Source organism: Parus major, chromosome 5 (assembly GCF_001522545.3).
Source record: "Parus major isolate Abel chromosome 5, Parus_major1.1, whole genome shotgun sequence".
Classification (NCBI taxonomy): domain Eukaryota; kingdom Metazoa; phylum Chordata; class Aves; order Passeriformes; family Paridae; genus Parus; species Parus major.
In genome coordinates, this window is record NC_031774.1 from 21,691,746 (window position 1) to 21,762,612 (window position 70,867).

General features: G+C 45.1%; 1 protein-coding gene across 2 annotated transcripts; it reads left to right on the forward strand.

Annotated features, from left to right (window-relative positions):
* The first annotated feature begins 11,653 nt into the window (after window positions 1-11,653).
* Window positions 11,654-49,454, forward strand: CD82 (CD82 molecule). 2 transcript variants are annotated; one of them, XM_015631203.1, is made up of 9 exons: window positions 11,654-11,754; window positions 30,581-30,662; window positions 35,077-35,149; window positions 38,477-38,601; window positions 39,733-39,807; window positions 44,447-44,554; window positions 46,188-46,379; window positions 46,672-46,755; window positions 47,266-49,454. In XM_015631203.1, exons 2-9 carry the CDS (start codon window positions 30,600-30,602, stop codon window positions 47,341-47,343), a joined length of 798 nt encoding a protein of 265 aa, XP_015486689.1. In that variant the 5' UTR covers window positions 11,654-11,754; window positions 30,581-30,599; the 3' UTR covers window positions 47,344-49,454. The 2 variants fall into 2 exon arrangements, with proteins under 2 accessions (XP_015486689.1, XP_015486690.1); XM_015631204.2 differs by lacking the exon at window positions 11,654-11,754 and adding an exon at window positions 23,298-23,424.
* The last annotated feature ends 21,413 nt before the right edge of the window (window positions 49,455-70,867 follow it).

A 70,867-nucleotide genomic window follows, 5' to 3' on the forward strand; every position in this document is an offset into this window, starting at 1 on the left:
TCTCCTCTCTCTTCTGGTTTTGTCTTAGTGTACATTAGGGCAAATAGGAGTGGAGTTGCACTTATTTCTACTGCTACTGCCAAAGAGAGATGGTGTCTTTTACAGGTACAGGGGAAACAACCCTGTACTTACAGAATACCATTTTAAGAGCTGTAACTCTTAAATGTTTTTACATGATGCTGCATCTACAACAGCAACACATGTGATACCCACATTTCTGGTAGCAGCCTCCTCAGCCATCATTTTGCCACACACATAAGTCAGCAAGACCTCCTGCATGTTCCTCTTGGAGCTCTGGCTTTGTGCCTCTCCCCCAACCAATTTATACCACACTCATATTATTTTGCAGCTCGCCACTGTGCCAGAGCCAAACCATAAATCCTTATGGGGAGTTGTGCTATAAATGTCCACCTGGACCTCTACACTGCCAGGATGAATCAGGCCATCCCCTGGGGCCACCAAGAAGTGGCCCCTTCCCTTCTCCTAGTCACACAGTCACCCTTAGGGTGGAAAGGGCCAGGTACCTACTGCTGCTACTTAGGAAGGACCCAATCTGTCTGGAGCGTGGTGGTGTTGTTCAGCCACATGATAGAATGTGCTGCCTGTCCTTCCAGTTGTGTACAAGTCTGGGTAGTGGCCCCAGTTAGCAATAGGTGACATAAGGGTTTGAGATCTGGACACATCTTGGTAGCTCCCTTTTTATGTCATATCTTAAAAGTCAGTCTACAAACAATGCTACAGAAAAGGTGAGTGAGGAGAGCCCCAGTTAACCTGGACAATTCACTCCTGAGCAGGATGCAGAGAGCCTCAGTGAACTTCGAGTGAGACAACTGAAGCTCTGCTCTCTGGGGAGGAATCTAGCACAGACAGAGCAAAGTCAAACAGCTTTCACATTGCAGCAAGAGGTGGAAAGATGAGAACAGGCAAGAAAAGTTGTGAAGACAATTGTTCCTGCTCATGACATGGAAGCAACAGAGAGCTGGTGCTGCTCATCAGCAGGTTGGGTGCAATTATCCCTCCAGAGAGTAGGCAAGTAGTAAGGTGTAATCATTCATTCACAGTTAACTGATCTTTGGTCTCCTGCCTCCTCTCTCTTTTTAATCCTGGCTCTGATCCCCCATGATTATTCAGATATCAAACTCCTCTTTAGCTGCCATGATGTACACTAGAAATCCAGCCATGGGCCAACAGTCTGAGCTTAGGAACAGATCAGTGGGTGCTGTGGGATCATTCATTGAGCTCTCAGACAATGAAAGGACAGTTTTTTTCCAAACCTTCTCACTGACTGCCAAATTTAATGAAGATACATATTGGGACAGTCAGCACTTTAGGTGGTGAGACCATCAGTTGTCTTCTGCAATGAAAAGGACATTTTTTTTCACCCCTCTAGTTACTGAAACTTAATGAGAGAGACTGCAAGAGATTAATTACCCCAGCTGAAAAGTCTGGGCCTGCTACATCTCGTAGGGTGGCTAGCTGGGCAGCACTATTGCAACACGAAGATGACTCAGCCACATAGCATCTTTGTTGGCATCCCATTAACTGCTGTGGAGACGATTATTCCTTTATTGCTAAACCAAGTCTGTCAGTGGCTTGGGGCATTTCTATGAAAAATGTAACAGAGGAATAATAATTCAAAACATGTCAGACCAGAAAGCCATGGCTCATCATATCAGGCTCCTTCCGCCAGAAAATCAAGCAGCTCAGATTGTTCAGAGTGGGTGAACCAACGCCACAGATGCCCATGACTTCACCGAAGGCAGCACATCCTTCCAGGAAAGCAGGATCCTCTTCTTATACCAGTGCCCTTACAAATATAGAAACAGAGCAGAGCAGAGTAATTCTCAGAGTAGAAGCTACATCAGCAGAACTGACTCAGAAGAGAAATTTGCTTTTCAAAGTTTTCCGAGAGGCGTCAGCTGCTCCTGGGTGAAGTGATGCTAGCAGGCAGCGTCCAAGTTACTTTCCCACTGTGGGAACCAAACCCTTTTAAAACTGTTTTGACTGTAACCAAGGAATTAGAGAGATGGATGAAGCCAGCCGAAAGTGTGACAATCTCCTAAAGGCACACAGATGGTGAGCAGACTCTGCAAACTGATTCACTTTGAGCGATCACTTTCCTGAAGCACATTCTGGACAGTTTTCAACCTCTCTGAGGACCTGAGGAAACCCGTAATTTCTCCAAGGCAAAATGAGGGGCAGGAAGGGAGAAGGAAAAAAAGCATGATTTTCCTTGAAACCCACATTCACATATAGTTAGTTATTTATTTGCCCTTTGACACTGAGAGAAGCTCATCTCCAAGAATGATCACCCGTGGCTCAGCCCAGATGGAGGTGGGCTACAAATTTCATTGCTAGTGCTAACCATGAAAAGATTTTCCCATTTTACTAGAAACCACAATGTCCCATCGTTCCCATACTGTTCAAGTGATGTATAGCTTGGTAATTGTCCTGAAAGATAAGGGAAAGCCTCCTCTGTGGTTGCATTTGATATTGGCCTGATGTATGGGATTGCTCAGTGGAGGGTGTCTAGAGACAGTGTGGAATATGCTTCTCTGCCTCTTCGCGCTGGGGAAACTCTGCTGGTGGCAAGCAGGATCCTGAGGGTTGAAAATTGCTTTCCCACATCTAACAACCCTTTCATAGCAGCCTTAGTCAGTTTTTGGCATGAGGACTAGAATTAAAGAGTTGTTTATAGCTGCTCCAGAGACTCCTCTGCGGTGCTACCACCCCTGTGGCACCCCTGCACCAGGGACTAAGTGGAGCTGCAGAGACAGCTCAGAAGGGTAGGAGTGAAGTGGGGCACGGCAGGGAAAGTCCTGCAAGTGGAAGAGGGCAACATCTTCTGGAGAAGGAAATCTCTACCCACAGCAAGTGACAGAAGCAACTTCTCTTGTGTCAGAGGAAGGGTGGACAAACCCCTGACTGATTATTAGAAATACTGATTGTTGAAAATCCAGCTAACCAGATGAAACCTGATACAGAAATCTTCCAGCTTGGTGCTACAGGGAAGAGATGGGCCAGTTAAAATTTTCAGATAAAACTCTGTGATGTATATTTTTTCACTTTCCAGAGACAGATGGGGGATCCTGTTAATAACTTGTGATAAGATTGTCCAAGCAATCGGGACAAGCAGCCGCTAGATGGCATGTCCATCCTCATCCAAACTCGGTGTTTCACAGCCCTGAAAGCCCAGGACACCCCGCTCATCCCACACAAGCACAGCAAATGCTTGATATATTATCTCAGATCTGCTCTAAGAAAACGCTGGCACAATTTGCAGTTATTTTGCATCAGGGATCTGCAATCTGATGAACATTCCTCTGTGATTTTAAAAGGATTTAAAAATAAGCTGCACACAGATTTTGCCAACTTGCTCCCACTGGTTTCAGTGAAGATGTACTAGGCCTGCAAGGAGCATTTATGTGCAAAACAGCTTGTAAAAAGAAATATACAGTGCTTTGTTCTCCCTCAGGAGGGCTAGTGAATTATTTGGATAGAACCCACATGAAGTAAGATGTTATTGGTAGATACTATTTTCCAGATCCTCAGCTGCTGTTATGTGGTATACTTCCCTCATTTATACTAGCTGAGAGTCTAGTCTCTAGGTCTCCAGATCAGAATTAAGCAAGACACCAAGCAGTCTTTGGAGAAAGGAGCTTTTATTTGAGGGGACTGCCAAACACATTAGATTTGGACAACTTTCTCTCAGAGATTTAATCTCAGAGGAACTGGCAGAACAGAAAAGGCCCAGAAACAGGAGTGAATCAAGCACATTAGCACATTCATGCCGTGAGCCACAGTGTTTTCCATGTAGCTGCAAATATCTGAAGTTTTTAAAGCAGAAACTCCCAGTGTAGCTTTAGTCACTGAAAAACTGGCTTGCACTATACATAAATTGAAAAGGAATCCAAATTTACAAATTTCCCTACCAAGTAATTCTTATATAACATAAAAAGAATACCATATTAAAAAAAAATATTTAATCACCTCCCCCCCTTAATTTTTTCCACTACAATATGAAGAAAGTTTAGAAGTATCCCTTGCCTTTTCTGTTTTTGCACAAGGGCAAAGAGTGTGCTCTTATTCGGTGTTATTTGAAATCATACTTTTAAAAAATACTATTTTATTAATCCAGTGAAGTAACACTTTATGTTTCTCTTGCATGCCTGTGAGGTTCTCTAACACTTATTAAAGGGTGAGTCAAACTAGCCTCTAGATCTCTGTAACAAATATTAGATGAAATTAGACAATAAATGTATTTTTTTCTCAAAGACAAACAGCAACCAAAAATAAATATTTGAATTTCTTAAACACATTTAAAACTGCTGGGAAGCAAGTACAGCTGGGAGAGGAGTCTCACATTTTGTGAGTTCTCTATGTTGCTGATCACGGGGGAGTCGTGGTGCACCACTGAAACTCTGGGGTGCTTTATATGGTGCAAATAACAAATATGCCTCCCCAGGAGAGCACTATTGGAGATCCAGCCTCAGATTTGAGACTAAAGGGAGACACCAAGTGGAAGAAAGACTCATGGCTAATTGCAAGCTGCCAGCGGCCCTCAGGGATTTAATTCCTCTGTGTGGTTTGCTGCAGCTTAATGTGCCTAAGTAGGTGATGCAGGGGTGCATTTGGGCACCTCACTGGCCATGTGGTCATTGCAGTGTGTATCTGTGTGAGAAAAGGGACACAGGCAAAGGCAGAAAAGAAATTCTTTCCAATGCATGATTTCAAATGGCTTAACATAGCGAGGAGGAACTTGGATGCCTTCATAAATGAAATTGAAGGGAATTAAGTCTCTAAATACTTTTGTGGATCTGAGCTTATGTAAGGGGTATTAGTGTCATAGGATTGGTTGTTCCACTCGCTTGCTCCTTCAGGTAAATTGTGCCAGTGTTGCACACAATTCCCTGGGAAAATACCCAGCCTGGCAGCACCATCTCCCACATGCTCTCATTTACTTTGGCAGACCTTGAACTGGGCTCTCCTTCCTCGGGTGTTAGGTTAATTGGACTCAAAGGGACGAATTCTCGCCGGTCTCTGGAGCTGTGGGGTGTGGAAATAATACTGCCTAGGCAAGAGCATCTCTCCTGGCACACACCCCTCTCAGGTCAATGGGGATCAGCAATGTTCATTCCTCTCAATCCAATGTGAAAGAAAGTTAAAAGAAATTTCATGATATAGATAAGTATTTTAAAACATTTACTCAATCTTCTATCAGATGAAGCTGGTCCAGGTCAAGGTGGGTGCCAGAAATGAATCATGTATGACATCTGCCCAGGTGTGCCCATGTTTTTCTAGTGCCAATCCTCTTCATATTATGAAAGACAAGGGCATTCCCTTTTGCATTCAAGCTATGAACTTAGGAAGAAAGCAATCTTATCAGTTCTCTGACTCCTTTTTCCTACCATGCAGAAAAGAGCATATATTTAACCAGGCAGCCCAGCCTCAGAAATACTGTTATGGAAAGATATTCAGCAAAACAGCTCAAATGTTGTGGGAGGGGACTAATCTCATAGTGCTTTGGCATTTTGTAACCTTACAGTGCAAACCTGCATAAAATCCAGAATATCACTTCAGTCTGTAAATATTAGATCAAAAGAAGTTTATAGGTGAAACTTACTGTGCTCCAGCAATCTGCCTTTAGAAACAAGATTGTACTTGGTTCCTAGAAAAACAGTGGACATTCTTGTTGCTCTCTGAACAGGAGGTTGGGGTTCAAAGTAACCCCAGAGAGCAACAAAGCCCTGCGCAGATGCTTGCTTACTCCTCACCATCAGGATCAGGGGGAGAATTGAAAAGGTAAAAACTGGAAAACTCAGGGTTTAAGATAAAGACAGTTTATTTTTAAAAAAGGAAACAAAACCAGGCACACAAACAAATCAAAACAAGGAATTAGTTCAGCTCTTCCCATGGACAGGCAGGTGTTCAGCCACCTCTAGGAGAGCAGGGCCTCATCACAAGATGTGGTTACTAGGGAAGACAAATGCCATCATTCCAAATGTCCCCTCCTCTTCCTTTTCCCCCACAGTTTATTTACTGAGCATGATGCCACATGATCTGGAATATCCCTTTGGTCACTTTGGGCCACCTGTCCTGGCTGTGTCTCCTCCCAGCCTCCTGTGTACCCCCAGCTCCCTCAGCAGTGTGGCAGCATGGAAAGCAGAGGAGGCCTTGGCTCTGGGTGAGCTCTGCTCAGCAATAACAAAAACATCTCTGTGTTATCAACACTGTGCTCAGCACAAATCCAAAACACAGCCCCATACCAGCCTCTGTGAAGGAAATTAACACTATCCCAGACAAAATCAGCATGCCTGCAAAAGACACAAACAAAACACCTTGTATCTCCAAGGAAAGAGAACACACCTGAAAAAGCAGGATACTGCTGTGTAAGGGGAAGAAAAAAATTTTGGTGTCTACTATAGAAGCCTCAGGAATACAGCCAAATTCTTCAGGTGTTCATCCATGTCTACAGGTGTTTAAAAGGACTGACCCTGAATGCTACCTCTTTGAAATTAATTTCTTATTAATTAATAAGAAATATTAATAGCTACCAAAAATGATTGCAAAAGACACAAGGAGGATTGTAAAATTTGGTTCAAGTACTATATCCACCTAGCTTCCCAAAGTCCCACTTTGTGGATGTTGTTAGCGCAGGCAGGTCTATGAGCTCAGCAATAACTAACTAGCAATAACAATAACCAGCAATAGCTCCTTAGTGAGTGGGATGCATTTCTGAAACCCTTCTAGTCATTTTCTGTCTTATCTGCCTCAAACAAGCAAGCCTGTGGCAACAGTCATGGACTCTTCTCAATCCAGACATCTGTGACCTGCTCACAGACCTTTTGAGTTTTGTTTCTATGAGGAATTTTTTTTTAAAAGGAAAAAATTATGGAAAGCACAGGATGGTAAATCCTGATGATTTTTTCCAGCCAATTTCTCATCTCAAGGGTCAGAGAGATAAACAACGTGTATGGAGGCACGTGCTTCCATACTTCCTACTGCTTAACAGATCACAAAAATGTAGAGTTCAATAGCTCCAAATCTAGTGCCTAGGAGGACACATCCCCGTGTGCTGGATTTTCCAGCACTTTTTGAGGGGACATCAACATTTTCTCACAAAATACCAGGTTTGAGAGTGCAGTCACCTTTGTAATAGCCAGCTGTGAGGGCCCCATACCCATACCAGGATCCAAAATAACACAACTGTCGACAAATCTGCTTCCCAGCTGTATGGTGCCTCTGGCAGAACAGTTTACATTTAGCTTTTCCAACCCCCGGAAAACTTCAATTGCCTGCATTTCTCATTTCAGCCAGGGGAGGGCAACTGCTCATCAGGAAAATAAGATCAGTTCTCTAGAGCTGCCGTGTGCTTCAATGTTCTGAAACACAGAATATTAAAAATATTTTAGTCCTGAAAACTTACCTTTCGATAAACATGTCTTCCCTTAATATAAATTAAAATAGTCCTCTCTTGCCCCAAAAGCTTCGGCAACCACTGCACTTTTATTGTTGTTCACTCTAACCATTATTCTTTCTATATAGTTAATCTGATAGTAAATCACAGCTTGGGGCAAATAAAAGAGAATTCCAGTTACGGTGCCATGAACACACTTCAAATTAGACTTGAAAAAAAATCTGTAATTTTGAATTGTGCTTTGAATTCTGTCTATTTTATATTGTGCTATCAAACAGACATTAACCATGAACTTTTCATTGTTTGGTCATTTTGTTTCTAACTTCGAGTTTCAACAAAAACACCTCCCCCCCAGAAATTCTTTGCTCTATTTTTGTTTCTTCTCCTTGTCAAAGCAACTTTGAAAGAACTTTTTAAATTTTTTTTTTTTTAAGTTAGAAGTTCAGCAGTTTGTACTGATAATCACAGTCCTTGTCAATACATCAACCTGGACCACTCAATGTTTTGGCCCTATCAGAAAAGATATCCTTCCTCTCTTAGAGTCACAGTAATGTGAGGTCAATTCAAAGACTTTTTAAGGGAAATAGATATGCAAACATTAGAAATCCACGTGCCTTCCTGTTTCTCTGTTCTCCCTAATGCCAAAGACTAATTTCCTCCTCCTGGTGCATGCAACGCAGGGCAGCAATCTGTGCCAGCTGCAACTCAAACCCTTTATTTTCAGAGATCCTCTAAAGAAAAGAAGTTTGGTGCCTTCCACTCTGCAGCCTGCAGCCAAACAACCCGGAGACCTTTCATCCCAGCTTCAGAGAGACATGAAGAGCTGTCCATACATAAAATGGTGGAAAATTTCTTGCTTGCATCCAGCTGTTCCAGGATGGCCCCTGCCCAGCCTGACATGGGTTTACCAACAGGGAATGAGGGCCCCCCTGCCCCACCATAGCTCCCTCCATCATTATCAGCCACCCATAATTAGCAGCCAGCCATGCAATATTTGTTTTTCATTGCAAAGCAGTGGGGACTGTACAGCTTCTCACAACCCTGGGCAAGGCTGTAAGCAGCCATAAAAGCACAGCCAGCCAGATCTCTGCAGGGCATAAGTATTCCCCTGTGCCTAAGGAAACAGACCGTGTGTACAAATGAATCAGAACCTGTATGAAGCTGCTCCACAGGGCCTGGGACTCCTGTGCAGACTTCCCTTGTTTACCCACAGAATAGGCCATGACTTGATTTGGAACAGAGATTAATTCCTCCTAAAAAGAAAATATTCATTTGACAGGGAATGGTTGAAATGGTTGTGTTTGAAATGAAGATGGCCCAAGGCAAAAACAGATTGCTTGGCTCAATGACCCATTGGCTGGTCTCTCTCTGCCTTTGAAATGGTATTCAGTTTTCGGCCTTACATGCCACATAATGGTGGGTTTCTCCAGGCTGGGTGTTTTCTTACAAGCACTTTTGTCTAATCACTAGCTGAGAATCCAGCCTGATGTGTACATTGTAAAAGATGCTGTTTATACTTGGGCTTTTAGTCTGCCATCTGTGCACAGCTCAGCTGCAACATCTCAGTAGATCTGTTTCTCCTCTGCTGCCAAGTCCCTGTTGCAAGCCTTCTGAAGAGCATGATTCACGTCAGACTTTCTAATAAAATTCAGGCACTTTGGAAGCTCTCTTTTAAAACCTATTCCCTTCTCTCAGCAAATGCACTGAGACTTAATGCTTTTTCTAGACTCAGTGGTTCATATCGGAGTGGCACTCGAGCACGACCAGTTATGCATGCAATCACTGATGCATATGTACTCCCACACTGCCCTTGCTAACATGTATCCCATTCTCAAAGCCTCTGACACAAATGAATTCGGGCACCAGAGCTGCTGGCACAATCCATTTGCACTGCACCTTGTAATCACTTTTTATTTAAAACCCATTTTCTTTAAGAAACAGCCTTTGCACTAATCCTCAGGGGAAATATTTTGAGCCTAGGCTTCCTTCCTCAAAGTAGGACAATTTTTGTAAGAATCAGAAACAAGCTACATGCTCAGTACCTGTAGGCTTGGATAATCTGTCGACACAGAGATGAGGAAGACTAAATATAAGAACAGGCAGATGCTATTTCACCTGCCCCACAACCCTTGTGTCTTTGTAGGTAAGCATTCTGGCTTACAGAGCACAGGCATAAGCTTGTGCAGATGTTTGAATTAAAGAGAAACAGAAGGGGTAAAGAAAAAGTACTTTTAATTTTGAGAATGTAAGTATTTTTTATGAAGGTTAATTCTGCTTGAAAAGAGATGCCGGAGTGCTGCTGATTTCCAGAAAGACACAGTCCCCAAGACTGGTTGTAAATGAGTTTTCAAATATTGCCCCAAATAATTCTCATGCATAATTTGTCCTTGTCTTAGACACTAACAACTGGCTTTACATATTTTTGGTATGAGAAGGGAGTCTGAGCAAAATTAGACCGTTTGTAGGCCATGGATAGCCTGGTACTGCTGTGAGCAGCTGCAGAAATAGGGGTGGTGAGACCACACCCACAAAAACCCCTTTGCAGAGCGAGTCATTTCACTTCCACTTTAATGTCCCTCTTCTGCCTCAGCACCTGCATTTCCATCCCCTCTCCCCAGCAGAGCCTTCATGCTGGCTGATGAGCCTGCAGTTACCTGCTGGTGGCACGCAGGAGGATGTGGAGCCCAGGGTGCCGCACACAACGTGTGTGGCACTCAGCAAGTGACACCTGTTCTCCAGGTGCAGCCTCCTCCCATGGCCCCTCCTGCCTCACGCTATCCATGCGTGAAGGAGGACTTGTTATGCGGCTTGGCTTTGCCCATCACATGACCACATGCTTATCCTGACAAAAAATATGTCTACAGGATAAAATACAGGCTAGTGGGAAGGCTGCTGAACACCGCTGCTGGGAAAGGGATGAAGGATGTGTTTAATCTGGGTACCAGAGGAAATGCTTGGGAGCTGCAGGGAAAGGTTTGGACTGGATAGGGCTCTAAATACCAGAATGATAGTCAAGTAAATACAATGAATAAAGCACAGCTCAGAAAGGGACCTTCTAAATTGTTTTCTTTGAAGCCTGGTGGCAGGGTAAGCAATCAGCCCCCAGACACAGAAAGATGACCAAGAGGCATCTTGTTATGAGAGAGTAAGGTGGCCATTATACACCTGTCTCAGTACAAAAGCCAAACCGGTTTTTGCTGCCCCCAGGAGTGAGGACTGGGACCTTGAGATGCATGAGTTGGCTGGTCCTCCTCCTGCCAGGACAGCAGAATACATGAAAGCGAGGAATGCTGCTCCTCAGAAGGGTGAGGGACCTCCTGATCTTCCTTAATTTTAGCATTGGCTTGATAGATTTGGATTCAGAATCTCTGAAATGAGGATTTACAGAGGATCACTTTTATTTTTATTTATCACTTCTATTTCTTTCTACCAGTAGAGAAGAGGCAGGATCCCATTGGGCTAATTATGCCACGTGCCAAGAACAAAGAGCTGGTGGTTTGAGCTTGCTGCCTGCTGCGCAGAGCGGATACACTGCACAAAACAGAGAAGCCCGTGGGAACAATGCAGTGGCACTGGTCAGCAGAGCAAACAGCAGCCACAGCATGCGAACACCTCACCATCTTCACAGTGCTGGAGGCACTGGGGCAAACAAGAGCTTAACGGGGTTTGGAGGGGAAACAATGTGCAGCACGGGTGATGTTTACAGGATTCATTGGGGCAGCGAAATTGCCCACTGGAAAAATCTTTCGGTGGGTCATCAGGCTTGCTTTCACTGGGCAGGGAGCCACAGAGCGCGTCTCGCAGCACCAGCCAAGCTGTGCGAGCGGCCTTAAAGGGCTTTAAGGGGCAATGGTGTGTGTGCGCTTGTTGCAGCTACTTGACGGGCCAGGCAGGGGGCTCGCGGGAGGAGACGGGCTCACGGCAAGTGCAGCGAGCGGGGCAAAGGTCCCCGGCGCCCTGCCTGGCCACCTGCCCGAGCGGAGCGGGGTGCTTTGGTCCCAGGTGGAGAGGGGGAGGCAGCGGCCAAAGCCTCACGGGTGGGCAGCGGAAAACGCGTGACTCGGTGCGAGAAGCGGCTCCGAGCGGGCCGTGCCGGGCGCTGCGCAGAGCCCCGGGCGGGCACGGCGGGTCCGGGGGAGGCACCGGCTCCGAGCAGCGCCCGGCGGCGGCCGGGCAGGGCCGGGGGCGGGGGCCGGGCAGGGCCGGGGGCGGGGGCCGGGGGCGGTGGCCCGCCCCGGGGCCGGCTCAGCGCAGCAGCCGGTTCCGCCCCGGGGAACATCGGCGAAGAGGGAGCGCTCCGCCGAGCTCAGCCGTGCCCAGCCCGCCGAGCAGAGCAGGTAGGCGCTGAGCCCCGAGGGGCCGGAGAGGGGGAGGCCGGGCCGGGACACCCCGCTCCCCTCGGCCCGGGGGTCTCGGCGTGCCGGGCCGGGGGCCGTGCCTGGCCGGGACTTCGCGGGGGTTTTCTGCGGGGCTTTCTGGTGGCCGCGGCGGGAGTCCCCAGTGCGGCTCGGCAGCCCCCGGCGGCTGCATGCGGGGCCGGGAAGCCTCTCGGGGCGCCGGTCCCCGCTGCTGAACGCTCTCAGCCCCTCCACACTCGAGTCGGGGGCTGAGCTGTGATCCCCTGGCGTGTGAGCTGACAGGGAGCGTGGCCAGCTGCAGCAGGAGCGGGTCCTGCCGGCCCGGCGGGCTGCTGCTGTGCGGGGATATCGGCCGAGTGCCTCTGCTGCCTGCTGATCAGACTGGGCATACAGCTGCCTTCAGTCGGCTCTGTCTTGATTGATTTCCAAGATGTGGATTAGATGCTTCTGTAGCGATCTTACCGTATTACAACTAGAGAAATCTGGTGCTGGCCCAGCCTGTTGTGTCCCTTTTTCGCCCTTCCTTTCTGAGATCGCTGTGAGGAGTTCAGAGTAGTGCTTGCAGTTCAACAGCTGGGTAGATGTTGGGAATGAGAATTGCATTTGCAGTGTGACTGGTAACAAATCTGTTGATAAGGGGGATAAGGGGATTGCAGCTTGTTGCACTCCAGGCATGCTGATTCTGCTCCAGAGCATTAAAAATCTGTTGTGTATGCTTTCATGTAAAATGGGGTGTTTGGTACAAAAAAATAACAAACTAAAAATCCAAACCAGACCATCCTGAAATCTGAACATTGGTTTTAGTAAAGCTAGTTTAGGATGAAGCGTTCCTATGTCTTGGACAAACTCTGGCATATTGTGTATAAGATGAGAGCTTGACACTTATTAGCTGTGCAAGGGAGAGACAGTGTCCTATTGCAGTGCTCTCAGAGGTAGTGGCTGGGGAGAAGAGCTGCCCTTGGAGGTGTTTGAGCTGCTGTTGAGGATAGAGGCTCGCAGGGATGTAACACATCCCACACTTGTGAGGCCTCTGGGTTGTTAGCTTCTGACAACACTCGAGTGCTTCTGTGCAAGCGAGGGTGAACAGCTGGAGAGTGCTGTTTTGAAATCTGCCATCGCTGATACTTCCTCTCCATGTTTTGGGGTTTTTTTTGTTGTTTTTTTTTGTTGTTTTTTTTTTTTTTTTGCTTTCTCAGACATCTTGGGCTTAAGAAAAATCCCCTTTGAAGCCTGAGATGTGAACCTGCTGCTGTCGAGCTTGCTCACTGCATGAGAACTGTCAAGCAGAAGCCTGTGGCTAGAATAATTGTGGTGGTCCACAAGGTCAAAGTATAGAAACACTGCTCTGAAAATCTAGATGGAGGTGTCTTGTGAGGGGAGCACTCTCAGTAATGTGCTGCTGTATGCTGATGTCAAGCATATGACAGACTGTAAAAATGACAAATTACTCAGCTCTTACTAAATACTTCATGAGCACTAAATGGGAAGAAAGTGTTAATGAGGCAGAAGAGCACTGGGTGGTACAGTTAGTGAGTGTCATGTTCTGCAGTGTCACTGCTTGGGCGTCGGAAGACCTGTCAGTGTTCCACAGCAGAACCTCCTGCAACAGTGAGGTGTTTTTTAACATTTCCATTTAGTTTTGGTCATTTGGCTGGAGCAGGAACTCCTAGAGTTGCAGTTGTGCTTCTTTACAAAAAAGAAAAAAATCCATGGGTGCTTGTTCGTGCTGGGCAGCCCACACAGATGAGAACCTTTGCCAACTGCTCTGCAAGCCTGTGTGTGGATTTGGAGTGGCTCAGAGAAGTGAGTAGCCTCTCCTCACTCCTAACATTGTATCATTTAACACCCCTTTCAGAGAAATATCTTGCTGCCAAAATATCTTCCATTGGTGTAGCCTCTTTGGACCTAAACCCCTCTTTGGCTGGGGTTTCTCCACCTTTGTCACGGGCTCTGGGGAGCACTAAGATGACATTCTCATCGCTGTGCTGCAGGGCTGGGTGAAGTCTTGCAGTGTTTGTTCAGCTTCTTACCTGCCTGTGACAGAAATAGAGCAAGCCGCAGGCTGAGAGCCTGGAGAAAGCCCTCCCTGTGGGCAATCTCTGTCCTGCTGCATGGAAGCTCCTCCCTTAAGAGGATTTAGCAGCTTTAATGATGTGGCTCATCTGGACTCTCTTCGTTGCTGTTATTGTCTCTATTTAATTCTCGGGTGACAGGTAGGTGTAGTGTGACCTACAACTGTAAACTGGTGCAGGAAATGCTCTGACGAGACCTTCCCACAGCTCCATGGAGGTTTTCTTGTCCCTGCTACTCAGACCACTCTGCTTCAAGCTCTTTGAAGTGCAAGGTGGGGTTTCACATGAAATTTCTCATCTGAACGTAACCAAGGAAAGGTTTTATCACTCTTCTGTTACTTTGTGTTCTGCTCTCACAGCTGTAAGGCAGGAGGGGTCTACGCAGGCCTGCAGGTGTTCATCCAGCAGATGTTTAAGTCAGAGAGATGACGGTGGGAGTTTTGCAAACCTCTAGCCACAGGTAGCCACAGGCCCCAGAGCACTTTTCAAACCGTGGCTGTGGTTCTTGGTGCCTGCTGGCATTATTCCAGCAGGAAGCACACAGCACAGGCGAAAGGGCATTGCCACAAAGACCTTTGGGCACTGATGGGGTAGGCTCTGTTACGGGAGTGCCAGGGAGATGCTGGGACTTGAATCATGCCCCATGCTTTCTGAAGCAGTAATTATTGCTCCACTTTAAAGGTGCCTGTGGCACGGCAGACACTTTTTTCCTGGTTCCTCTTGGCTGGTGAGTGGGAGGTGCTAGAGGAGGTGGGTCTGCCGGGGCTCAGGCTCTGTTTGTGCATCTTGGAAGGCTGGAGGAGGTAGCGATATTTCCAGTGGGGATATGTACAAGGGGTGACTGGAGGCACAGGCTTCTTGTGCTAACTCCTCAGTTTCCATTGTGGAAAAACTTACGTGCAGCAAAACGAACTTGCTACTGCCAGGAATTGTGGTAGTAATTCAGAGGTATATTTATGGTAGAATGATATATTATAGTATAATGGTATATTATGGTAGTACTGCTCAGGAATTCACCCTAGAGTGCCTTAACTTCACCTCTCAAAAATAGGAGCATGACATCTGTATCCCATTCTTCTCCTTCCCTCCCTTCATTTGTCTCTGAACATGGATCATGACATCCAGAGGTCTGGAGTCCTTTTGTGCAACAAAGCGGTAGCTGGGCACAGTAGCCTGCCCTCCACCATGTGGTTGTCAGCTTTAATGGCCAAAGAAATGAACTGTGTCCTTGCACTAATGCATCTGTTGGAGGAACGTGGGATTGGAGCTTTCTACAGGCTACTGATTAATGACATACGTGTGAAGGGATAGCTGAGTGAGCCACCTTTCCTTTAGCAACTGCCTAATGAGATGCAATCATTACCTAACCACCTCTGTCTCTTTTTGGCTCTTCTGTATTCTTAGAGGGAATGAAATGGAGGAAAGGCTAAAAATTACAGCCTCTCTTGGCATGGTAAAAGGAATAATACAGGAGGCACAGTCAGTGCCAGCAGTTCCTTGACGGCTGGTTGGCTGTGGCAGAGCCTGTTTGCTGAAAGCTCTCTGGGCTATCAGGGATTGGAAACACTGAAGCAGTTAATGGCTGACTTCAGTCTAGATGGGGTGATAAGTGAAGCAAAGGAACTGCATAGTGGAGATTGCTTAAATCACTTCTTGTGTGCTCTGTCAGATTCTGAGCTAGCTAATTTTCTGGAAGAAGGATGAGGCGTTACTGTGAGCAGCTCTGCAGAAGGGACTGCCTGGCTGATCATGGAAGAAAAAGGGAATAAAACAGTAGTCTGTGGGGATGGGAACAGGGATTGGAGACTGCCAGTTCTGAACCCAAGCATGTGTCTTTTTGAACACCACAGAACTGGGAAAGCTGGGTGGTTTGTGGCTCATCCAAAGTAAATACAGGGGAGAAAGAGAAGGAGACTAAGCTGGGGACAGGCTTTGTCCTGTGGGAAGAGGTGCGTGCACAGGCTGTCTGGCTGACTGCTCTAGTTCTTTGTCTCCTTGATGGAGCTTCAGAACTGGGACACCACCTACTGGGACACCACCATTTGAAAGCAAGTCAAACCAAAGTCCAGTGCATGTACTTCATTTCTGAAAGTTGGTGGTGTGGTAAGTGTCCTGTCTGTCTATAAGGAGCTCAGGAGCTTAGAAGGACCAGAAGAGCCTTGCACATAAGCGAAGTACTGGTGGAATTTGTTAAGGATGCTGCTGGGCTGCTGATTTTAGTTGCTTTGCAGCAAACACAGCCTTGAGACAGGTGCATGATGAAAGCACTTTACTACAAAATTGTTACTGAGCTGTAAGCAGATTGCTGATCTCTTCCAGTATGATGATAATCCCATGGCCATGTGTACTGGAGAATCGCTGATCTGGGACGAACTGTATACATTAGGATATCCAGCAGCCTGAAGATTTGAAGTTACATAACGGGGAGTTCCCTTTGTAGGCAAAACAAGTCTGCTTCAGTCTCTCATACACAAGCAAAAGAGCAGATGAGCTGTCGTCAGAGCTGCAGCCACGCATCTCGAGCTGATCTTCCCACAGCTGGAGCTGGGAACTGCCCTTGGTCCCTCCTGCTCCCCATCCATTGCCAAGTAGGTAGCTTGGGAAAGGAATTGCTCTTGGAGGGGTTTGCACAGCAGGGACTGAACACGCTGTAAAGTAGCTTTACCTGTTGGTAAATGAATGAAGGAATGAAGGAAGCTGTTTCCCAGAGTTGTTCTGGAAGAGGGATTTCAGTCACTGGATCTGACCACACTCTTCTCCAGCGCCTTGCTTTGGACACTGTCTGCGCCGTGAGGTTTCTGTGCCCTCACCAGGATGGGTTCAAGGGACTACACAGGAATTTGATACCCTCAGCTCCTGCCTCTACAGGAGAGGCTTCATGCAGCACCTTGTCTGTCTAGTTTTAAAAGCAGCCTGCTCCAGGATGCTGGTTTTACTTGGGCTGGTGCACCAGACTGGCACAGGTTCGAGTGAGCTGCCTCTGGGGTTTTGTGCATTGGGCTGCTGTGGGGCCATGACCTGAGCTGTATTGGTGCAGGGCTTCTGGAACAGCATGCAGGGCAGGGGTGGGTAGGGCATCCTGGCACTTCACTAGGACTTCAAGGGCTTCTACTGGCATCCCATAATATAAGAATTTGCAAATCCTAAACAAAGCTGATATGTCTCCTGTGATAGATAGTTAGCAGTTATGCTGGGAATCAATTGCAAATTCTAAATTAACTAGATAATCTCTACTACTGCACAAAATGCCTCAGTGCTCTAGTTAGACCTTTCCAGGGAAGTTTATACCTTTTGTGGCATTTCAGTTTCTAACTGTTCTAGTAAATGAAGAAAAAATATTTGTGTTGGGAGTGTCTTATACCCTTCCTACCTGATTTTTTTTTTTTCTGACTTCTCCTTGGTCCTGCAAATGGCTTACTTAATATTACTTAGAATGTGTGTGGAAAGAAATTGATAATAAGTTCTATATTCAGTGGTGGCAGTATCAAGGGGTCTTTTGGATTTTGCTTCCCAGAACTAGCATGCCTGATTTCAAAAGTCACCATGCAGTCTGCTCTGCTTCTCTCCTGTCAGCTTGTAATCTATTAATTTGTAGAGTACTCTTTGCATGAAAGGGTGCTGTTCTGGTGACAGGACACCGTCTCTAGGGCTGCAATGGTTCTGGGGCTTCTTTCATATGGTGCTGTGGCACAAAGCATCCTCTTGCCTGCTGTGGAACTGGTCATGTGTCTGTTGTGGATTGAAGTTGCTGGTGATGAGTCAGTCCTGAGTGGCTTTGCTGGAATGTCCTCAACTTCCCAGCATGCTTTCTTGGCCTCCTGTCCCCTCATTCCCTTTCTTCTCTGTCGTGTTCCTTTCTTCTTCTAGCCTGTGTCTAGGCTCCCTGCAAAACACAGAAGCAGAGCAGGACTTGGATTAAGGAGACAGACTGCTGACCTGCAGGTTAGCAAGGCTGTTTTCCCCTGCTGCTACCTTGTATTTTGCACTGACCAAACATCTATGCTGCATGCTAGAAGAAACTGGGGCTTAAAAGGCAGGCAGGAGTTCTAATTATACTCACCTCTGAAGTCTTTCAGGGGAGGGAGGAACCCAAACCAGATAAAATTCCAGCTACCTAAATGTACTTTCCCAGCAGCATAAAAAGCTGCTGGACTCTTCTTTGCATTCAGATCCCTTTCTAATGCTGGCTTGCAGCTATGCACATGGAATAACTAAAGAGTGCTCTGAGTTGTGCAGTAGATCTGCCTATTCCCCAAGGAAGCTCTTTTAATTAGAGAAGACTTCTGCTCGGCAGCTGCTGTGTGGAACAGTGCTACACCACAGCTGTGTGGAGAGGCCCTGGTGAGCCCTGTGAAACAAGGTAAAGGCACAGCCCTTCCCTGCTTCCCAAGGGCTCTGCTGCACTTCTCAGGGGAGACTGCACAGGAGTGGGGGGAGAGGCTGAGGGTGCAGGAGAAGCTCCTGCAGGCTGGTGGTGTGGGGGAATGATCAGCCTTGCAGGTGAACCCCAGCCCCTCCGTGGGACTTGCTGCAGGGGTGGCTGCTCCCATGCACAGCTCCTTCACCCCTGATCCTCCAAGGGTGAGAACACTTCAGCTGCGAGTGCAGCTAAAATGGGGGTGGTCCTGGCAGCTCCTGAGGGGTTGGAGGTGATGCCCACAGCTGCTGGTGCTTCTCCTGCCTGATGTGAGAGGACCTGAAATGTCAGAGTTTTCCTATCACCCTTTTTCCCCCGGGGGAGGTGTTGTGACTCATGGCTTCCTGGAATGAAACTGAGGTGACAAAAATGCAGTTGCCAAAACTTCATGGGAATTTTTAAATGTCAAAAACTTCATCAAACTGCCTGTTGCTTTGGCAGAAGAGACTATTTCAAGGAAGGGCTATTTTGAGGAATGGCAAGCTGCTTTAATTCCCAAGTCCAAGACCTCAAAGGCTTGTTTGATTTGATGCTGCAGTCCTGTTGGTGGCCTCAGAGCCTGAGTGTTTGTGCATTCATTACCAGTCCATCGTGTTGAAGCTTTGGAGGCTGTTGTGGCCGTGATTTAGACTTGATCCTGTAGTAAAACACTAGGTTCCTGCATTGTGCAGCTTCAGGCAGAAAGGAAACCTCTTCCTATCCCAGCTGTCAGCCACAGGCAAGACCCACTGGTGTGTGTACAAGTAGATGGCCAGTGCTATCCCATGGGAGCCTGAGCAGTTGCTCCTTGTTTGCTCAGAAGACAGACAGTCTTTGCCCCAGGATGTTTGCTGTCAGGAAGAACAGCCTGTGGAGTCGTGTGTGAGCTGAGCCAGGTCAGCAGATGTGTTACTGTGGTGCTGTCTGATGGTTATTCCTGTGTCCAGGATGTCAGTGGAGAGCCCTGGTGCCCTGTGATGCGTGGATCTCCTGCTGGCAGCCTCCTGTCAGAGGAGGAGCAGGCAATGGGACTTTGTTGGGCTGGGTTTCAAGCTGCTGCACTAGCGAGGGGTGGATGGGTGTGCTGGGGGCAGAGGGAGCTGTGTGAGACAACCATAACCTGCCCAGGTAGAATGCATGAGACCTCTTGCTGCAGTTTTAGGTGATTGGTGAGTTTGGCTTGATTAAAACTTGTGGAGCTGATGTGAAATAAAACCAGGTGAGCTGTGAGGGGAAAGACAACAATGCGGTGGGACAGAGACAAGTAAGAAAAAATTGTGTCTGTAATCCTATTAGAAAGTAGTCTTAGCCTCAATCATGATTTACTGATTAAAGATGGAACAGCGTGGTTTGTTTTTTTTTCCTCTGAAATGGGAGCGTTTATGTCTGCACTGAGGCTCCTCAGATTATTTGTAAATTAGTTACTTTGGGTTCTTTCTTATTTTAAAGTAAATACTTCTGAACTACTTTTTTCCATCTTATTCTTCTAGAATTCCTCCATCAAATTGTCTTCTGAAATATTTATGCTCTAAATATAGAAAAGGAGACCTTTTCAGGAAAGAAAAGGCCACCCAGCCTCTCTTGGTTCAGGTTCAGCTGAACCCGTTTTCCAGACCACTGTGCATAGGTCTGCAGACTCCAAGGAGGCCCCTCTTTTTCCCAAAACAGACCTAGCTTTTCAAACTCTTGCTGTCTTTTTTAACTGCCAAATTCCTAGGGAACCTATCCCATATGTCTGTTCTTCTTGGCTTGAAGCAGTTCTGTCCAGAACCTACACACGTTTTGCTTTGAAGGATTGACTGATTTTTTATTTTTTTTTGCAATGCTGTTATAGGAGTGATCTTAACTGCAGGTGGCAGGTCTATCACTAATCAATGCTCTTGTGTTGCTCCAATTAACTCTGCTGGGATTACCTGCATGGTAACGTAGCAATCATCAGGGCAGCAAAACACCTCTGTGTATTGCAGCCTGCCTTGGAGTTCAGGGCCATCTTCATGGAAGGGCAACCAAAGGTTTTTGGGTATCTCTTCCAGCTGACTAAGTATTTTCTAGAGGACCCCTTTGTTTTCCAGCCTTGTCCTGTGAGATTTCTTATTGTGGCATTTCACTTCCGAAAATGCTTCTACGGGGAACAAAGCAGCTTCACTGCAGCTTCTGTAACAGCTCATGCTGTGTTATTCTTGCTCCTCACGGCGTTGCTCTTTACTGCTGTACAATGTTGCTTTCTTTTCCACTTTCCTTCTCTTGTCAGAAGAGCTTGGCATGAGGAGAGTGTTCTGTAAAGGTGAAAGGAAAAAGTGCTAGACAATGCTGCTGTACATCTGAGAGACTGTACAGCAGCCCCTGTTGGGACTGGCTGTTCCAAAGAAAGGTTTGAAATAGCTTCTGAGTGGCATCCTCAGAGTGATCAGGGCAGCAAGGTTACTTGCTGCCAGTTACAAGTGTGAAACTATTTGTATTATTTACCATGATGTTGGAAAGGGAAAATGTGGTTGAGGTGAATGTTTTTGCATAGCAGAAAATTACTCAAAATATCTGTGGTTTAAAGTCCTGCACTTTGTCTTTTGTTGCCCTCCTGCCCTCTGTATGTCGTCATTTTGGAAACGGGCCGCTTGAGACAGAATCCCTTCCTCAGGAGCTTTTTATAGTTCTGTCTTTCTCTTTCCACTCGTACCCTTTGGTAGTGTCAAGTGGCATCTGTGGCATGAAACTCAGGATGTTGTGAAATGTTCATTCTCAGACTGTCTGTGACGATGCTCCCCTCGTCAGCAGGGCAGACTATGCTCCGGTAGGGCACAAGGTCTCGTGTGACCCTGGCATGGTCTGGTGGAAGTACAGCTTCTTCTGGGGCAGAGGCTGGCTCCAGGAGTAACCTTCTGTGGCTGTGTCACTGCTGCCACTGTGTGTGATTCTGTGCAGAGTGTGGAGACCCCAGGCTCAGCTGGCCCTCTCTGCTTGTAACAAATGGTTTGGCTGAGTTGCCTCGCTTGTCTTCCCTGGTATGAAAATATGGGAGAGATCATGAGGTACTTTGTGTGACAATCTAGCAGGAATCCTGTACTTCTGATTCCTGTACTGTCAGCCTGCAGTGGGGGCCTTCAGATTGGAGGCCCATGGTGATGGCAGGACTGACCTTGCTGAACAGGAGAGATTGTTAACACCTGCTGGTCTGTGCTCTTCTGCTCTAGCATCCCATGTAGCAGGGGCACAGGAGTGGTTCAGGTATTTGCAGATGGTCTATTTGGAAAAACCAAAGTTTCCTAAAATTACAAATAATAAAGGGACAACTGTTTCTGATGACAAGCCAAAAGATGTATGCCCTTGCGGCCTGAGGCACTTTTCACTTTCTAGTCATGATGGGTTTGCAGTACTCTTCCAGCTCTCCTTGATCTGTGGGCCAAAGGGTTAAAGCCTCAGCTTCTTTAGATCAGTGCCTTGCTAACAGTGAAGGATGTGATACAAAGCATGTGATATGATTAAAGTAGACTATTAGCCTTTCTCTTCTGTTGTTCAGGGAAGATTACTTCACTCTAAAGCTTCAGAGTCATTTGGAACAACAAAGCCAGAGGCATCTTCTGTTTGCTTTGTGGTGGATTTTGGGTTTGTTTGTTGTTTTTTTTTTCTTTTCTGCCACTTGAGACCATGTGCATGTACTACTCTAGGGGGAGAGGTCTTAGGGGTAATCCTGGTGGCAGAAGACACTTCCATTCTCCAGTGGGCTGTCAGCTGCAAGGGACTTCATTGCTCTGGTGAGTCAGATAGTTTGGCAGGGTGTCTGAGCTCCTCTGGAGGTTTAACCTGAGAAGGACAAGGGAGTGCTCATTGCCCTATGCCCTTCTGAATAGGCAATCTCTAGTGCTTTGATTTCTAGAAGTGTCTGGCTTAAGCTATGAAATGAACTCCAGGAGAACCTGCAATTACTGGGAGCGATGCTGGGTGAGCTCAGCTTCCTTCCTATGCCAGGTGCTGGTGCCCAGGCTCTGCTCAGCCCCATCCACCTGTCTGTGAAGGTGTGTGGTCTGAAGACTCAATAAGCAAAGGGGAGGTGGAGAGAAGTTGTTTAAGTGCTGTGCAAATTGCTAAGCTGTGGAAAACTTCCTGCCCTTGAAGTAAAACTACTTTCTTTGCTAATTCCTGAAAAGAACCAGGAGAGTAGGAAACCTCATTTGCTGGGTCAAGCAGATGCTGTAACTTCTCAGACACGTTTGTCATGGGTGTGCTGTATCTAATCACCCACTAGTTATTTGCCCTAACATCTGAGAAAATGGAAGTAACTGAAAACTTTCCAGTTTGTTTGGAAAGGGAACTTTACAGTAAAAAGTCCTTGACCTCTTGCATTTTATGGTTGGAGGAGGCAGGAAAGGTAAAAATCACTTCTACTACCTGGCTCCTACCTAAGTCTCACAATCTCTGTTGCTGTTTCATAAAATAGAAAAAGGGGCTTTCTTCCTGCCTGGATTGTGGTAACTTTTGGGAGCTCTGGCAGGCAGAAAAAGCTGCTGAGTCTGAGGAAAGTATCTCCAAGCCGAGGGGTATTGTGCAACTCCTTGGAGGAGATTTGTTGACCTCCAAGGCATTGCTTGCATGAGAGGGAAGGTAGGGGAGCCTGTCCCTTGCATGTACTTGCACCTGGGGTTTCCAGGCTGATGACTGGCACAGAGAAGCACTTTGAAGCATCCCCTGTGCTGCAGAACTGTGCTGGGGAGAAGGGTACCTGAGCACAAGCAGAATGATCCTTGTCAGTGCTGGTCTCCCTGCTGCAGTTTGGAGTGCAGGTCTTGCTCGCAGGTTTTGCTCCTCTGTGGGGAGATGTGGGGCAGACCAGAGCAGGGGGACTGCTTTTGACACGCTGGTGCCACTGACAGGTGTGGGAGCTGGTGGGCACATCCATTTCAGAGGTTAGGTTTGCAGCCTGGCAGCTCCAAGTGCAGTAAACAAAGCTGAGCTGGTTGTTGAAGCGATTAAAGAGCCAATGTAGTCAAGTGACAGAGTTGCCCAACCAGTTTTGTGAAAACTCTGCATTTTTACTGCATTGTGTGCTGGCTTTAGTCAGTGTGGAGACCTCTTTCTGGACCTGACCTGCAGAGCTTGTTGCACAACTAACGCTCTAATATGTGGTAATTAAAAAGAGAAAGTCCACTAAACTGTACTTTTGGCTATTTCTTCTGTCTGCTATTTTTGGTAAGTTGATTAATTTCTTCTACCTTTTTTTTTGTTTGTTTTTTTCAGGGGGAGAGGAGAATCAAATGACGTCTGAGACAGTGGGGTTTGGGGTTGGTTTTTTCCTCCCGTTTTTTGGCAGAGTTCTATCTCTGGTCTTTATGTATGGAAAGTTTTGCTTAAATCGGAGAAATGCTGTCCTACAAACACTGTCATGCTGTGCAAGCATGAGTGTGTAGGCTGAAAATAGCAAAGAACTTTCTCAATTTGCCAGTTGTAGGGACTGAAGAACTACTTAAATGTTGGCTTTCAAACTGAAGTGTGAAGGCCACATATTCTCAAAATGTGTTACATTGCTTGTAAACATAGAGATTAAAACACACTTCTAAAACCTCTGCTGCTCTTTGATACTGAACTGTGGGCTTGGTTTCTTTTTAACGATAAGACAGTGGTTTATAAATATCTGATCACTTCCTGTTGAGCATCAGAAGTACATTTCTAAAGTACGCATTTCCTTTTTACAAAATACCCAACATGTGCTTGCTGTGATAAAACATACAGAAAAATCTGTGCCATTGTAGGAAGTCCTGGGGGTGCTTTCTAATCCAGGATCTTGCTGGAGAATGCAGTTGCTAGTCAGAAAATTCACACAACAGTATAGTAACTACAGAAGTCAGACAGAAAAGCTGAATGTCTTACCAGGTACACCAGGAACAAATCTACCTTTGCAATGTGAGCTGCTAAGTTCCCTCAGAAACTATTCCTGAGAAATCTGTTCTTTCCAGTGGTATTTCTGCAGTACTTGAAGGCAGCTGTTGCCTTGCTCTGGTCTGCTCCCTTTGCCCCAGGAGTAGCAAATGCAGAGGGACTGCCTGCACATTTGAGTCTCTATCCTGCAGATGTCTTGCAGGTGCTGTTAGGGTCTCATAGTACATGTATGTGCAGGTAATTCCAAGTTTGCAGGTAATTAAGTGTGATGCTGCAGTTTGCAGGCTGATGTAGCTGTGCTTGTCTTCTCTTGAGGAGAAGACAATTACTTCTACTTAAGAAGAAACTGTCTCTCATAGAAGATGGAATAAGATAGGTTCTGGTTTGTTCTGTTTTCAAAATTTGCAATATGCAGAAATACTTTTCTGCCTTCTACTGACACTTTCCTTCAAAAAGAAACTGTACCTGTATCACTGAGATACACACATATAAATATATATATAAAATACATACTTATATATACACTTTAATTTTTAACATCCAGCTTCTCCCTCAGTCCTTCCATTGTAACTTGTGAAGAGATGCTATTTGGACAACCTCCACGACAAACATAATCTTGTTTATGTTTTCAAGGTCTTTACACAGCTGGTATTATCTCAGTGAAGCTTAAAGGAAAGTTCAATGAATTCAGGCTTGGGTCATTCATCAGCTCTGTGGTTATTTGCTTGCCAGAGACAAGATGTACCTCCCAGGTGTACCGAAAGTCCAAGGCCTTTATATATTAACGTCAACAAGATGAACTCTTTAGGATATTCTTTGTATGTTAATGGAGCTGTAACTTACAGTCCCTGCCCTGAGGACAGTGGTGTACCTGGTTAACAGGAGACTTAGTAACTCTGTCATTGTTCATTAACTGGTACTGTTGTGTGAAGCTGTCCTGTCTCATCAGTCACGATCAGGAGACTTTCTGACTGCCAAATGTCTGTTCTGCATGTGCATGGATAGAGAAGCAGCTGAGCTTTAGGCTGCAAGGGCTCAGAATCCTGCAAAGAATAACCTGTTTCCTCCTCTGCCCCACAGCTTTCTGAGCTGTCCCTTCCCCAGTCTCTCCTGCATGGGGATGGCTGCCTTGGAGCTGGAAAGTGGCCATTTAGTGAGCAACTTTCGTGTGCTGGCTTCGGTAGGTTTCTATGCAGCTGTATTTCCAATCTGCTTCTGGATTGGGATAATAGTGCAAAAAGTAACTACACTAGCCTTCAAAATGGCCTCAGCCTCATGCAAATTACTGTGCAGATAAACATCTTTATGGAACCAGCATCATGCTGATCCCTTCCTGGGGACACCTGCTAGTTACTTTGGGCAGAGGGAACCAGTTACACAACCAGAGTACAGAAGTGGGAGCACCTCCATCTCCACCATTTCTTGGTCAATCTGTCTGCAAATGAACCCATTTGACTTTGGTCCATGTTGTGGTGTGAGAAAGAAAAGACAGGAGACCAGATCAAGGATATGGTCTTTAGATATTTTAAGTGTCCAGCCTTGTGATATCTTGAGGGGAATGACCTGTTGCAATGCGTAAGACTTAGGTAAGTGAGGAAGGTGATGCTTGCTTTTTGTGTCAAGAAAACACCTGCAGTGCTTGAGATCAGCTGAGGCTGCATTGGAGGTTGCTTCAGTGGACCAGCTGGACTTTCACCCAAAGATCCCACCTTCCACATCAGATGCAAGAGGTGAAGGAGGATCAGGAGCCTTAGGGTATGCTGCAGAACCTTAGTTCATGGTGCTGGCTGCTGCATCTCTGCATCTGTCAAACTGTAAGTTTCTCCTTGAGTAGGCAGGAGGGATAGTAGAACTGAGCCAGAGTTGGCAGCCTTAACAGGGCATTTGGGGTGTTTGTGGGGACAAGGGAAATAGCAACTTGTGAAAGCCAAGTCTGATGCTGGTTTGACCTCATCCTAGTCTGATAGAAGCTGGTAGTAGTGCATCATATAGAGTCTGCCTTTGTTTTAGGTCCCTTGGTGTTAGAGCCTGAGGGATGGTTGTGGGGAGCAGCTGGTCAAAGCACACAGGAATAACCTGCAGCTTCTTTGTGACTAGTCATTTCCTGTCCTTAAGCAAGAGGATCTGGAGGAGAGGGGACAGCATCCTCAGGCTATGTCAATGCAGTCAAATGTGAGCCCTCTTTACCTGAGTTGGAGTATTGGGACTGACTTTCAGAGCTCAGTGCTCTTGGGAATGTGTGCTGTCCTTTAAAGATTTGCATGAACTTTGCACTTCTTTATAAATCTACCGAGATGGTGATTTCCACAGCTGTTCTGCTCTGGTTTGTTTTGTGGTTCTTCCTTTTCTTTCATTGCACTCATAAATGAGCCCCTTATTTGTGCTGTGCAATAACTTGGCAGCTGAGGTGTTTCAGCTGCCAGAACTCATCAGGGAGAAACCTGCAGAGAAGGACTGAGCCCTTCCCAGCAGAGCTGTGTGGCCCAGGCTTGTACAGCGCTAGCCTGGGCCAAATATCATAAACTTCACTGAGCACCAAGCATGCAGTGCTTGCTGGGTGGAGGCAGTACAGGATCTAATTGGGTAGAGCAGAATTGCAATTAAAAATTAACTTAGCCTCTCTGCCCCTTGACTGATGTGGTTATAATGTCTCTGCATGAATTTTCCCCTTCCTGCCTCTGTTCCCAGTGGTGGGGTTCGAAGACAGAGGTATTCAGCTTTTCATGTCACCTGTCCTTCTCTGGGGTCACCTTTTACAGGAGGGGGACTGGGAGTTTTACAGGTTCCTGTGACAAAAACAAGTGAATCTCTGAGCTGTGATGGGACTCCTATGCAGTTGCTAACAAAGCAGGCCTCTGTCTGCATCTCCTCAGGCACACGCCCTGGATTTTATGTTCCTGCTCCACATACAGGTCTTGCTGTCATTGTTGTTGGTGGGAGAACGACAGGCCTGAGAGCTGGATGTCATGGAGGGGGCAGGAAGCCATCCCCTAATGCCAGTCTAGCCTGTGAAGACCCATTCCATCCCTTCCTGGTAGGAAACCCCTGAGTTCTGAATCAGTTGATCTCTTCCTGGAATTATTTCTCCCTTCAGGTCCTGGGACTGAACCTGGGCTAAGAAACACCCTGGATGAGCTACACAGCAGCTGACCAGGCTGTGTTGGCAACCCGGTTTTTTATGGCAGTAATGCCTCAAAGCAACACGCTGCATAAATAATCCTACATATCTTTACAAGATGGAGAATGAGATATTGGAAGAAATGCCATTCTGCACACTGATGGTGTCTTATGAAATCCTCTGCTGAGCTGGCATCAATCTGGAGAATGACAGGGAAAATTTGGATGTGCACGTACAGGATTGTTGAAAAGAGTGGGAGCTGCTGCTTGGGGATGAAAATTCAAATGGTCAAAGCAATAGGAGTGTAGAGGGAGAGGAAAAAACAAATAATTGTGGACAACTAGTGGAATTTGAAATCTGCAGACTTCATGTATTTAACTTCTGCATGCATTGTTGCAAGACATTAAGGCTCAAAACTTGACCAACTTCAGAAGGCAAACTTCAGGTTTTACTACAGCACTAGCTATGATACTTAAGTTGGCTTTTTGCTGCTGAATGGCCTGTGGATATGCCTGGTTGTAATAACTCCAAGTTTATCTGCTTTCAAACCTGCCCTATCTCAAATTTTGTAGAGCTTCTATTGTTTGACAGTGTTGCTAATCTTATGACTGCAATTTCAGAAGATGGAGTTTTGAGGAATTTCATTGATGTAGTGGACAAAAGTAAGTTAATTTGCAAAGAATTGAAAATTGGAAAATCTGTAACATTTCAGTGGAGCTCTAAAGTATCTTGAAAGCTCAAAGCAAAACCTTAAGACCCTTTTTCTCCTCTGACATGAAAACTGTACTTTGAATTACTTTATGGGTAGAAGCGATGAAAGAGATACATTGCCATGTGGCAAGGAGAGAATGGTGCATAATGCTGTAATGCACAGTTGGGGTTTGTTGTTTGTTTTGAGTTTGTTTTGTTTTTAATAAACTTTGAAGATGGTATGTCTTTAACAAATAGCTAGGCGTAGAAGAGCCCTGAAAGCAATATTTTACTCTTGTTACCTCAGGCATATCTTTCACAGTAAACTTGCCTTGCTGCTTAATTAGCTGAAATAACTTCTATAAAGATCCTAACAGCTTTGCAAATATGTTTTCCTGACAAATCAAAACAGTGTGGGCAGAGTTTAAATAGGCAGCATACAGCTTTTAGTGCAAGGAAGCAAGTCAGTGAGTACTGGGACTTGCCCCTCCGGTTTGAAAATTAGGAGGGTTGCACCTGGGATCAGATGTCTTAGGGTAAGAAGTCCAGTGCATTGAGCAGGAAGTTGTTACCTAACTTAGTTCTGGGCTAGGTTAAAGAAAAGAAAAATATTTGTAACTCCCACAACAGAAATTCATCGTCACCTAGGGATCTGTCTGCCTTTGCATTTTGGTTAGGTTGCCAGGCTCCAGTTTGTGATCCTGTTAAGAGGAGATGTGTTCATGGTGAAGCCAGGAAGCAAGCCAGCTGGATGGGAACGTTTACATCTTAGTTATCCTCTCCAAGTGCAGCCTTAGGTGTTGGTACCTTCCAGGACTAGTGGCCTCAGAGAACGTTTCTCCTGCAGGGAAAGGAGGAATTCTGCTGACAGAGAGCCTTCATTCACTCTTCCTTGGTAGTGATGCAGCTGTTGTATAGTGCATCTTTTCTGGAACAGAACCAATTCATGGTGATGGGTGCACCTGGGGGCACTGAAAATGGGAATGCTGTGTGTTTGATATTTGGTGTACATATGGACCAGAAACTATTACAGGACTTTTCATTGCTCATTTGAAGGACCTACTTTTGGGTGCAGCTGGCTTTATGGCCTCTGACCTGAGGAGTAAAATGAAGAAAAACTAACTGAGATATTGCTTACCTGGCTGTGCAGTAAAGAGCTCCTTAGGTGCAATGACTGCTATACAGACGAGATTTGAGACCAGCCTGTAGCACAGCTGGCTGATATTTTATATCTCTGCTGCTTCCCATCTTAATAACATCTTGCTAGCTGCTGTGCAGTGATGGTCTTAGCACAGTCTCTAGCCATGGCATTCCTTGAAGTTAGAGCAGCAACTTGAGACACAGAGTTCAGACTTGTGCTCTCTCCTGGTAGTTTGAGGGTGACAATTGCTTGTTGGGAAGGCTAGCCAGTTATAACAAGGCCCACATACCAGTTTAGCTCCAGAGTTAACCTAAATATTTAATAGGATTAAGCAAAAGCCTTTGATTGAAACAAAAGAACGGAGTGGGCTCCGGTGATCCTTGGTACACCCAGGCTGACAGCAGAGAACCTTGCTGACCTTGCTCTCTCTTGAGGCTATTTCTTCCCAGGCCAGGCTGGTGACCCCAGCCTGGTGTATTGCTCTTCCTCTGGCTGGTGATTCTTAAAGGTGCATGGTGTGTTTGGAGCAAGGAGCTTGGTAGAACAAATTTTAAAGAAATTAAAAGTTCTCTGTTGTTTATCTGGGAAACAACCGAGTCTGGGGCAGGAAGGAGAAGCAGGAAAGCTGACAGAACCACAGAATGGGTCAGGTTGGAAGAGACCACAGTGGTCATCTGGTCCAACCTCCCTGTTCAAGCAGGGTCATCCAAGAGCATATGACACAGGACTGCATCTAGATGGTTCTTGAGTATTTCCAGTGAGGGAGGCTCCACACCCTCTCTGGGAAAATCTGTTCTGGTGTGTGGTCACATGCACAGGGAAGAAGTTCTTCCTCATGTTCAGGTGGAACTTCCTGTGCATCAGTTTCTGCCTGTTGACTCTTGTCTTGTTGCTTGGCACTGCAGGCAAGCTCTGATGCCTGTGGTGCAAAGACTGCATCCTGGCTTCATCCTCTGACACCTCCCTTCAGATACTGGTAGACATTGATGAGGTCCCCTCTCAGTCATCTCTTCTCTAGGATGAACAGGCCTTACTCTCACAGCCTGTCCTTATAGGAGAGATGCTCCAGCCCCTTAATAACTTCTGTTGCCTTTAATTAGCTGTGGTGCTCCAGAAGCTCCATACGTCTCTTTTACTGCTGTCTGGGAATTGAGTAGCTTGCATTACTGTTCACCACCAGGAGTAGTAGCTAGGCTTGGTATTTTGGTTGATGCTACTACTGCAAAGTCCATATAAATAGTGATGGAATTAGCAGTGCATTTGTGATTAAATGTCTTCTGTAACTGCTGAGATGTGTGTCACTCTCCAGGAGATCTTGGCAGCAGTGACTGTACTGTGGTGTGGATGTCCTGTTTTACTGTCCTGAAAAAGCAATTCCTCTGGTATTCTGTGCTGTCTGTGCATGTGCTCTGAGGCCCACCAGATGATCCAGAGCTCTGCACAGGGTAAGGCTGTTGCTCTGAAGCTGCCCAGAGGACCTGTCTGTAACATAACTCATTGTCTGTCTGCTTTCCCCTTAGGTCCTGTAAGTGAAAGAAAATGGGGTCTGGCTGCCTAAAAGTCACCAAGTACTTCCTCTTCCTTTTCAATCTCCTGTTCCTTGTAAGTATTTTGGGCATCTGTGGAGTAAGAAGGAAGGTCTGGACCAAAGTTTTTTTTTTCTGGGTGTTGGCCCAGTGTGTTCATTCAATAAAATGGACAGAGTTTCGGAAGGAGGGAGGGGAGCCCTGAAGTGGAGGGATGTCAGAGCTGCTGTGTGTATCTCAGGTATGCCAAGCAGCTCCACTCCCAGTAGCCACCTGCTGCCTCCAGTGCACACAGCTCCATTCCTGCACTGGGAATGGAAAGCAGGAATTACAGGTTCTTTCTAGAAGGAGAGTAGTTGTAACTACTTTCTCTGACACATCTGGAGCAGCAGCTGAACTGTCCCCGAGCAGCAAAGCTACAAAACCTGCCAAGTAATGCCAGTGCCCTCCTAAATAGGCCAGCCAGGCTTCAAAGAACAACTCTAATTTTGTTTGAGTCCCAACGGCTGGTTTTGATTTGTGACAAGATGAATTAGTCCAAGTCCCCTGTTTGAAATGGAGTTGGGAGGTGGGGGAGACTGGGACAGGCTTGTCTGGGGAACCACTGGGTGCAGTTATTTTCAAGTGTAAGCAAGTAGCAAAAGATGAACTCCTTTTGGAACAGATTGGATGTGGGTGGGCCAGACACATTCTTTCTGATGCCTAGATATTGTGTGCCCTGTGGGTAGTGATGGTGTTGTTGGTGATGCCTTGCAATGGAATGGTGTAGTGGGGAAGTGCAAGCTTTCAGCTTTCCACATGTCAGCAAGAAAGTAGCCTGTCTAATATCGTTATCCTTTGTGCAGTGTGTAAAGAAAAGGAAGGGTCAGGCTGGGAGAGAAGGGAGGGAAGTGAATCATGATAAGGTGAGCCGAATCCCTCTCTGGGCTCTGGAGAGGTTTGAGAACTCCTGTCTGGGTGGCGAATGATTTGAAGTAGCTATTCTTTCTCTTGTGCACACCCTGCTCCAAGCCAGTTCCTCTGGTGTAGCACCCAGCCCCCCTCCCTCTTGTGGAAGGCTGATCTGGGATGTATTGTGAGAAGGTCTGTGCTGACTAAAGGGAGAAGCTGCTTTAAATGAGCTCTTTAACCCTGCAGTGCAGCACAGGCATTGTCTTCCCCTCAGACTTCTCTGTCAAAGTGAGGTCTCCAAAGCCACTGTGTTCTGGCTGAGCTTGATACTTCTCTGGGGTGAAGATTTTGAGTGTGCTTCTGTCTTGACTGAGGGCAGGCTTTTTGCACATGCCAGGTTTTGAGGAAGGTGGTGTATATTACTCCCTCTTTCTCATAGGAAGTAGTTGACCTGAGACGTTTTTCCGTTCTTGTTTTTCAAGGTCTGAATTGGGGAGGGTACTTGGCAATTCTTGAGCTTATACAGTGTGGTAGAGCTGTATTAACCTAGCAGAGGAACTGCTTGTCTTGAGTTGCTATGAGCTGTCAGCACAGACAGGTTTTGAATGCCTTGCACTGGTTTCCTGAAGCTGCTGAGCTTTGTGAGGAGAGTGCTTGAGCAAAGGTGAGCACCAATACTGCTGACAGGGCCCGGTGTCTGCTCTGGACCTTGAGTGAGGCTATGTGACTGCACCCCGTGCAGGCCAGCCCTTGCTGGCTAAAGCATCAGCTGGCCTTGCTGATGATTGAAGCCTTTAGAGACATGCTGGTGACTCTCTTTAGAAGTTAGTCATTGAAATAGCACCTCTCTACAGTTCGAGGTCTGTGAGAAGGTCACTTGCTGTAGCTGAAGTAGTTCAGGGACTTAGTGGTATTTTGTAGTCTTGGAGCTTTACTTCAGGGAAGGGTTTGACCTGCTTTGGTTAAAGGGAAGAAGGTTACTTGGACTGCCTGCCTGCTTGCTAGAAAAGATACCAGATAAGCTTGGAGTATAATCTTAGTTTCCTAATCTGAATTTAACATGTCTGCCTTCTTGGTTAGCAGACACGTGCTGCAGCACATGCTTCTCCTTAAAGGGAAAAGAGCTTTGCAAGGCAAGTTTAACAGTCTCTGGAAACTATTTGTTTGGAACATATAACTGTCTGTCCTGCTTCTAACCCTTCAGTAAATGCAGCAGAAGGCTGCTACCTCAAGCAAAGGCTAGAGTTTTAGAGCCTTTCTGTTGGCCCCTGTGCCAGCAGGTTCAGTGTTACATCACACAGTCTGAGCATGAAGGAAAGCAGTGCTGGGAAGGAAAGCTGGGAACCCCCAGGTGTTCTTTCCAGCAAGATGAGTCAGTTTAGTTTTTCCAAGCCCCTCTTGACTAGCTCTCCGTGGGAAACTGCTGGCCCTGTATTGAGGGATCTGCAGCCTTCTGGCTTGTGTGTAGAAGGACATTTTGCTGAAACTGGGGGTGAAACCTCCACCCCCTGGGGAGGAGGGGAGACATCTGTTCCCCACTTCAGGAGTTTACAGCAGTGGAGCAGAGGAATTAAACTCCATGGAAATCAGATGTGATTTCTTCTCTGGAGGGTCTGAAGCCAAGCCAGTGCAGAAGCAGCCTTGCTATGCGATGCAAACTCCTGAAGATGCTGAGTAGAACTACTATCCTGCTAGGAAGTAAATACACTCCTGTTAATGGGACAGTGTTTTCTCCCTGCCTGTAGTTACTGTCTCCCTGCCTTCCCCTTGCAGTGTTTTCCACAGCAGCTCTTGGCAAATGCACAAGCTGTGGACTGGAGCAAAGATCAGAGTGAAAACAGGCCTTGGATAGTCTGAGCACCTCATAACAAATAACTTCCCAGGAACTCTGCTCAGCAGCCCTTCTGTGTTTTGTCAGCAACAGCAAAACTTAGGTGACATTTCAGGGTCAGTGAGCCAAAAGGGATGTCACGTACAGCCCGGTTTGCATCTTTGCTTCCACAAATGTTTATTAAAACTATAGTTTAAACTTGAGACTTAAATTGTTAATTCAACAATTCTTGATACTACCAAGTTTGAGAGGAATTTTTTAGGTGTCCCAGCTGTTGGATGTTCAAGGGGCCTTTCTGGCTTGATCAGCAGACTGAGCATTGCGGGTGCAGCATGTTGGGACATAAGGCAAGGGGAAATTCTTTTTTTCTGCAATACAACAGCTACATGTTTTCTGAAGCTGAGTCAGTATGCTTCGTAGGTGGGAACTTTCTTGATGACTTTCTGATGCTGTCACCAGAGCTAACTACATGATGCACCTTCTGCCAAGACAGGGATGCTTGCAAGCAGCTTATTTCAGACTGTGCCTTTATCTTTGTTCAGAAAAGCTTCTTTGTATGAGAAGCTGAAGCCTAGCATAAACTTTCAAAGTGTGGAGCCAATGCCTGTCTGTACAACCCTCTCTGCCAGCTTGCCAGGGTGACGGTTTGGCATTTTCCATGTCTCTCAAGTATTAAAACATTATCTAATGAAGCACAGAATTGCAATGTCTCTTTAGCCCTGTTATTTTATTTCACTTCATCCTGTCTTGAAATCCTGCTGATGTGAGAACAGCTGCTTGCAGTTCACTTGCAGTTCTTGTCCACTCCTTGTTTCTTCAAAGCCTGTTTTGGACCTTTGCACAAGTGTTTTCCAGTCCTAGTTGGCCGAACAGCACAAGTTTTAGCTTCTTATCAAGCCTGAAGACTTGCTGATATGTGAAGACTAAAACAGAGCATGCTTCCCCCCACCTTTTAAAAGTGAGATGGGAAAATGTATGTGTTTCTTGGCTACTGAATTCAGTGGCTGGATTCAGCTGAGTCCTCACAGGGATGTATTGCTCTACTAATCCTTGCCCTACATAAGACTGTGTGGTGGGTGAGCAAGGCAGAGGCCACAGCTAATGTTTCATAACTCTTGTTGGGGCTCAGGTATTCTGCCATAAAGTAGGGGCCAAGCCAAAATGCCTAGGCTTGGCTTTGGAAGGGGTGAAGCACTTTGCTCAAGGGAACCTGCTGCTGGATTTTTGTCTTTGTGGTTTGAAGCCATAACATTGTAACAGAGCCTGACAAGCCAAAGATTTCCTGCCTGGAGAGGTTCCAGCTGCCAGATATCTAATCCTTTGTCAGCTATCTTCCAGCCTTGCCCTTATAGTCATGGGTTTCTCTATTTAATGAAAAATATTTAAAATCGTGTGTTTGTCTTTCCTAGGTTCTTTACAGAAGCACTGCATTTACCTTTTGCTTCTGACAACAATGTTCTAGCAGCAGGGTGTCTCTTCCTCAGACTGTTTTGAATGGTCCTCCTATACAACATTATGTGCTATTAAAATACTGTGTGAAAAACTGCCAAGCAGATCCTGGGGCTCCTGTGCAGTTGGCTGAGGCATTCTTCCTGGAGTTGTGCTAATCCTGTTTACTGTGGGAGGAGTACCGTAGGGGAGATGGGTGGGAACAGCAAAGGAATGATTGTTTTTAAACTGGAAGTATGGATAATAGTGGCTGCCTCTTCTTATTTATCTAAGCTTATAACTTACACAAGTTGTGTATGCTTTGTTCTTGCTCTTTCAGATTCTGGGTGCTGTGATCCTGGGGTTTGGAATATGGATTCTGGCCGACAAAACAAGTTTCATTGCAGTTCTACGTAAGACTGTGTTTCTTCATCTTCCTTCTTTTTCTAAATTGACTCTGTTCTGGGGCTGTGTTTGACCGTGGTGTAATCTAGGAATAGCAATACTTTTGTGTATAGTCTGTGGCCTGAGCAGTAACATGGTGTTTAGCAAGATGGGATTGTTATCAGGGACACGGTGAAAGGGAACAACCCTAGAGGCACAGCATTCCTCTTAGTCTTGTGGATTGAAACACCAGGGCCAGACTGAGTGAGACTATTGCCTCTTCAACCAACAATCCAAATGTGCCATCTTAAACACAGGGGCTAGTATTTCATCCTATTTTCATTGCATGCTCTGTGTCTGCACAATGATTTCCTAATTACCGTCATGTGCAAAGGCCCCCAGTGCCTTAATGCAGTTTTGCTGTGTGAGTTCTCCACTGCTTTCTTCCTGTAATGATCTATTTCAATTTAAATGGTTTAAATGCCAAGGAAAGTAAGTACCTGGTTTTATTGATGCTTCATTTACTTTGGAAGGAGATGGTATGTTTGTTCCTAAGCAGTAGAGGATGCAGATTTGGGGGCTGTAGGTGTGTGAAATGCTTTGACTTCTAAAACATACTCTTGTATACACTTGATGAGACTTACCCTGGGTGTCAGAGGTGTTCTGTATTGTGCAAGGGACTTAGCTTCCTTTCCCTAAAGCCAGTCACAAACTTTGGCTTGAATCTTAACAGAAGGTCAGCTTTCTGCAAAAAACAAAAAAAATGAGCTGTCTTAGTAGAGTCTGGGCTTCAGAGGACTCTAAGTGGACTTTGACCAAATGAGTATCTCAGTTCCATCTTTCACAAGCTCTGCTTCCTTTGGGCTTTTTCTTATAGAACCATTTCAAACTTTTCTGGTTGGTGGCTCTGGTTGTCACTACCTCCAGAATTGCTGGGTTGAGCACCAGCCTCAGACAGTGCAGGAGGGCTGTGTGCATATGGGGAATGAACACTAATGACATTCATAGCCCTGTTCCCAGCTACGCTGATTCTGCAAAGGGCTTTATCTCACAAGTCCTGCTGAGCACTCTGGCCTGGTTTGAAAGGTGCTGGATGGAGAAGACAGCCCTGCTAATACCACACATGCAGATGCTGCTCCTTACTCTGCTTTTGTGCTTGCTACTGCAGTACTAGAAGGTCAAGAAGCACAGCAAGGGATGTTGGTTAATAAGGTGGGGGCATGAGCAGAAACAATACAATAAAAGGAGCCTGTCATGGCCTGGCTGTTTGCAATACCCCTCACAGTCTGAGGTGTGCTCAGACTATCAGAGTAGCAGTGGGTCAGCAGCTGATTCCCTCAGGTTGATGGGTGTTAAAGCCACTTTTGGCGGGAGAACTTGGCTCTGCTTCTTCTCATTTACTTGGAATCTCTGCTAACAGAGCATTTAAGAACTTAATTTCCTTCCTGGAGATTTCCAGTATCAGCTCTCTCCCTGCCCCCTCACTTCCTTTCCCATGCCTTGCCCCTCTTTCCCTCTGCTTTAGTAACCTAGGCATCAGGGAGGGCACCCCAGCTGCTGCCAAAGGAGCCTGTTGTACTTGCTTGGCTGCCTGCCCAGCGCAGGGAAAAACACGGAGTGACGGCAAACAAGCAGGAGTTGAATGCCCTCAGAGCCTTCTCTTGCAAGACAACACCATTGCAGATGAGAACTGCAAGTGTGGCTCCTGTCCCCTGACACTGTCAGTTCTCCAAGGGGCTTTTGAGTTGGAAGTACCTTTTTCTTTCTTCTGATGGGAATTTGATGACACAACTGCTTTCTGGCACTGTGGAGGTGTTGCAGCCTGGGCACTCGAGCACTGACTTGCATGATAGCTGAGCTGATCTTGAGGGAGGGAGTAGGGTAGATTTGTGGAGATCATTCCTGTAAGGCTGCTGCTTCAGTAAATGCTTTGCAGTATCAGCACGTAACCTGCACAGCAAGAGTCACAGGACTGGTGAGGGAGCAGGATCCTGGGGTTTGTGGCATGTGTCCAGCCAGGGAGAGTCTGGCCTGGAAATTAATCAAGGCTGAAGTGACCTGTGTGGCAAATGGACCTGCTTCACTTCTTGATAATTGAACTTTCCCTCTGTTCAGAATGTTTTAGGGAAAAAAGTTTGGAAGCTGGTGGCTTGTGCCAGGTATCAGAAGCAGGGGGAAGTATATATTAGTGGAGAGAGTATCAGTCTGGGCTTGATTATTCTCTTTAACATATTTCCGAAGGAGCTCAGAGGAAGTTTGTCTCCTGAGACTTGCTTAGTTCAGGAAACTAAATGCTGAGCTCTAAAAATGTTATTTTCATTAATCACTGGACATCCAAAATTCCCCTACAGTCTGTTGCTAGCAGATACAGGAATGTCTCTTAATTATAAATGAAGTTTGTAGTTATTGTTTCTAGATAAAGTATCTCTTCAGCTTTTGTGCTGTAATGATTGCCCTCTCCAATCCTATTCTGCAAGAAATAGTCTGCTGACCAACTCAAATGTAAGAATTTTAATTCTGTTGCTTGCAGTACTGAATGCTATGGGGAGAGGGCTGACATCACCAGCATGTCTGAAATCTGACCTAAACTTGGTTGAAAAACTGTTGAGCATTCAAAAGTGCAGACATTAAAAACAATAAAAGGGAGATCTAGGAAGATTTGTAAAAGTAGCTTTTTGGGTATTATATCTTTTTTTTATGGAATAGCATCTGTTTTCAGGGGCTGGGCAGGTGCTGCAACAGCCTGTGGTAAGTACCTGGCCACAAGCCATTCAATGCAGACTTGCTGAGTAACCTGCCACATCATCTGTGCTCAACACTAGCTGTAGCTTGTTGCATGTTTCACTCCACAGAATTAGTTTGTCCCAGTGTTGACTGTAAGCGGATAAGTGAAAACAGAATGGTTACATCAAGGAATATTGCATTAAAGTGAAAAGGCTATCCAAAAAGGGGGTTCAGACTTGGCAGAAAGCTTCCCTGAAGATAGCAAAGGAAATTGAAGCAAATAGACAGTAGTTATCGAGTAGATCATCTTTTATATTACTGTTACTTGAAGTACATTCATGAGGGAGTAAAATTCCAGTAAGGAGATAACTTTCTCCAAACAAGGTTTGTTTGTTTGGAGTCACCTTGAGTCCTTCAGACTCTGGAGACCTGCAGGATGGCTTTTAAGTCTGCCTTCATCAAAAGACAACCAGAAGCATCTATCTGTGGCCATCTTCGGCACACATCTGTGCAGTCCCTTTGGAGCAGACAAAGACAATTGTCAGTAGATATGGGGACAGCTCTATAAATGATGATGGCAGACGTATTTTTTTGTCAGTAGCTAATGTTGTTCCTTCTGCTGGCTCCTACAGAGATGTCATCTCCTTCCCTGAAGACTGGTGCATACATCCTCATTGGTGTTGGGGCGCTCACCATGCTAATGGGGTTCCTGGGCTGTCTTGGAGCCGTCAATGAAATCCGATGTCTCTTGGGTCTGGTGAGAGTATTCATGCCTGTTTTGGTGCCAACCTTTAATACCTCTCCTGCAAAATATCTGTTGGATTGTGGATGGGGCTTTGGTCTCCTGGGGATATTATTTCTGCTAGGTCAACTTAGATCTAGTTCTTAATTTGTACACATTAAATTCTGCAGCAGTCAGCAGACTGCAGCAGAGCTCCTCAGACATTACTGATAATGAGCTCAGAACTGTGAATGAGAGAGGATGTCATGGACACTTTCTGCACATAGTGGGTCGAGGACTGCCAACTGAGAGGTGTACCCTGTCCCCCTCACCCTGACTTCCCAGTTGGTACTGTGCTCTCAGTGGTGGAAGAGCAAGTTCCAAGGGCAGAGAAAGAAAAGAGTGTGACAGCGTCCTGTTGTGTCACATCTGTGGAAAGTGCAAGAGTTGAGAGAGACCCAGCTAGGAATGTCCTATATGTCAGGACCTCTCTTCAGACAATTCATCTATAGGAAGCTTTCTGTCCATGATGGGTGAGATGATACCAGCTTCATATACCTCAGCCTGCTACTTGACTCTATCTTATTCAGAACACATACGTATTGGAAACCAAACATGGCACACATTGTGTGTCCTGGTATTAGGAGCATCTCCTCATCTAGCAGTAGTAGCTGCAACCATTTAAAAGTAACCTCAGCAGTTTTCTGGTGAATCTTAAATTTAGATCCTCAAACAAATTAAATAGAATTTTTTAAAAAGGTAATTGATCAAAAAAAATAAATTAAAAAGTAGGTTTGTAAAATGGACTTCTTTTTCTGTTGAGGCTAGGGGTAGGCAGAGTCCAACCGATTGACTGAGGCCAGAATGGTCTGGGAATGGATGTTGGGGAGAGAGTCCCATTTGGGACAACACATGCAGAGAGTGGTAGTAAACATTTTTCTCCCTGAAGTCTTTCAGATGGCCTAATGGAAGAATTGCTGAGGTGCACTGGCCTGATGTTGGTCCCAGCCTTTTCCTGGGAAAGCATTGTTGATAGCAGAGTTTGTCTGCAGGCAAAAAGATGTTAGCTCAACATTGTGATTTCTCTTGTATATGAAATTTTATTAACTTCTATGTACTGACCTTTCTAAAGACTGACAGTGATCACCCATTGTTTTTTGTTTCCAGTACTTCACCTGCCTGATGATAATCCTCCTAGCTCAGATTGCTGCTGCACTGGTCATCTACTTCCAGAAAGAGACGGTACGTCTTTATTGCTGCGTGTCTTTTCCTTGGTCTTGGCTTGGGAGAAGAATGATACTTAGAAATTCTTTCTTCCAAACTGAGCTATGCTGTTAGCAGGCATAATTCAATTCTCCTTTTCTCTACCCAAGCTCAATAGCTTTGCTGTTTGATTTTTCTGTATCTGCCTCAATAGTGCTGCTGTCTCTAGGATTATGAAGCTTTATTTGGTATGCAGGCTTTATTTTTGAGTAATGGGAACAGTGAAAAGTCCTAAAATGCTTTAGACCACACCTGCTCTTGATCCTGCTGTAGATAGCTATTTGGGCATGTAGTAGTGGTGGTTACTATCATGTTGCCATCACTGGTGCCTTGGGGAGTTACCAGCCTGAGAGCTTTTCTGGCTGGTCTTCCTCCTTGTGCCATCTTGTTCTGTCCTTTCAGTCTTTCTGCATCTGTGTGTAGAACTCTTCTTGGATGAGCTGTCCTCTTTCCCCGGGGGCAAGCCCGAGTATCTGATGGTTCCTGTTCTACAGCTGGAGTTTAAAGCCAAGTGGTTGAATATTTTGAAGTGGATCCCTTTGTCAGGAAGGCAGTTTCACAGTGCTCCGCAATGCTTTGTAGTGTACAAGGAAATAATTTTTGAGCTACTTAAGTGCACTGCAACAGTCGATCATGGCTATAGGTTCCCTGGCCAAGGCAGTGCCTAATCAGGCACTAATTGACAGCTAAACTGGGAGCCACATCTATGCAGTGGGAACAAGTTATAGCTGTAGGGTCACTACTGGCTTCTGGTACAAGTTGTGGGTAATCCTGTCCTTTGCTGTATGACTGTATGTACCACTGTACGGCTCTGCTCGCCTCTCCTAAGCCAACTCTTTAGCTAAATGGTTACAGAAAGCAGAAACATTGAGGAAGCTATGGATGGAGGCTGGTAGAGAAGTTTGGGGGCAGGGGGAAGGTGCCTGCCACCAGCATAACTGATGTGAGCTTTGTGCTGTGGTGACTGTGAGCAGCTGTTGGCTGGGTTCCTTACCAAATGTGGTGGGACTGTAGCTTGCAGAACCTGAAGGAGAAACTAAAACAGTGACTAAAACTGGTATGTAAAGATGATTCTCAACAAAGAGCTCTGACTAATGCAGATAGGGAGGTGTGGGGATGGGCATTCCCCTGCTATGGGGAAATGTGACTTCAGATCAGGAAATTCTGTACCTCTGTTAGCATTTCTCCTCCAGCTGCCAATTTACTCTAGCTTTTAAGGTGTAGCTCTTCATTTAAACCTCATCAGAACAGGGAGAGTTTAAAAGTGCTGGGGGTTGTTTTGCACAGCTGCTGGAGCCAGTGTGACTGAAATCATCACTTTTAGAGATCTGGGAGAATGGTCAGGGAAGCTGGGCTTGGAGCAGATGCTCCTGTTCAGTCCCCAATGAACAAAATTAATGGAAAAACTCTTCTAGAACCATTCTGTTTCAGGGATCCTCCAAAGTACCTGCCCTAGAGCACAAAGAAAAACTGTTTGAGGAAGGTCTTGGCTGAAACCTCCAGCACAGTGGTTTGGGGCTGCGCTTCAGTGCTGCTGTGCAAGTCGCTCTGCTTCGCTGGCTGTACGTCATCCCAGGGCAGCCTGGAGCACAGTGAGGCACACTGAAACTGCTCAACAGCCAGTCCCTAGATATCTATTGTGTTCTTTGTGTTTATTTCTTTCTGACTTCAGGAACTTGGTTAGATATAAAACAAGGAATAACAAGAGTGAAGGAAAGGATTTTGCATCCAGAATGTAGCAAGGTGATACTCACTCCTTCACTTGTAACTGAAGTATTTATTTCTTGAAGTTATTGTTGGCATATCTGTTCCTTTTTGGTGTCAAAATCCCTCCCCCACACTGACAAATGGAAGTATACTGAAATAGAGTTAGTATAACTGGAATGGGCTGAGCCTCTGACAGGAAGGCTGCTGCTTTGCCTCTCCCATGGGCATTGTTAGAGGAATGCCCCTTCTGATTGGAATTGCCCGGTACTTTCTGGGAGGATGTTGATGCAACATTCGTTTCCCTACATTTGTTGGTGTCTGAAACTGGGGGGTGGGTTTTTTTATGGACAACAAAATAATAACCATAAATGCTACAAATGATATTCTGCTTTGTGAACTGAATGTTCATTAACCTACATCTGGTGGATCACAAGCCCCTAAAATTGTGAGAGCCTGGGCAAGTTCGCTCTTGGCCTAGTTCACACAGTTCTGTGCAGCTTGGCTCTAAAGTGCATTGAATAAAGGAGAATGGTGGTGTTTTGGGAATAGCCCTACTTGCTAGCTATTGTTTGCAGGAAACAGGCCTGTGTGATTGCGTGCAGTGACTTGTCTGGGCTATGGACTATGCATTAGTTGCAGAATCTGAAGTGACAAGGCAGAGGAGAGCTCCTTCCTAATTTTTTGAGCCCGCTTTTGTGTGCAGGCTAGATGTTAATAAATGCTGAGGGAAGGATCTAGCTTGCGTCTGACGTGGACAGGATAGATGACAGACAGTGTCTGACAGGGGAAGAAGCCTGCACAATCCACTGTGTGATCAAAGACCTGCTCTTGCCTCTGGCATTCAGCTTTCCCCATCTCCCTTTTCAGTGGCCCATGTGATGGGGAGACTGACAGCCTTGCTGGCACTGAGATGTGGCTTTGGTGCCTGGGATCTAAGTGCCCCTGCTCTGAGGTGGTGGGATTGTGCCTTCTGACACTGGGCTTGCTAGAGCTGGGAAGGAGCAAGAAGCCCTGAAAGCAAGGGTCTCAATTTCCTGAAGCATTCATGTCTCACACAGTACTAAGTCCTGATAGCTTTAAATGGGTGAAGATGGTTAGGATGTTGAAAGTGTTCCATGTGCCTTTCTAGCTTGTTGCTCTTTCAGTTTTCCTCTGCCAGCTGCTTAAGGGTGAGCAGCTGCAGGTGCCTGTGTTTTCCCTTTGGGCTGCTCTGTGGGTTAAACCCACAAGCAAGCTGCCTGTGTGGCTCCAGAGCTGTGCCACTGTTTGTATAATATTCCCCCATTCTCAGATTGCTTGCTGAAACACTTTAGGAATACCTGATTTTTTTCCTTTAATTTCAAATGCCTCACTCTTTGAAACAATAACTGTTTGCAAGACTTCTTGTCTATTCTTTTGTAAGAGTAAGAGCAGAGCAGATATACAGTTACCCTATGTAGCTGATTTGGGACATCAGGTTCGAGTCCTGTCTGCTTGTGGTGGGATCCTGAGATTCTTGCAGAAGTGACACTAGGCTCCATCTGACCCAATAGATAAGGGGCTAGATGGGCCCAGGGTAGGAAAACAAACCCAGCTCTCCTTGCCTCCCTCTGCATGTGGAGCAGCAGTGTGCAGGAGGGGTCAGGGTGGGAACACAGAGGTTCAGTAACTGATAAGGCTTATGGCAGCAGCCAAGGGCAATCTCATTAGTGAGAACCAGGTCAGGTTGCCTTGATTTGAAGGGAAGGAAAAGGGGAAGTGAAGTAATTAAAAGGGGAAGAGATAGACATCATGAGAAGAAAGATCATGCAGCTCCCATCTGTCTGGCCTGACATAGCGGATCCCAGTGAAGTTAGCTGCAGTTTTTGTAGGAAGAAGAGTTGCTGATGTAGAGAAGCTTCTCTCAACAGGAGTCAATGCTTCCCCTTGCTGAGTGTCCTGGTATTTGCCATGGTCATTGAAAGTGCTTGGTAGGAGTAGAAATGAGAAAACCCATTTCCACTGATTTGAAATATGCTGTAGCACCACAGTCAAAAAGGTAATATGTGGGATGGGAACATCCTAGTGCTTAGGCTGGTGTAACTCTATCCTATCCCTCAGGCAGTCTGATGGCACTTTTCTCCAACCTCTTGTGAATCTGGGTCTGTCTTTAGCAGTCCTCATGTACAGGGCTGGTTAAGAAGAGCTTTGGAAGGAGGTGGGAGGAAGAGGGTGAAGGAGTCTGCCCGGTGGTAGCTTGCACCTCTCATCAAACTGAAGGGTGTTGTAAATATCTCTGGAAAAGGAATGGTGGTGAAGGGATGATTTGATACACCTGAACTTTGTGATAAGACTGTTAATGAGCAGTTTAGGTAATAAGCAGTTGTAATACTTCCTGTTTTAATATAGAAAAAGCAGTTGTGGGAGTTTGGGGAGAGGTAGATCAACACCTTGTGAAAAAGGCAAGTTTCCATCTGCTGTATATCAGGAAACCAGTCTGCATTCATGAGCAGAGTGGCTCACATATTCCCTGAGCAGTGGAGATCTGCAGTAGCAGAGATTCTGGACCAGGGTCTCACCTACAGTACCAAGTTAGAAACACATAACCTGTGGGTTCTTAAGGCAATGTTATCCTTCAGCTTGCACTTACCTTGCACATCTGACTTGTCTGGGACAGGCAGTTAGCTGTCCAGCCTGTGTCTTAGCAGGATAACCGTATCCAGTTCTGTTTCCTTATTTCTCATCAGGTTTGTAGGCTTTCCCTGTGTCTGGGCAGGGACTTGCTGGTGCTTTGGCTGTTGCATCAGCAAAGCTGCTGTCCTTATTTGTAGTTCTTAACTGTTTGCAGTCAGCTTTTATGAGAGACTGTAGTTTTATATATGTATCTGAAACACCAAAGAGAAGGCTACAGGAATTGACAATCTAACTCTCCTGCTTTTTTTTTTCTTGACAGTTGAAGGCTGAGTTGTCCAACATAGTTGTAGGTCTGATTAAAAATTATGACCCTTCGGATGAAGATAACAGGAACTTGCAAGATGCATGGGACTATGTGCAGATACAGGTGAGTTGTGGGGGGCAACAAGAGGCAGATGATGCTGTTTGTCAGTGCAGGCAATGACCTTTAAAGCTAGGCTGAGGACAGAGAAACAGCTATTGCACATCAATCTGTCTGATCTACAAAGTGACCTGTGAGGTTTTGTGCCTGCAGATTAGAAAATGATCTTGCTTGCTGCTTCTATGTCAGACCCTGAACCACTCCTGCATGCTGGGTGTTAGAACTAGCTAGTGTTGGTTACATGGCCTAATGTATCTAGCCTATCAAATGGCACTCCAACACTTCTCTTTGTCTGTTGGGCCTCCTGAATACTAACATGTGTGAAAAACATTTTGCACATGATTTTTGTAGTAAAAAGTCCCTAGTTTATTGCCAGACAAGTCAGCAGCACCATCTGCCTTACTACTGGGTGCATGTTGCTTGCTTATTGTGATGGTTCTTCTGCAAGTATCAGCATTCTTGGGAGCCATCCAACTGCCCATGGTTTCTGTTTTAGCATCAGGGTCAGCACTTGAGCAGCTAGAGAATATTCAAGCACACTGGAGTCATGACAGTTGTTTTCTGCCAAACCACAAGCTTGAGAGCTGGCTGGCTGTTGTTGTTAAATACATGCCCTGCATGGGACTGATGTGTAGTAAGTACAAGTGACAGCATTTGTCTTCTGTCTGTTCTTTGGTCTGCAGAACACTGACCTGCAGTATTTCTCCTTCTTGGAGAATGATTTATGTATGTTTTGTCACTCTAGTTGTGACTCCTTGGTAGTGAACTCAAGCCTAATCCTATTGTGGAGAGAGGCTACTGCTTGAGCCCTTCTTTTATGTAGGGACAGAAGAAAAAGGTTTTGCAGAGTTGGAGAAATTGAGTGTTAGGAGTCTACTTCATCTCACACACTGGAGTTAGCGTTTGAAAGAGGGTGGGGTTCTGTAAACGGGAGTTAAAGTCCAAACCTCTTGTGAGGGAGATGTAGTTCCTTCTGGAGCCTGTGTCTTCACAGCACTCTTTTGGAAGCCAAATGCTTGTCCTGATGTGGATGTTCAGCTGTTTGTAGCTCCTGTCTATTATAGCAGAAACATTACTTTTCCTTTCTGAGCAGAGAAGGATTTTCCCTAAACTTCGACCTTGACACCAACAGCCTTTCTGCTCTGTACTGCTGGGCAAGCACTGAGATCCATGCTTAGGCTCTTACTCCTTGCTAGACTTCCCGATGTGCTTTTCCCTTCAGCAAATACAGTTTTATCACGTGGCACTATAGGAATGTAAACGTTTCTTTGGATGGAAAATTTTCCCTATCCCGTGTTCCGGCTGGTCCGTGCTGCACCCGGGCGCGCAGTGGTGTGCTGGGGCTTGGCGGCATGGGGACGCCACCGTGCGGTGGCCACAGCTGGCATCCAGGGCCCTTCAGCTCCTGGTTTTGCTAGCAGAGTGGCTCTTTAGTAGGAAATAATGTCCCTGTCTTCTGGACAGCTCTATCCGTAAGTAACCGGGGTGGTGTTTAGTGTGGGTAATCCATGCAAACTGTATGGCCTGACTGTTGTTGGTGCACAGAAAGCACCTGAGTACTTCTACCTGCCTATTTTCATGTGCAGTTGTCTTGACAGTGCAAAGTGTAAGAATGTCATTATCTCTCTCCCATTATTAGATTGCCTGCTGTGGCTGGACTGCAGCAAAGGAATGGGAAAATAATGAGATTCTTAGGAACAGAAGCAATACTGAGTATCCGTGCTCCTGCTCCAATAGGACTAAGGACTTACTGGAAGGAAGAGGTTTCTGTAGTCTGGAAGAGCCTGTCAATGGCACTGGAACATATACTGACTGGCCTGTTCATGAGAAGGTGAGTGGGCATGTTTGGGCCCTGTGAAGTCTCCAGTGAAGCTGCCTTGTCTTTGTTCCCCTGATAATTTAGAGCAGTTCTTTCACGTCCTTATTGCTTGAAGTACCTGTGGAATTTGGGGCAAGGGGGGACAGGGTGACAGGGATCCTGCTCTTTTCTGCAAAAGCTTCCATGAAACATGGTAGGGCATGTACCTGTGATAATTCCTGCATGCAAATATATGATACAGGTTTTCAGTTTTGAGATACTTAGATTCATGCTTCACTTCTTTGTGGCCATATTGTCTCTTTAGGGATGCATGGATGGTGTAGAGCAGTGGCTGAAGGACAACCTGGGTATCATTCTTGGGGTTTGCACTGGTGTTGCTGTTATAGAGGTAAGTAGTTTCCTGACATGAACCTATACTTTCTTATCACAGAGACCTTTTTTAAAGGCAAAGCTGTTTTCTCAAGTAATAGACACCTGGTTTAATGGCAGTGCAGTTCTAGGTCTTGGTTGTGTCTGCCTGGACATTTGAATTGCGGCTTTTGTTGATGGGCTTAAAAATCAAACAAAGCCTTGTCTACTTGAGGTTCTGCCTGCTGTATCTGACTTTTGGCAATTCCATCACCGGAATACTGAGGCAAGCAAAATCCCTCTTTAATGAAATTCCACTTGTTGCCTTAAAAAGCCCATAACATAGTTTCCAGATGAAGTTACATCTTTATGAAGACAAATTTTTTATCATTTCAGTTACTGAATTTGCCTTGCATTGTGGACTAACTCTGTTCACCTGTATGGTGTCATTAGAAGATGTTCACTGTATTCTGTTCCCCTGTATCACTTGTTCTTCCCACCTTATCTATCTGGTTGCTGATTTTGTTCCCATTCTTCATACTTATTCCAGCTGCTGGGGATGATACTGGCCATTTCGCTTTGCAAGAACATACACAGCGAAGACTACACCAAAGTGCCCAAGTCTTGAGTTGGCTGACTCCAGAGCTATGGCACCACAGAGAAAGGAGCAAACAGAACATTCCTGCCTCATACCCAGACTGTCCAACCATTGACCATTATTCCTGTGACATCCCATTTCTGATACCACTCTGCTAAGAACTGTTAGAGCTGCAACACAGCCTGATCTTCTGACAATAGGGCCCTTGGGCCACCTGCATCCTGCCTCTGGATTATTTCTACTTCAAGAAACAGAACTTAAACTGTCTCATGTCACATGAGACACTGATTAACCTGAGGGGACAATGCTTTTGCTGCCTGCTCCATGTTAAACAATACTATTCATATCTTCATTCTACAACCCACCGGGCCTAACGTACAATAAGTTTTCTCCTCGTTCTTCTCCTGCACAGCTTTTCGCCTCCCCCTCTGAAGTCCCATGAGCCATGCATTCTGTTGAGATTCCAGTGCTTTGGTAGCTTCACTGACGTGTGGTGGTAACTAGTCATGCTTTATAGGCCTTCTCATCCCTTGCAGTTAACCTGATTCAGCTCTTACTATGCATCTTCCAGCCTAGGCTCTCATCTGAAATGCAGAGTACTGCTGTCACATTTGCTTCTCCTGTTTCTGGAGTCAGCTATGCCTTGCCTTCAGTGGAGCTCTTCCCTTTGAGCATGATGAGAAGCCCCCAGGAGGGAGCCAAGCCTACCTATTTATTCCTGGTGTGGCCTGGCAGATTGTGGTGTTGGTGCTCGGCTGCCTCTGGAACGGATCCCTTGGGTTTTGGATTTGACACATGTTTTTCCCATTTGCCTCTTTATCTTTTCCTCTCCCCCTCGCTCTGCTTTGCTGGCTCCTGTCAGCTTCGAGGTTACTTCAGAGACTGCTGCATACTGTGGACTCAGCCCCAGGCTGGCTCTGCTGTTTGCATTCTTGGGTTGCCAACTTCATAGAGGTCACAATTAATTTGATTCTTCCCCTGCTCCTTTATGAACACAAAATTTGTTAGCTGTGGATTTAGATATGAGTATGGAGGGATCTGACTGGATTGCTGATGCTGTGTATTGGGAATATCACTGCTATCAGTGCCCAGTATAGGTTCTGTAGCTGGGATGCAAAGATAAGTTGCTTTTATTTCAGTTGTCCATTCTTCTGGCTCCACTGTGATCTGGAGCCATGGCTGAATCCTGAGTTCTGCCTCAAGTGCCATCACTGCAGCAGATAAGTAGCAGGTTCTGCAGTTGTTGCAGTTCGGAGGTTTTCTCCCAAATTTGCCCAGAACCAGGACAGCAGGCTGCAGGTTTCTGTGCTAATGGCTAGGCTGTTTGCACTATTGAGCCAGTGGCCAGTGGCAAGAAGTGGTGTAGACCAGAAGAAGGTAGGAAATGCACATGAAAACGCTGCCCCAGCTGCTTACATAAGAGAGCTGGGTGCAGATCCTCACTTTTAGAGGTGTCTTGGGCACAGCAGATTTCCTGCTGTTACACGTGGCACAGTGACTGTGACATCAGGAAGCTGTATGGGAGGTAAGTGGATGGTCCTTGCCAGGGACCCCTTACAAGGTACTTGGTGAGAGAGCCTTTGCCTTACAGAGGTGGTTCCAGGACTGTCTCCTGTCAGGGGTGGGGCAGGTAGTAATAACCCCACTAGGATGGGGTAACCCCAAGGGATGGTTTCACTACCTGCTTGTTTTTCCTTCTGGGAAGAAAGGCTAGTGCAGGGGATCAGGGCCCCAGCAGTGGGTTGCTGCTTTCTTCTCATCTTTGGACAGAGCAATGACTGGGGAGAGTGACTGGGCAACTGGTTTTTATGGAGGTCTCATAAGGCTTTTCAATTTTGAGATATCTGCCCCTTCCTGAACAGATCCTTCAAGCTGACCTTTGCTATAGCAGAAGGCACTCTTAGCAGTAAAGCTTGCTGGCTTTTGTAACACAAAGTCTATTCTCTAATGTGTTCTTCCAAGATCATTGTTCAGTTACAGATGCCAACGCTGAGCAGCAAGTAAAAAGGAGCCCATTCTGGATTTCCTTTTTTGTTTTTGTCTGGTTTTAGCAACATCTTCCTACTGGAAGAAATGCATGTACAGATATAAAAGTTTAGAGGGTGAATATTTCTGTAATAAAGACTTTGCTAAAAAATATATATCTCTGCCTATGACTTGTGCATTGAAGTGTTTTCCCCTTGCTTCCTCTCCACCCCTTTCTGCTTTTCAGGCAGATCACTCACTGTTCATTCAAAGTATCAAAAGGTCTGAGACACATATGTGAGATCAGTGTGGACTGAAAAGATCCTGCCCAGCAGGGGGAGGTGACAATTTTTCTGGGCTGTATTTTAAAGTAAACCTTGTCTGGTTTTATGAAGTAGGTCTCTTTTGGGCTGAGCTGACTGAGTGGTAGTTCTTGAATTACTTGCTATCTCCTAAGCTAAATATTTGAAGATGTTGCTTCAAATCTGCGCAGTCTGCACTGTTTGAAGTCATAAGCCTTGGGGACTAATTCTGATAAAATACAAGCTTGCTTATATGCCCAAAGTGCATACAGCTCTTGCAAGCTCAACTCTATCATTTTTCCTACTCTCCTCTAGGATTCCTCAGCCCCTGCCCTGCCACTGTGAGAAGGAAGAAAGCTAGATGGCCATTTTTTGTAGTTTGTCACCACATGCTGCCCTTGATTGAAAAGCTCTTCAGAAGCAGATAGATCAAATATATAAATCTTCTTGCTTTTCTCAGCTTAGCAGCTGAGAAGTGGATATGAGCTAGGTCTCAAAATTCCTTCAGATCCTGCAGCATATTGGTGTGCCTGGACATTTGAAATGGCTTAGAAGAACCTGAGGCAGTGTGCTCATGAATTTTATCACTCTTGCTTTAGGAAGTAATAAGCATGGCCTAAGTCCTCATACATGTTTGAAGGAACAGAATGAAGTTTGCAGAGAAGGTACTGGGGTGCTACCAGCAAACACTGGTGGCAACTGGTCTAAGATTTCAGGAGCCCTGACCAGATGAGTGCAGAGCAAGAGGGGCTTAAATGGATCCTGGAGCCACAGCAGGCTGCAGTGACCTGTGTCACCGGTGAGTATGACTTGTTCCTTTAGGCTGTCCCGGGCTTTGCTTGAGGACAGCTTGGTTCTTGGTCATATGGAGTCTCCTCTTCCTGGCTGGTTTCCCAGAGCACCCTGCTTTAATCGGGTGGTATTTCTTTCCCAGGACCCCACGATTCAGAGGGCTACACCTCCTGGCAGAACTGCCAGCCCTGACCAGATGGCTCCTGGGTGGGGAAGGGCGCTGCTGGTTTCCATTCAGCCTGCTGTGGAGCTGGGAGGAGAAAGGACAACTGCTTGTCCCCAGCTCGGGTCCCCAGCTGCCCGAGCTCTGTGGAAACCACTTGCCTTTGACCACTGGAGGGAGGTGTTCCACCAAGAAAACCCAGCCCGGGCTGGTCCCAAGGGAGTGAGAAGATGGCACTGATCGCTTCCTTCTGCTCCCAGTTATTCCTGGCAGCAGGGTAGCTAAATTAACTTGTAATTACAAATGCATTCTCCTGCTAAACGATTTGTGCTATATGCTTGGCATTTCTTCGGATAATTTTCCCTTCCATTTCTTGGAGAAGCACACAGTTGGATGTTTTGTTGCATGTCTTCCACTACTGTGAGAGTTGTTTTCTTCTTGTGTTGCTGCTCTACCTAGCTCAGGAAGTTAAGCATGAGGACATTCCCATGCTTCTTGTCCCCATTTTTATCCTGTTTCCCTCCATCCTCAGTTCCTTTGAGTTGACAGTCTGCAGGGAAGGAGAGAGCATCGAACACTTATAAATTTGATCTAAAAAAGATTCCAGGAAGAAAGTCCTCTGACCTTCAGAGATTAAGAAATCTGCTGCTCCTCGGGCCAGGCTCCCAGCTCCTCGGGCCAGGCTCCCAGCTCCTCTCCAGAGGTGAAGGTTTGCTGCTGGAACTAGAAATCAGACTAGAAGTCTGAGCCTAGCACTCAGACTCCTTGGGAGCTGCAGTGTTTGTCTAGCAAAGCCCACAGAGCCAGCCTCTGCAGAAGCTCAGCACATGGAAGCATTTTGTGCATGGCCAATAAGCGGCTCTGTAGCTGTCCCAGGCCAATAATTCATATTGCAAGAGCAGAGTTGTGACCACCCTGTGGCCTGAAGCAAGGCCCCTAGTAATGAACTGGTGATGTTTCTTGTTCTGTGTGATCATGAAGCACTCACGAGCTGCTAAAATTCTTTCCATGAGGTGTTTTTATCTTCTGGAGAGGGAAGAGGAATTGCATTAGTTAGAGTGGCTATGGGTAAGTGTATAGGTTGCAATGCATCTTGTTTTCTGTATGGCACATACTCAAATTTAACATGTGGCAGCTGTTCTTTTCCCTATAATTCTCCCATGTGTGGTGGTGTGGCTGGTCCCTGCCAGCTTTGTTCAGGATTTAGGCTGAATGTGGTAGACTTCAGAAAAGCCTGGTTTCTGGCTGCCAAAGGACAGACTGCAAGCGGTGGTGTCAGACTGTGTGACATTGTTGTGGAAAGTGAGGAACAGGCAGCCACAGGGGCTCGCTGCTGAAAAGCCAAAGGACCCTGGGATTGCCACAAATGCTACCACTCAATGCCATAAATGGAGAACATAGCCTCAATTATTCATGGGCTGGCTCTATCCCATTAGCCTCTGAGACTCTGCTCTAGCCTTGGACTTTTATTACTTATAAACCTCAGTGAGCAGCCAGGATTTCTGAATGACATCTTAAACCAGGTTGATACTAAAAGCTCGTCAGAATAAAAATCTACTAGCATGGAAGTCTTCAAACACTTGTAAACTGGCAAAAGGCCCTTAGCAAAAAATGTGCAATTAGTGAACCAAAGCTATTAGTAAAACATTGCTAGTAAAGCTACTAAGTGTGCTTTAGACATTATAAACAATTTCTAGCAGGTGTGTGCTGGCAGAGTTCGTGCAAGTTTTTTGCCTTGTGGCACGAATCTTCTCTGCCAAATATGGGAAATTACCTTCTCTTTAGTAAATTTTGTAACCCTGGCCACGAATTCTTTCTTCTCACAGCTATAAATTGTCTGGTTTCTCTCCTCTAAGGTCTTAATAATACAATTGACTGGGGTTTGCGTGCTGGTTTGGCTTTTGTGGGAAGGGGTTAGGGGAATACTGGATGCTGTGTACCTGGAGAAAAGATATTCTCAGCTCTCCAGGCAAAAATATTACTTCCATCTAAAATAGGGGCTTAAGAGAAGGATTATGCTCCAAGTGGTATATAGATGCTCTATGAGCTATGGGATCTGAGGGGGAAAATCCTGCTTTAGGCCCCAAGGATGGTATTTTCATGTATTCAGTTACATTTCTCTCTGGTATCTGCTTTCCTGTAACTCTCTCACTGATGAGTGGCATCATGGAGTAGTTCCTCTGTCCTCAACAGTCCAGAGTTTAGGAGAAAGTATGGAAACCTACTTCTGTAAGTACAACAGGCCCTATCTTCAGGAAACGAGAGCATTTTCCTTCCCACCTATAAGGTCCAGGTGTTCGTAACTCCCATTCCTTTACAATGTTTCTTTGAAAAATGGCAGCAGCTCAGGGATTATCCTGATATTGCTATTTGTTCTGAGTGTTCACCAGGATAGGAGCTATACTGACATCAGACCTAGGCCTCCTGCAGGACCCCAGATCCTCACTGTGTCACCAGAATGCCAGACCTTTTCCATCATGTGTCTCTGGCCAGTGATATCTGCTATTCATAACCTTAAATCTTTTCCATGTTGTCTCTTCTTGTCCAAACAATTTTCCTGGAGGTCGTAGGTCTGCAGTTCTTCTGAAATCTGTCTGCCACCATCAGGTCACCAGCTCCAAAGCAACAGCTGTGACAGTGCAGGAGATCGCAGGATTGTGCACCAGACTAACCCATTCCTTCTTTTTGCCCTCCTTAGAGTTACAGACTGGACATATGGAAGTTCTTCAGAGACAGCAAGGATCCCAGAGCATGTGATCATCTGAATGGCTTACCCAGTGTGCTTCCTGGGTATTTTCTACATAGCTCTTCTGGAAACTATTTAGGGTTTACTAGAGTGGAAATGTGAGGTCCTGTCATGTTATAGTACAGGCATGTGCTTTGTGCACTGAACTTGCAAAATGATGTCAGAATAGTATAACTCATGCAGTGATGTCTGCAGACAGCCTGGAACAATAACCCAGCACTGTGCAGACCTTTAATTTTGGCAGAGGTTTTTTCATGATACTCTTAAGTATTCAAAAAGAAGTTGTTCTTTTAATATGATATTGTAATTAACTCTGGTAAGCACTGATTGGGAATTCTTTTGGCAAAACCATTTTTCCCTAGAGGGTGTAAGTTCCTATAAAACAAAGTGTGTTTTTGTTGGTTTTTTTTTTCCTTCTGCATAAACAGACTAAAAATAATTGAATAACTACCGATTGAGGTATTTCTTCTGCTTTCTCAGTGGTTACCTCATAGTAAACATTATGTAAAAGACTTGGAATTGAACAAAACAGGATTATAAAGCTATATTCTAAACTTGTGACCTACAACCAGGGTGTATTGGTCTTCTGAGGTGGGATAGATTCAGGAATGTTTGCCAACCCTTTTAGTGAAGAATTTTTGCTAGTATTCAATCTAATCCCCATTCTTCCCCACTCTTCAGTGCTACTTGAGGCTGTTTCCTCTCATTCTGTCATTTTTCACTTGGGCAAGGAGACTGACACCTGAGCACTTTGTATTTTGGATAGGCTTTTCTAGACCACTCTGGGCAAGTCTTCAGAGTTGCAGAACAAGGCAGGGCAGAGCAGAAGTGGGGTGGGCTCCATGTGATGTATGAGAGAAGCCACCTGGAGAAATCAATGGATGCCTTGCCTCAAAACCAGTTCATTCCCAGTCACCTGGGAGCTGAGTACAGTTTTGCACAGGATTTGACTCCAGTGCCTGTATGGCAGCAGATGTGTCACTGGTGTCACCTCGGTGGAAGCTAATGTGTCTCCTTGCGTGCTGTGAGGCTGGGGAGAGACTGGTGGCAAAACTGAAATGATGCAGCCACTGCTCCTGTTGTGTGTGGTTTGGTGGGGTTTTTTGAAGGTTTTTTGGGTTTTTTTTTTTGTCTTGTTTGGTTTTTAAGTGGAAATGTGTGAGTACCAGGTCTCTATGACCCTGTGGAAGTGATTCTACTGGAAGGTGGGCTGAGGCAGTGTGGGAGCCTCTGGAAGGTGAGATGTACTCATGGGAAGAAACTGCCAAAGGAGGAGGGGGAGGCCTTGGCGCATGGTCTGGAGGTGAGGGAGGTGTCTGGGACAGAGAGTGGTGGTGTGGTGTTTGGCATGACAAGGCAAGGACAGGAATGGCCCCCACAGGGCCGTGCCCTGCCCTGAGGAGCTAGCTAGTATGGCCAGGTAGATTGGTTTGCCGAGCAATTGCCAAGCTGTGGTCTGGCCATGAAGGGCAGCAGGATGAGTTGCAGCCAGCCATGTGGGCAGTGCAGGAAAAAAATTTCTCTGGAAGATTTGTTCTCGGGAGACTGGGACTTACAAGACAGCTAGGGCAGCAGATGGCTGTATTTCAGCTGAAGTTTGCCACACTGGTTTTTGCCAGCAGTGTGAGATGAATGAGCACAACTTCCGTGCCTGAGCGTGAGCGCTCCAGTGCAGGGCTGCTCTTGTGGAAGTTGTCAGCAGGGAATGCAGAAACCACAGCACCTTTATCCTTAAGCGACTCCATTGCCTTTCCCATTAACTTCAGGATCAGTTTGAAACCAATTGTTTATAAAACAATCTGAGAGGTTGCCAGAGTTGCCTTTTGAGTAGTTCCAAGTATTGGCAGTCTGTCTATTTCTTTATACACTCTCACCACAGATGTTATGAAAACAATCTCCTGCCTCCTGTAACACCGAGATTGAACATTCTTTCTCACGCTTGCTGGCTCTTCCTGGAGTCCCCAGCAATCCCTGCTTTGGCTAATGAATACCAAAACTTGATGAGAAAGTTTGGCTGCAGAATGCTGTGGGGTCCAGGCTCTTGTCTGCGAGGAATCTCCTCACACTGGCGAGCTGTGAGCAGAAGTGGGAAGATGTCCTACCAGGGACCAAGGCTCCAGAGCAGAGGTATGTCTGGGATTTGGGAACCTTCTCTTGTTTTCTCTTAGATTTCCCTCAGTATCCCTGTGGTCATTAGTGAAGAGCACTTGCACTTTGTTAGAGTAGGGAAGCTGGTTACACCAGCTTTTATGTGATGAGAAGATGCAGAGAGCACATCACAGTTCCGATGGCTATCATAAAATAAAGTTGGCAATTTCATGCCTGGCTATAGTGAAAGCTAATTAGCTCAAGTCTTTCTCATCTGAGCAAGGCAACAGCAGGATTATATTGTCTTCCTATTAGGCAATAGTCTTGCCTGACATGAAATGAGATGTCTGGCGATTCTCATAATTGCATACAGCTATTTATTTTTTACCACAGCTTGATCGTCTCACTCTAATAGGCAGCAAAATGGTAATGAGATCTTCTCCTCTCCTCTTGAATTCCTCACAAGCTATGCTGAGGATTCCTTGAGGTAGCAAATGGGAGGGTAAAGCAGCAGTAGAGGAGAAAGCAGACTCTTTGTCTCTACCCTGAAATCAGCTTGGTGGGAAAGGGTAGCCTGCTAGCTTCTGACTTAATGATGGAATCTCCAGAGTAACTGTTTCATGCTCAACCCTTTATTGTCCCAGACTAAGAGAACTTCTGTCATATCCTCCTGGTATTGCCAGCAGGACCTTATAAGAGTTTTGCTAGCTGTTGTTTGCAGGAAGAGGACTACAGCAGCCCATGTAATTGGTTTATAATATGCAGAGATGTTTCCTGTAAGGATAAAAGCTGAGGACCAGAAGGTTGAGAGTATGGCATATTTCAGGATACTGGGAGGCTTGTAGTGCTTACAGCTGCTGTTGTCAGATTCCATCAGTAAAGGAAAGCCTGCCTCACTGACAGTGGAAGATTATGATCTGTGTAAGGACAAACTAAAGTTTATTAAAAGTGTAAAACTCACTTGTTTATAGCAGACTGATTGGTAGCAGAAGCAGAGAATGTCTCGATAGTCTGGTTGGGGGATTAGGAGGAGTATATTTCATAGAATTATCATAGAGTATTTTAGATTGGTGGTCCACTATCTCCAGTCCCTTTCAGTGAGCAGGGACATCTTCATCCAGATCACGTTGCTGAAAGCCCCATCCAACTTGGCCTTGAATGTTTCTAGTAAAGGTATATCTACCACCCTGCTGGCCAACCTGTTCCAGTGTTTCAACACTAGAATTGTAAAAATATTTTTTCTTTACATGTGATCTGAATCTACCCTCATTCAGTTTAAAGCCATTACTCCTGTTCTATTGCAAAGGGCTCTAGTAGAAGGTCTGTCTCCATTTTTCTCATAAGAGCCAGTGTTTGTGGTGTTGAGGCTGAGGCTGCCCAGACAGCGGGGCTGCTATCAGATGTGCCAAGGGGACCAGCCTGACATGCTGCATCAGGTTAGGGTTATCCAGAATTTTTAAGTGCATAGTGTACAGTAATGAATATAAAGTGTGAATGAAATTCTAACAGCCCTAGGGTTTTTTTTGCAGTTACTTACAGGTACAGTGAGTGCTGGAACTAGAAATTCTGAAGCTGTTGTTTGCCCTTTACTCAGGAATAAATGAAGGTTGGTGTTGGTAGAATTCTTTGGCTTCAGTAACGTCTTGCTCATTGGAATAAAATGAGACATGAGTTAAGAATGAAGGCTGAATAGCTATACAAGAAGGTTCTAGTTTAGGAAAACTTCTGGCACTGGAAATTCTTATTAATATATGGCTAAATTTGTTAGGTGTGAGATGGAGCAGATTTGAGAACACCTCTTACTGCTGTATTCTGAAAAACTAACACCGGAAAAAGAAACAATGATTGTGTGGTGAAATGAGTTGAGAAGGTCAACCTGTTGACTGGCTTAGGTTTAGACAGTAAATAAACTGTAAATAAAACATTCTGGTGCCAGTTGGGCAGAAGGTTCTAGAAGAGTCTTTGTGATCTTAGCACCCATGGCACAGCAGTGCTCCAGGACTGTGCCTGGAAAGACAGCAGCTGTGCTCAGCCTGCTACCAGTACTTTGTTGCTTGGTCAGGGAGAAGTTCAGGCTGATTCCTTCCTAAGCCTAGGCTTTATCACAGCAGTGTTAGTGGAGTACCTGCAAACTATAGGATCCTCCTGAACACAGTTCTGTCTACAATCCGTGGAAGTCTTTTGTTATGTAAAAATGACTCACATTCTCCTCATTTTTCTTGCATACTCTGATGCTACACCTTAACTGCTGAGACCTTATGTCATCTAAATAATGCCCTTGAATGTTCCTGTTCTATTGCAAACTTTGAGGGCATGATAAGAACTAGTCATGGCCTGTACTTCTTTTCCAAAAGTCTAACCCCAGCTATACATCCAGTGTTCAAAAGAGTTTGGTGTTGCAAGCTCAAATAAAGCACAAGTCTGGGGGCCCTATCTGCCTGCTTGTACAACTTTCTGGGATTCATGAACAAAAAGAGCTTCAGTTATTTCCTATTCATAATCCTAATTTTAGCTGAAGGCTGTGAGGTGCTGCTTTTCTCAAAGTAATCATGGCTTGGGAGGAGCTTTCTGGCATGCTGACACTTTTGGAGACCTGCATGTAGGAGTCCAGCTGAAACTCTTTGATGCTTATATTTTGAACAAGAATTATAAATCCAGCCTGAACCCTGGAATTCACTTAGCTCTGCAGAAGGTCTCCGTGCAAGTTCAGCCGGAGCCACCGGGTGTTTGTCACAACAGCCTCATCATGTTTGCAAGCTCTCTGGCATTGCAGTAAAAACTGTTTATTGCAACCTCCCAGTGCTGGTCTTAACAGGAGTCTGCTGAAGTCTGGAGGTCTCAGAGAAGGGGTAGTTTCCATGATGTTACTGATGGCTGCCCATTAAAATGAGTTTATGAATACAAGTTAGTGTGGAGCAACTTTATTCCTAACTCCAGCGTTTAGAGAGAACACAGAGTTAGCTGTAAGGCTGCTTTGAATTTTGGCACAGGTGACAGAACTGCTTGGTGTCTTTCCACCAGAGAGGCAGCCAGGATTTGGGCTGGGACTAAGATATTTATCATTCTGTTCTGCCTTCCCTTGCCTACAGGGTGAGAATGAGGGCTGGTTCCAAGAAGGGCCGTGGATTTAGCCTTAGGTGAAGCTAGGCTTAGGAAGCATTCAGGAGAGCTTGGGGACTAAAAAGGGTTTTGTGGATTTATTCAGGGTTTGTAGTTTGAAAAGAGAGGTTGGTGAAGGTTTTGGTAAAGGCATGAGTCTTGATGTGGCAAGTGGTTGCTGGACTGGATTTAAAACTAAGACCAGGAAAAAAAAGTTTGGCCTGATCTAAGGTTTTCTTCAGCCACAAACTGATCTGATCTTGATGTGGAAATCTCACCCCAGAAGCTTATATGGGGCGCTGCAGAGTCATCAGCTGTTGGTCTTGTCACCATTATCCTACAGTTTCAAGTTGAAACTCTTTTTCTATGAGTCACACAACATATCAGAGGGCTGATTCTACTCCTTGGAAATCAAGAGTCAAGTTATGTAATAAATTAGAAATATTTGATCCTGCCTTACTCCAATTATACAATTATATTTAATTTCAGTTTTCTGTTGTCTGTAATGTCATTGCATTGTCCATTAGCAGTTTTTCTCCTTTCAGTACTTTTTCTACCTCCCTGAACTCCCACTGTTCTAACCCTTTTTAAACTAGGGACCTGAAGAAAAAGGAGTGTGAAGGCAATGTTTTTAATGGGATAAAGTATCCCATTTTATCCCATATTTAGTTGCAGAACTAGCAGCTTGAAACATTTTGATCTCTTAAAAATCCAGGGAGTGGGACTCATTGGCAGAAATTTATCTTTTCTCATTCTTTGAAGGTTTCCAGCTCCATTAGGCCTTGGAATGGACTTCGAAGGCCCTTGAGCAAGTTGCTTTGATATGAAAAGGGCTAAAGTTCCTGTGATCTGTGTGTATGAGGAATTCTTTCTTGGAAGCAGTTCCTCAGACTCATGTTGCAGAAAGCCTTGTCATTTTAGTGCACTTTCCAAAATGCTCTGAGGGGGTATGTTTTGTTTAAGGGAACGAGGAGGCAGAGAAGGAAGTTTCCCTTGTGCTTGCCAAGGTAAGAGGCAAACCTCTTCTGAAGCTATTGCCATCCCTTATTACCCTCAGGGGCTTCTTCACTTGCTATTACCAGAGAGTTTATGAACTTTCTCAATGGCTCATTTCAAACTAAAGTGTCCATGTTCCTTCTAGAGCCTGCTGCTTACCAGCTCCATCCCAAATTCATGGGCATGGGAGGGATTCTCAGAGCTCCTAACTTTTAGCTGTAAGCTCTCAGCATACTGCATTAAATGCTGCCACCAGCTTCAATCAGGGAATGCAGGGTGCCTCTCAGCGAGAGATGAGGAGCTGGTTTAATTGGGACATTCAAAGATGTGGACTTAATTAGGCAATTTTCTTCACCTTGCCTGGGGACAGGAGGAATCACTGCAAATAGCCAATGGAAAGGTTTATGAGAACAGTTAAATATCTGCTGCATCTTCTTGTTCTCTTTCCCATGCAGACTGGAGCTCCTCAAACTACTTTCAACTGATGTCAGGATTTTTTATCATTTACAAGTGGTTCTCCCATCACCCTTTCAGCAGCCTTGTTCTACTTGGCTGTTTCCCCACTGGGACTGTGCATTCTCCATCTGTGATTCATAGGGGAGAGCAGCAAACCACTGTTTGGGTCAGATACTTCATCTAAGGATGAGGTGATTCCCAAACTCTTCTCATCCCAGAAAAACTCTGGTTATATCATCTTCCAGAGAGATAAAGAGGTTTGCTTTCCTTTGTGATTTCCACTTTCTGGCAAAAATCTGTGATTGCTTTTTTGTTTAAAAGAAGCTATAGGTTTTTATTCATGTTGAAATGCCTACAGATTTTTCAGTGAAAATTAATAAAATCTGGAATTAAAAGAACAAAGGGGATGTGCACTTTTTGGTGCATATTTGTTCTATTTTTCAGTAAATGAGAAATCTTTAAAAAAAAATCTGTTACACATTGCTTTTTGTGTCTAGAAAAAACAATTTCTTGTCTAGCCCCTGTGTGTATGTAAAACACCTTGCCCTTTCCCCTCTCTAATTTTAAGATTTATAGTCTTCCTTTCCAACTGCTAGGCTTTCCTCCACCGAAGAAAAATAAAAACAGCAATAAATTTCCAAATTCAGTTGCCAAAACTAATCCATCATTTGAACATTGGCATCAGCTCTGATAAGATATGGACCTGCATCATTCAGCCTATTCCATGAATTTTTGTTTAGTTACTGCTCTTACTCCACTGGGAAAAAAAGTTCTGCTGAAGCCAAAGAATGGGTGGGTATTTTCCATCTAACAATTCCATATGTTACCTGCTGGGCCCCCATGTGACAGAGTTGTGGCTATTTGGGAGTACTGTTCTGTTGTTCTGTATTTAGTTCCAGTCTCAGTACTGGGTATATAAAATTGAAATGTGTTTCTCCTTTCTGCTCCCTTTTCATTTATAGCTTTATAAAAATCCCCAGCCAATATCCCAAGTCCCACTAAATCTTTAGCTGTCTTTTAAACCAAATACATAAACCTTGGTAATAAATAAAATAACACATTTATATAAAAACTATCTCATTCTCCTAATAGATCTCCCTAAATTAACATATGTCACCCGTGATATATTAGTACATACATCTGTATTCCTGATTTTCTGTAATATCTTCTCAGGAATTTTAAAGATAAAATTCTCCAAGTATATCAAACTTATTTTTCCTAAATCTCTCTATGAAACATAGAAGTATAACTTCAATTTTTAGAAGAACTGTATGAGCATGAAAATTATGTCCCACAGTAACCCTCTTGCTGTATTTAATTTTTTTTTTTGTTTTGTTTTGTTTGCTAAAAACATTTAGCTTCCTTATTTCTTATCTGACATTACCTGACACAGTATTCACTCTTCAGCAGCCATCTGTCTTGGCACACTTTGGATTTAGCTAAGTGAGGAGACATTTTCTTTCACGCTCAGAATGTTTCTGTGAAAATTGCTAAGCCAATCCAGTGGTAGTGGGCAGAGAGGCAGAAGTAGAGGCAAGAAAGGACGAGCCATAAATTTCAAAGAACCTTCTTTCAAAGCCAAGTGCTCCCCAAAGCACACTTCATCTCTCTAAGGTTGGGAACACACCTGGGGTGCCTAAATTGGCAGCCTAGTCACAGCTGAAAACCTGATCTGAGCCAGGAGGTGAGCCCTTCAGTGGCTGCTGCAGGGAGCCTCAGACTATAGATCAGAGCCATTACTGCAGGCATTGGTGTCTCCCTGCCCCTTCTCTGTGGAAGCTGAGCATGGGTGACTCCCTTAAACTCAACACACACTGTTACCCTGCCCTTTGGTTAATCTCAGACTTGGCTCGTTCTTTCAAGTTTCAGTTCTTGAGTAAGATCTGGAATGTCTCTTGGGCTACACTCGTGGCAAACACATGTTGGGGTGTAGACCACATGTGTGGTGGTGATGGGGCGAAAAAAATAATATGTGGAAAAGTCTCTCTTTCCCCTCCACCCTCTTTGTCACCAGTCCATTTCCATGGTTTAACATTTGTGATCTGAAGAATCTGTTCCACAGGCCCTATTTCTGGCTCACTCTGCAAGTTATTCCATTTAACAGGCCTTGCCAAAAGTGGTTGATGATAGCATGAGGGAGAAGTCTAATGGCTTTCAGCTACACTGTTCACATGAAACCCCTGCTACAGAGCTGACATTAAGTGAAATTACTGCTGAACCAAAACCTTCTCATGTCGTTCAGTGGAACCTGTTCTTTCTGAGGTGTGACATCCTTCCCCCAGTGGCAGTGCATGCCATTAAACTGTTGAAGATCTGCAGATCTTCCCGATTTATGGGATTATCTGGCAAATGTTTTTACTTTGCTGAATGTACTAGAGATGTGCTTTTCCCACTTCACTGAACTAACTAGATCTCAGGCTTCTAGTTTGGAAGTTTTCTTGTTGTTGTTGTTTTTTTGGTTTTTTTGGTTTTTTTTTCACTGGTAGCTTGGATCTAGAAACCTCGGGTATCTAGACAATCTAGACAGACAATCACTCATATTGTCTGTGATACCTAACATGAGGTGAAAAAGACTATTTCCAGCAGCATCCAAAAATTATTGTAAGGAGACTCCAGAATTTCTTGAGGAAAGCGGGCTGTTGGCAATGCTGTGATGTTGGAAATCTGCTTAGAAGGTCATGAGAATTCATTGCTGGGAAGAAGAAAGGTAGGAATGGGGACAAGGTGACATAAGCACTGCCAATGCCTCATGCCCCTGGCTCCTGAAAGCTTAGATGCTCCTGTTGGAACTCCAAGGGGCAACCCTATGACCAAGGAGAGCAATTCTGCTGCTCTGGTAGGATGTAGATCTAATCTTCTCACTGCTGACCCATGAAAGGGCAGAAAATTGGAGTTTTTCTTCTGAGATCCTTACCAGACTGCAATTCTGATTAGTTGTGGCTGGGCAAGAATGCCAGGCTTCATTAGAAATTTCATCCTTTTGAAATTCCCCAGGAGCCAAGCAAGGATAAAAAGAGCATCTACTGACCAGGGACAATAATGAACATGTAGGCTGCTGGCAACAACATGCAGAGTGAGGTACATCCTGGTGCTGCTCCCTAATATTCTCCATTAACAGCCCACAGGCATCCTGGGGAAGGAAATACAGCAGACCAAAGGCCAGGGAACAGACAAAACAGGAAAGGTACAAGCATTCAAGACCCCTCGCAAATGAATCTGATGGATTAAAATGTATCCCACCTTCAGTCAGAAGCTTTATCAGGTGCCCTCCTGACCCTTTGTCCTTCTGTCTCTCTGCTTCAAGCCAGTTGCCTAGCTGGGAGTTCTGCCTTGGCATTTGTAACCATCTTATTTTATCAAAATTGCTTGTTGTTGACTAGATCGTTTTCTCATGTCCCTTCAATTTGAGCTAGCTGAATTTTGCTTGCTCTCCAGTAACTATTTCTTTTTCTGCTGTCAGTGAGTATGTGAATGGAGGAGTCTGCCTTCTTTCTGTCATTGCTCTAACTCCTTCCAAGCAGCTGGAATTTATTTTAATAAAGTTCATTTCAATGGAGCCTGGAGCCATAATACATGAGGCTGTGATCTCAGACAGGCTCATAAATTAAGCAGGGTCAGCTCTGGTCGCTGCATGCATAGGAGACCTCCAAGGACACCCTGTGTGCTGCTCGGGCTGTGCCAAGGATGCAGCGACTGCCAGACTGTGCCTGCCCAGGAGGCTGTCTCCTTTGGCATGCTGTCCCTGGCCACTGCCAAATGCTTCAGAGGGAGATACACGATCCCTGCCTTGGGTGAGTTATTCTTAACTGATCTTAAGATCCTCCTAGACCTTTGTGGTATGAAGCTGCTGGTCTGCTGTCTCACGTGTGCGAGGGTAGCTGGGGGCACTGGGCTCACACAGCGCCTGGGCCACCTGCTGACATTCATACAAAAGGTGCTCCTGCAGACAGCTCTGCCACCAGCCCCATCCCAAACCTCACTGTCTGTCCTGAAAGCTGAATAAACCACGGGGGTATCTGAACTTTGTGAGGAAAGGAGCCAACTTGAGCATACCCTTTGCAGTTTTCCCCCTGAAGCTAGATAGTAAGTATGTGTTCTTAAAAGATAGATAGTCTTGTCATAAAGACTCCAAAAGACAGTGACCTCTGCTGTAGTAGTTCTGACTTCCCAGGAATTAAAACTTATTTAAATAAGAAAGAACTTTTCTTGTTGTACTTAAAACTGTTGGTTCACATTATGTCTCTGACAGAAAAACTGAAACGCCTGTCTGCTTTCCTCCTCCGCTTATTAAATGCTTTTCTGTGTGTAAATCCCTATATTCAGCAATTATGTCACCTCTAAAACTTCTCTTCTGTAGGCTGAATTAATGGAATGGAATAAGCCTTACATTTGAAGCCTTGTTTTTCAGTTCTTGTGGTCCATACTACAGATAGCCCTGCTCAGTGATAAAGCCTGTGTGCTTTGATATCCAGCAGCATGTTTTTAATTCAGATTACAATAAAATCCACTGATTAGCGGTAAAATAATCCTTTAAGGCTATGTTCAACAGTGGTTCTTCTTCACCAGTGAACTTACTAATTTAACCTTTCCCCTCCCAAGTAGAGGAAACTCCCAAACATACTAAACATTTTTCCTGTTAACATTTAACAGTTTTTCTAATACTCTGATCTTGACTTAGTGTTTAAAGCAACTGTGAGATGTGGTCTCTGTTTTCTGGAATAGCATGATGTGGAAAGAGAGGCCCTCAAAGAGCAGGAAGGCCTCCAGGTCAGGAACTTTCAAAAGCTGTCCTGTGACCTTCCCACTAGAGAGGGATGTACCAACCTCAGGAGAAGCCTCTATCTCATTTTTTATAGTCTCTGGTGGTGTTGAGTGAGATAGGACTATTTGTTTTCCTTCTCTTGTTTTTCTGGCCCCCTTTCCTCTTGCCATAGTGTGCTGCTTCACCAGCCGTGGAATCAGAGTTTGCACAGAGATCTTATTCACCAAAAGTTTAAATTCGTAGCACTGCTGTGCTTCCCACTTCTCTTTCATGGTGCCTTTTCTTTTGCATAGTTTCAAGATTATCTCAAAATTTCAGAAGAAACAAACGCTGCTTGAGCAGGCATGAGGTGGGTTTTTCCACTGACAAAACTGATAACACTTCTCATTTCTGACCAGAGATTAATTTTGTGACTCCCTTCAGGTTTTTTTCTCAGCTTAGAAATCTGCTATCAGTCTGGAGTGCTGAGTGTTTCGGTTTTTATTGGTTTGAATGTGAAACACATCAATAACAGCCTCTATATAACAGACAGACAGATGCTAATCTCCAAGTCTCACTTGACTTTGAGTTTGTTTGGTATCTGAATCTAAGTCTGCAGAGGGACTGTGACAAAAGAATGTTACTAATTAGTTTCCTCATCTTCTCAGTGTCTGTCTGTGCCACCACCTGAGAAATATTGCTTTCATGGTGTTATAGGAGTGTCAGATATTCTGGATACCAGTGCTGATGTACACTCATGAAATTCTGTCTGGGCAATGACAAGTACTCAGCCAGATGGTTTTGCTTGAGAATGACTGGGTATACTCTGTAAGAGCTGTGTTTTGTTTTCATTCTGCAGCCAAGATGCTCTTCAGCATCCAGCCTGCATTTAGTTATAATTTGCTCCCAGGGTTAGTGTCCAGGGTGTATTGCAATGTCTTTTGTATTTTGTGGTGTCTGTCTGTCCCTGGTTTCAGGTATGCTATAGGTGTGCTACAGGAGTTTTCTCAGTAGCTATCAGGTGTCCTGGATGAGTGGGCTGAAGTGTCAGAGGCTGCTTAAATGGTTGAGTTGAACCAAATGGAGAGTAGCAGGAAGTTGAGTCAGAGGTTCTAAACATGCATCAAGAAGGAAACTTCAAACATTTTTCTCTTTTGCAGAAACAAATAGAATTCTGTAATGACCTCAGATGTGTTGTGTGAATGGGTGTGGATGTGGGTGACTCTGTGAGTGTCTCCATAACATGCTACAGATGTTTTTCTGTTTGCTTGCTTGTTCTGGACATTTTGTTCAGTTCAGCTTTGTATTGTTTTCCAGACCATTATAAAATAGCTCATCTCCAGGCACTGGGCACTACTTGGTGGAAGTATAGCATCCACTGATTAAACATTTACCATCTCTTGAGATTAGGAAGAGCTGCCTTCCTTTTCCAGAGTGCGCCAACAGGCTCTGCAACATTCCCTGCCCGCAGCAAAGGTTTTGGCTGCCTGTGCCCAGGAGCAGGTCTGCTGTGTGCAGCTGTAACCTGGGGTGAGATGCTGTGAAACAAGCTGTGTGAGATCTGCGTGGAGCCTTGGCAGGGTCCCCCCTGGAGAGGCCTGGGAGAGTGGTGAGAGCTGCTGCTAAGCTCAGGCCCTTTGTCCTTACTGCAGCTATGTTGCAGATATGCCTGACCACGTTCCTACCCCCTGGTCCCTGAGCCAGTGACTGGAATTCATAGCCTGACTCGAGAGCTGCCTTGCCTTTGAGGACTTGTCTGGCAGCTGCTGGACTGAGCCCAACCCTGATTAGAGCCACTGGACATGCTCTGCTCCTGCCCTGCACTCGTGGGTGGGAGCACTGCCCTGCCTCCCCTGTCCTTGCAGAGCCCTTGCAGCAGCCTCAGCCCTTGCAGAGCAGCCCTCTCCTGCTGCTCTGACACCCTGCATCTGGCAAAGCTACAGCTGAGATATGCAGGGCATCCCAAGCTTGTACTAATAAAACCTTTACGACATCCCTCACCACAATGTGTTTCTGAAATGCATCCAAGAGGTTAAAGCCTTGATTTGGAATACTAATCACCACCTTTCTATTAAGCCAAGCTTTTTTTGGTGGTGTTCAAGCTTCCAGGGAAAGGAAAAGCCTACATCAGAGATGGAGGGAGACATTTGAAAGACAAGATCCGCTTTTCATACATAATGCCACAACTTCAAAGTCCATTAGCTAGCACCAGTAGCACATGATTTATTTCAAAATAGTTCCATGTGATACAGTATTTTGAGAGGTCATCTGTGCCTTTTGTGGGGTTGTTTAAATATATTTGGTTTATGGAAAGTCAGCCTCAATGCATTAATGAATGATAAAAACTGTACAATAGGTACAGCATCTCAAAGTCCTCTGCACATGTATTCACAGGGTTCTACACACAGAGTGTTTTTAAAATAGGACCTCTTTATAGTTTTCATTTCCAAATAACACTGACAGCACTATGGAGATCTTGCAGTTCATATGAGAGGAGACTTCCAGCAAAAAATAGGAATTGCTCTGGTTGTCTTCCATGTGGGCTGGGCTGAACTTACTTTACCACAGCCTTTAGGAAAGTATTTTCCAGCTGCTCCTTTTTTCTCACCAAAGAAACTGAAAACAGAGGCTGAAACAAAAGCATCTTACAGGCCACTGGAGGAGATAGAAGGAGGCCATGTGAGAAGGGGTCTTCTGGCTGTGATTCCCTTTTTTGCTTCCAAAGGCCTTGTCATATTCTGCATTCCACCTAATCCCCCAGATTTAGATGCTAGCACCACTGGGGCAATCTGTGTGTCCTTTTCCAATCAGCAAATGGAGTAGCTGGCTAGCTGGGGATGTCTGGCTCCTACTGCCCAGAGATTTTCTTGACTGCCAAGACTTTGCACCACTCTGATTTAATGGACTTTGCTTGGAGTAACAGGACCTGACCCCTAAGATGAAGCAGGTAAGGGAGGACAAAGACAGCAACTGAACTGATTCCTGACTTTCCAACATGTAAGTATTCTAAACTGTGGGGAAAAACTCATCCACACTTCTTGAAGTCTTCACAATCTCTTCTTTCAGGGCAGAGCTGACAGGAACTGAGACAACAATCAGCCTGTATACTTAATTAGTGCAATTTCCCTTGAGTGGCCTGCTGCTTTTAGGCATAGATATAATCTGCTGTGCGTGACATCCATAACATAGATATTTGGAATAAAAGGTGGGAAAATATCTCCTTTTTATGTGTGCAATCATCCATTCCTCTTTGGTCACTGGGGGTGTCCTCTAGAGTCAAAACAAGACTGGGGGAAAGTACTGGTCAGAATTCAAAGGCACAGCTTAATATATCTTGCCAAAATAAGTACTCAGGGAAAGGCAGAGAACTACTTCTGTCTCTGTATTGCCCATTCCATGCAGCAGAATCTGGGTGAGAGGTTCTGCATGACTGCAATTATAAGGTCCATGCCTGTATCTAAAAAGAAGTTCTAAATACCAACAACATGAGCCTGGGAGAAGTTTGAAGTTCCATACACATGCAGCAGGACCATCAACTCAAGAAACAGAAGTGACAATTGCATTTGTTTAACACTGCAAACAGACACATAGTATGAAATCAGGCACTTGAGCCAGTTCCCAGTTCACCAAAGCCACTTGTTTTAATGTACCAACACTACTACAGACACTCAGCCGTCCCCCTGGGCAGCAGTTGAACTCAGCAGTGTGTGGACATGGATGTTCCCTGCCTGGTGCCTCCTTGCTGTGGCCTTGCAACACAGGACTACATAGCAAAGGCCTTGGGTATTTCCTTGCTTTTTCCTGGTTCCTCCTGAACTTTGCCCAGTGACTGCAGTACACACCTATAACTTGTTTTCTGATAATCTCCCCCTTAGCCATTTGGACAATTTAAGAGTGGAGTTATCTACCTGTGCTCCAATATTCTACACACTTCAAGAGTGAACTTGTTTGGATAAGGCCCTGAGCCTTATCCACAGCCTGGGAGGTGTCCATGCCCGTGGCAGGGCAGGTGAGACTAGATGATCTATAATGTCCATTCCAGCCTCCTAACACTCTGTGATTCTATGATTGTTAAAACTATTTCTCCATGCCATGTTCTGGTCTCTCTCTACAAGACAATCACACCTAGCTTTGTCATCTTCCAGTCTGAGGGCCTGGGTTCAAAGCAGCTGAGATTGATCCTGCTCCCATGAATTAGCTCTTTTGACCAATGCTCAGGAGAGTCTAGCTCACACAGTTTAGCTGCATTTGGACATGGGGAGGTGAGGAAGTAGCTCAGCTCATCCCGACTCAAATGTGACTGCAGTTTGTCATAGTTCTGCACATCCAGCTACTACTGTCAGCAATGGCTAATTCTATAATATGGTGTCAGTTGTTCCACTTCTTATCTAGTTCCTTTCTTCCTAGCCATATTTCAATAACATAGTTTCTTAAACTCTGCTCCCACTTCTCAGTTATTGCCATTCCTGTTCCAGGGAGCAGCCTGTGTTGTCATAAGCAGCTGTTAAAAACTCCAGGGGAAGCTTAATCACAACATTCATTTAGAAAACAGTAAAATATGAGTGATAGTATTGCTTGCCCTGGAGATGAGGAAGAGTTAACAGTTTGTAGACAGTCAAACGCTGATTCTGAATGGGGCTGCAGCCCTTTCAGAATCATCTGTTCTTTTCTGATAGGTTTTTGAAAGGGAGGACTTAAAGAGGCTTCTAAGTAGCAATTTGGAGGGTAAGTATTAACTAATGGTTGATACTTTATTACAGTGCTAGAGGGCACTGTACTGTTGAAGGTACTGTTTATGGATCAAATATAATCGCTAGGAGCTAGACAGTTTAATGGCTTGAGATTCCTTTGCACGTTTTGTTAAAGAGACATGTTAATCCTGACAGTGTTGTAACTCATAATAATTGCCCTCCCCCTGTCACAGACATTCTCTCTGTTTAGTTCTTTGTTGTCCTGACCCTGTGGACTCTTTTCTTCTGAAGATGTGCAAGAAAATATAAAGTGCTGCCATTCTGGATAGAAAAACATTGTGCATGCAGTTTGCAGTGGTGCAAATGTCTGTGTGTGGTTCAGGCCACATGAAATCTGAATTTACTTGTCTGAAGTACAGCTGTGGGCAGTAGCCCTCCATGAAAATGTCTTCTATCCAGTTAGATCATCTTTAGATTTGATAGATAACAATGAAATGTACTTCTAACTGCTGTCAGTTCAGATAAACACAACTTAAAGCCCTTTCTACAGAATGCCACTCCTTGTCTTGCAACACTATCAGAAAGTTGATAGTGTCCATCACTGTGTCCCTAAACAATTCTCACCTTGTGTGCTTCGTTGTTAAATGTTTCTCTGGGGAAAACTGTTTTATCTCTGCTGCTGGACTTTTAAATTGAAAATAGGAAATAGTGACACTCTCTGAAAATTCATACCTTGTCTACAAAGTTCTTTATGGAAGTTTATTCACACTTTTTCCCCCTAAGATGTGGTTTCATGCATCATTCATTCATTCATTGGTCTAAACAAAACATTCATACATTGGTCTAAAGTATTAAAATAGTTTTGTTTTTAGATTAGAATTCAGTATCAAAGTTAAACATGAATATTTACTTTTTAAAGTTTGTCTGTTTTTTCTCTTATTCTCACTTTAATTTTTTCTTATTAGGAAAAGAAAAAAAGGAAGTTGTGGATTTTACTGTTTTTTAGAAATATTTGTAAATATCAAATTTCCTACAAGTATTTATTTTCTTTATAAAGTTTTGAAAACCTAATTTCTAAGTTTTCACTTAGAAATTTCTTTTAAAGTAACTTGACTAGTTCTCTTTCTGAACTTCAGTGAGTGTTATCATGTAAGTTCTTCCTGTATAATCAAAACATGAGGAGAAGTATGTTATTGCTGTTTCTGGCCATCACCAAAAATATCAGTCCCAGACAGTGATATCATGACAGCAAAGCAAACCTTGAATGATGAACAGTCTGTGCTTTTACATGGTCCCAAATAGAAATGCACACAGCTAGCAGACCCATGAAATCTACTGTCTGGAAGATTTGTTGCAGTGGGTGAAAGTGTCTTCGGGAAGAGTTTTCTGGCAGCAAGCGTGTTGTGGGTTTGGTCTTGGGTCACTGCCCAAGAGCACTGACAGGACAGCATGCAACTGAAGGTCAGGGAGACCCAAAACTCTGAGGGTAAGCACCAAGAGGGTAGATGTTCCTAT

What these genes read in the sequence shown, in the direction of transcription:
- CD82 (XM_015631203.1), top strand. Translation starts at nt 30,600, where the DNA reads ATGGGGTCTGGCTGCCTAAAAGTCACCAAGTACTTCCTCTTCCTTTTC. An exon ending in GGGACTATGTGCAGATACAG is followed by an intron (nt 44,555 to 46,187) that starts GTGAGTTGTGGG and finishes TCCCATTATTAG; the next exon opens with ATTGCCTGCTGTGGCTGGAC. An exon ending in ACTGGCCTGTTCATGAGAAG is followed by an intron (nt 46,380 to 46,671) that starts GTGAGTGGGCAT and finishes TTGTCTCTTTAG; the next exon opens with GGATGCATGGATGGTGTAGA.